Source organism: Petromyzon marinus, chromosome 85, assembly GCF_048934315.1.
Source record: "Petromyzon marinus isolate PM22_M1 ecotype Great Lakes invasive population chromosome 85, UKy_Petmar_22M1.pri1.0, whole genome shotgun sequence".
Taxonomy (NCBI): domain Eukaryota; kingdom Metazoa; phylum Chordata; class Hyperoartia; order Petromyzontiformes; family Petromyzontidae; genus Petromyzon; species Petromyzon marinus.
This window is the reverse complement of record NC_133750.1, coordinates 1,260,921-1,333,009: the sequence shown is the minus strand read 5'-3', so window position 1 is coordinate 1,333,009 and position 72,089 is coordinate 1,260,921. Positions and strand designations below refer to the sequence as shown.

Below are 72,089 nucleotides of genomic sequence, written 5' to 3'. Positions count from 1 at the left end.
GAATTTAGCATTGAAATAGCTGAGTGATTAGCTTTGTGCCTGGTCACAGAAATGGCTATGTTAAAGTCAAAGCGTACACATCCACAGAGGCACCTAGTACAAATCAAACAGGAGAATTTAGCATTGAAATAGTTGAGTGACTAGCTTGTGACTGGTCACAGAAATGGCTATGTTAAAGTCAAAGCATACACATCCACAGAGGCACCTAGTACAAATCAAACAGGAGAATTTAGCATTGAAATAGCTGAGTGATTAGCTTGTGACTGGTCACAGGAATGGCTATGTTAAAGTTAAAGCATACACATCCACAGAGGCACCCCTTGACAAAGGGATTAGCATAGAATTTAGGATTGAAATAGCTGAGTGATTAGCTTGTGACTGGTCACAGAAATGGCTATGTTAAAGTCAAAGCATACACATCCACAGAGGCACCTAGTACAAATCAAACAGGAGAATTTAGCATTGAAATAGCTGAGGGATTAGTTTGTGACTGGTCGCAGAAATGGCTATGTTAAAGTCAAAGCCTACACATTCACAGAGGCATCTAGTACAAATCAAACAGGAGAATTTAGCATTGAAATAGCTGAGGGATTAGCTTGTGACTGGTCGCAGAAATGGCTATGTTAAAGTCAAAGCATACACATCCACAGAGGCACCTAGTACAAATCAAACAGGAGAATTTAGCATTGAAATAGCTGAGTGATTAGCTTGTGACTAGTCACAGAAATGGCTATGTTAAAGTCAAAGCATACACATCCACAGAGGCACCCATTGACAAAGGAATTAGCACAGAATTTAGCATTTCAGCTGAGTGATTAGCTTGTGACTGGTCGTAGAAATGGCTATGTTAAAGTCAAAGCATACACATCCACAGAGGCACCTAGTACAAATAAAACAGGATAATTTAGCATTGAAATAGCTGAGTGATTAGCTTGTGACTGGTCGCAGAAATGGCTACGTTAAAGTCTGAGCATACACATCCACAGAGGCACCTGGTACAAATCAAACAGGAGAATTTAGCATTGAAATAGCTGAGTGATTAGCTTGTGACTGGTCACAGAAATGGCTATTTTAAAGTCAAAGCCCACACATTCACAGAGGCACCTAGTACAAATCAAACAGGAGAATTTAGCATTGAAATAGCTGAGTGATTAGCTTGTGACTGGTGACAGAAATGGCTATGTTAAAGTCAAAGCCTACACATCCACACATGCACCTAGTACAAATCAAAAAGGAGAATTTAGCATTGAAATAGCCGAGTGATTAGCTTGTGACTGGTGACAGAAATGGCTATGTTAAAGTTAAAGCATACACATCCGCAGAGGCACCCCTTGACAAAGGAAATTAGCATAGAATTTAGCATTGAAATAGCTGAGGGATTAGCTTGTGACTGATCACAGAAATGGCTATGTTAAAGTCAAAGCCTACACATCCACAGAGGCACCTAGTACAAATCAAACAGGAGAATTTAGCATTGAAATAGCTGAGGGATTAGCTTGTGACTGGTCACAGAAATGGCTATGTTAAAGTCAAAGCATACACATCCACAGAGGCACACCTTGACAAAGGAATAGCATAGAAGTTAGGGTTGAAATAGCTGAGTGATTTGCTTGTGACTGGTGGCAGAAATGGCTATGTTAAAGCCAAAGAATACACATCCACAGAGGCACCCTTTGACAAAAGAATTAGCATAGAATTTACCATTGAAATAGCTGAGTGATTAGCTTGTGACTGGTCGCAGAAATGGCTATGTTAAAGTCAAAGCATACACATCCACAGAGGCACCTAGTACAAATCAAACAGGAGAATTTAGCATTGAAATAACTGAGTGATTAGCTTGAGACTGGTCACAGAAATGGCTATGTTAAAGTCAAAGCGTACACATCCACAGAGGCACCCCTTGACAAAGGAATTAGCATAGAATTTAGCATTGAAATAGCTGAATGATTAGCTTGTGACTGGTCAAAGAAATGGCTATGTTAAAGTCAAAGCCTATACATTCACAGAGGCACCTAATACAAATCAAACAGGATAATTTAGCATTGAAATAGCTGAATGATTAGCTTGTGACTGGTCACAGAAATGGCTATGTTAAAGTCAAAGCATACACATCCACAGAGGCAGCTAGTACAAATCAAACAGGAGAATTTAGCATTGAAATAGCTGAGTGATTAGCTTGTGACTGGTCACAGAAATGGTTATGTTAAAGTCAAAGCATACACATCCACAGAGGCACCTGAGTACAAATCAAACAGGAGAATTTAGCATTGAAATAGCTGAGTGATTAGCTTGTGACTGGTCATAGAAATGATTTGTTAAAGTCAAAGCATACACATCCACAGAGGCACTCCTTGACAAGGGAAAGTAGCATAGAATTTAGCATTGATATAGCTGAGTGATTAGCTTGTGACTGGTCACAGAAATGGCTATGTTAAAGTCAAAGCCTACACATTCACAGAGGCACCTGGAACAAATCAAACAGGATAATTTAGCATTGAAATAGCTGAGTGATTAGCTTGTGACTGGTCACAGAAATGGTTATGTTAAAGTCAAAGCATACACATCCACAGAGGCACCCCTTGACAAAGGAAATTAGCATAGAATTTAGCATTGAAATAGCTGCGTGATTAGCTTGTGACTGGTCACAGAAATGGCTATGTTAAAGTCAAAGCATACACATCCACAGAGGCAGCTAGTACAAATCAAACAGGAGAATTTAGCATTGAAATAGCTGAGTGATTAGCTTGTGACTGGTCACAGAAATGGTTATGTTAAAGTCAAAGCATACACATCCACAGAGGCACCTGAGTACAAATCAAACAGGAGAATTTAGCATTGAAATAGCTGAGTGATTAGCTTGTGACTGGTCATAGAAATGATTTGTTAAAGTCAAAGCATACACATCCACAGAGGCACTCCTTGACAAGGGAAAGTAGCATAGAATTTAGCATTGATATAGCTGAGTGATTAGCTTGTGACTGGTCACAGAAATGGCTATGTTAAAGTCAAAGCCTACACATTCACAGAGGCACCTGGAACAAATCAAACAGGATAATTTAGCATTGAAATAGCTGAGTGATTAGCTTGTGACTGGTCACAGAAATGGTTATGTTAAAGTCAAAGCATACACATCCACAGAGGCACCCCTTGACAAAGGAAATTAGCATAGAATTTAGCATTGAAATAGCTGCGTGATTAGCTTGTGACTGGTCACAGAAATGGCTATGTTAAAGTCAAAGCATACACATCCACAGAGGCACCTAGTACAAATAAAACAGGATAATTTAGCATTGAAATAGCTGAGTGATTAGCTTGTGACTGGTCGCAGAAATGGCTACGTTAAAGTCTGAGCATACACATCCACAGAGGCACCTGGTACAAATCAAACAGGAGAATTTAGCATTGAAATAGCTGAGTGATTAGCTTGTGACTGGTCACAGAAATGGCTATTTTAAAGTCAAAGCCCACACATTCACAGAGGCACCTAGTACAAATCAAACAGGAGAATTTAGCATTGAAATAGCTGAGTGATTAGCTTGTGACTGGTGACAGAAATGGCTATGTTAAAGTCAAAGCCTACACATCCACACATGCACCTAGTACAAATCAAAAAGGAGAATTTAGCATTGAAATAGCCGAGTGATTAGCTTGTGACTGGTGACAGAAATGGCTATGTTAAAGTTAAAGCATACACATCCGCAGAGGCACCCCTTGACAAAGGAAATTAGCATAGAATTTAGCATTGAAATAGCTGAGGGATTAGCTTGTGACTGATCACAGAAATGGCTATGTTAAAGTCAAAGCCTACACATCCACAGAGGCACCTAGTACAAATCAAACAGGAGAATTTAGCATTGAAATAGCTGAGGGATTAGCTTGTGACTGGTCACAGAAATGGCTATGTTAAAGTCAAAGCATACACATCCACAGAGGCACACCTTGACAAAGGAATAGCATAGAAGTTAGGGTTGAAATAGCTGAGTGATTTGCTTGTGACTGGTGGCAGAAATGGCTATGTTAAAGCCAAAGAATACACATCCACAGAGGCACCCTTTGACAAAAGAATTAGCATAGAATTTACCATTGAAATAGCTGAGTGATTAGCTTGTGACTGGTCGCAGAAATGGCTATGTTAAAGTCAAAGCATACACATCCACAGAGGCACCTAGTACAAATCAAACAGGAGAATTTAGCATTGAAATAACTGAGTGATTAGCTTGAGACTGGTCACAGAAATGGCTATGTTAAAGTCAAAGCGTACACATCCACAGAGGCACCCCTTGACAAAGGAATTAGCATAGAATTTAGCATTTGAATAGCTGCGTGATTAGCTTTTGACTGGTCACAGAAATGGCTATGTTAAAGTCAAAGCATACACATCCACAGAGTCACCCCTTGACAAAGGAATTAGCATAGAATTTAGCATTGAAATAGCTGAATGATTAGCTTGTGACTGGTCAAAGAAATGGCTATGTTAAAGTCAAAGCCTACACATTCACAGAGGCACCTAGTACAAATCTAACAGGACAATTTAGCATTGAAATAGCTGAATGATTAGCTTGTGACTGGTCACAGAAATGGCTATGTTAAAGTCAAAGCATACACATCCACAGAGGCAGCTAGTACAAATCAAACAGGAGAATTTAGCATAGAAATAGCTGAGTGATTAGCTTGTGACTGGTCACAGAAATGGTTATGTTAAAGTCAAAGCATACACATCCACAGAGGCACCTGAGTACAAATCAAACAGGAGAATTTAGCATTGAAATAGCTGAGTGATTAGCTTGTGACTGGTCATAGAAATGATTTGTTAAAGTCAAAGCATACACATCCACAGAGGCACTCCTTGACAAGGGAAAGTAGCATAGAATTTAGCATTGATATAGCTGAGTGATTAGCTTGTGACTGGTCACAGAAATGGCTATGTTAAAGTCAAAGCCTACACATTCACAGAGGCACCTGGAACAAATCAAACAGGATAATTTAGCATTGAAATAGCTGAGTGATTAGCTTGTGACTGGTCACAGAAATGGTTATGTTAAAGTCAAAGCATACACATCCACAGAGGCACCCCTTGACAAAGGAAATTAGCATAGAATTTAGCATTGAAATAGCTGCGTGATTAGCTTGTGACTGGTCACAGAAATGGCTATGTTAAAGTCAAAGCATACACATCCACAGAGGCAGCTAGTACAAATCAAACAGGAGAATTTAGCATTGAAATAGCTGAGTGATTAGCTTGTGACTGGTCACAGAAATGGTTATGTTAAAGTCAAAGCATACACATCCACAGAGGCACCTGAGTACAAATCAAACAGGAGAATTTAGCATTGAAATAGCTGAGTGATTAGCTTGTGACTGGTCATAGAAATGATTTGTTAAAGTCAAAGCATACACATCCACAGAGGCACTCCTTGACAAGGGAAAGTAGCATAGAATTTAGCATTGATATAGCTGAGTGATTAGCTTGTGACTGGTCACAGAAATGGCTATGTTAAAGTCAAAGCCTACACATTCACAGAGGCACCTGGAACAAATCAAACAGGATAATTTAGCATTGAAATAGCTGAGTGATTAGCTTGTGACTGGTCACAGAAATGGTTATGTTAAAGTCAAAGCATACACATCCACAGAGGCACCCCTTGACAAAGGAAATTAGCATAGAATTTAGCATTGAAATAGCTGCGTGATTAGCTTGTGACTGGTCACAGAAATGGCTATGTTAAAGTCTGAGCATACACATCCACAGAGGCACCTAGTACAAATCAAACAGGAGAATTTAGCATTGAAATAGCTGAGTGATTAGCTTGTGAGTGGTCACAGAAATGGCTATGTTAAAGTCAAAGCATACACATCCACAGAGGCACCTAGTACAAATCAAACAGGAGAATTTAGCATTGAAATAGCTGAGTGATTAGCTTGTGACTGGTCACAGAAATGGCTATTTTAAAGTCAAAGCCCACACATTCACAGAGGCACCTAGTACAAATCAAACAGGAGAATTTAGCATTGAAATAGCTGAGTGATTAGCTTGTGACTGGTGACAGAAATGGCTATGTTAAAGTCAAAGCCTACACATCCACACATGCACCTAGTACAAATCAAAAAGGAGAATTTAGCATTGAAATAGCCGAGTGATTAGCTTGTGACTGGTGACAGAAATGGCTATGTTAAAGTTAAAGCATACACATCCGCAGAGGCACCCCTTGACAAAGGAAATTAGCATAGAATTTAGCATTGAAATAGCTGAGGGATTAGCTTGTGACTGATCACAGAAATGGCTATGTTAAAGTCAAAGCCTACACATCCACAGAGGCACCTAGTACAAATCAAACAGGAGAATTTAGCATTGAAATAGCTGAGGGATTAGCTTGTGACTGGTCACAGAAATGGCTATGTTAAAGTCAAAGCATACACATCCACAGAGGCACACCTTGACAAAGGAATAGCATAGAAGTTAGGGTTGAAATAGCTGAGTGATTTGCTTGTGACTGGTGGCAGAAATGGCTATGTTAAAGCCAAAGAATACACATCCACAGAGGCACCCTTTGACAAAAGAATTAGCATAGAATTTACCATTGAAATAGCTGAGTGATTAGCTTGTGACTGGTCGCAGAAATGGCTATGTTAAAGTCAAAGCATACACATCCACAGAGGCACCTAGTACAAATCAAACAGGAGAATTTAGCATTGAAATAACTGAGTGATTACCTTGTGACTGGTCACAGAAATGGCTATGTTAAAGTCAAAGCCTACACATTCACAGAGGCACCTAGTACAAATCAAACAGGATAATTTAGCATTGAAATAGCTGAATGATTAGCTTGTGACTGGTCACAGAAATGGCTATGTTAAAGTCAAAGCATACACATCCACAGAGGCAGCTAGTACAAATCAAACAGGAGAATTTAGCATTGAAATAGCTGAGTGATTAGCTTGTGACTGGTCACAGAAATGGTTATGTTAAAGTCAAAGCATACACATCCACAGAGGCACCTGAGTACAAATCAAACAGGAGAATTTAGCATTGAAATAGCTGAGTGATTAGCTTGTGACTGGTCATAGAAATGATTTGTTAAAGTCAAAGCATACACATCCACAGAGGCACTCCTTGACAAGGGAAAGTAGCATAGAATTTAGCATTGATATAGCTGAGTGATTAGCTTGTGACTGGTCACAGAAATGGCTATGTTAAAGTCAAAGCCTACACATTCACAGAGGCACCTGGAACAAATCAAACAGGATAATTTAGCATTGAAATAGCTGAGTGATTAGCTTGTGACTGGTCACAGAAATGGTTATGTTAAAGTCAAAGCATACACATCCACAGAGGCACCCCTTGACAAAGGAAATTAGCATAGAATTTAGCATTGAAATAGCTGCGTGATTAGCTTGTGACTGGTCACAGAAATGGCTATGTTAAAGTCAAAGCATACACATCCACAGAGGCACCTAGTACAAATAAAACAGGATAATTTAGCATTGAAATAGCTGAGTGATTAGCTTGTGACTGGTCGCAGAAATGGCTACGTTAAAGTCTGAGCATACACATCCACAGAGGCACCTGGTACAAATCAAACAGAAGAATTTAGCATTGAAATAGCTGAGTGATTAGCTTGTGACTGGTCACAGAAATGGCTATGTTAAAGTCAAAGCCTACACATCTACAGAGGCACCTAGTACAAATCAAACAGGAGAATTTAGCATTGAAATAGTTGAGGGATTAGCTTGTGACTGGTCACAGAAATGGCTATGTTAAAGTCAAAGCATACACATCCACAGAGGCACCCATTGACAAAGGAATTAGCATAGAATTTAGCATTTCAGCTGAGTGATTAGCTTGTGACTGGTCGCAGAAATGGCTATGTTAAAGTCAAAGCATACACATCCACAGAGGCACCTAGTACAAATCAAACAGGAGAATTTAGCATTAAAATAACTGAATGATTAGCTTGTCACTGGTCACAGAAATGGCTATGTTAAAGTCAAAACATACACATCCACAGAGGCACCCCTTGACAAAGGAAATTAGCATAGAATTTAGCATTGAAATAGCTGAGTGATTAGCTTATGACTGGTCGCAGAAATGGCTATGTTAAAGTCAAAGCCTACACATCCACAGAGGCACCTAGTACAAATCTAACAGGATAATTTAGCATTGAAATAGCTGAGTGATGAGCTTGTGACTGGTCACAGAAATGGCTATGTTAAAGTCAAAGCATACACATCCACAGAGGCACCTAGTACAAATCAAACAGGATAATTTAGCATTGAAATAGCTGAGTGATTAGTTTGTGACTGGTCACAGAAATGGCTATGTTAAAGTCAAAGCATACACATCCACAAAGGCACCTAATACAAATCAAACAGGAGAATTTAACATTGAAATAACTGAGTGATTAGCTTGTGACTGGTCGCAGAAATGGCTATGTTAAAGTCAAAGCTTACACATCCACAGAGGCACCCATTGACAAAGGAATTAGCATAGAATTTAGCATTGAAATAGCTGAGTGATTAGCTTGTGACTGGTCACAGGAATGGCTATGTTAAAGTCAAAGCATACACATCCACAGAGGCACCCATTGACAAAGGAATTATCATTGAATTTAGCATTGAAATAGCTGAGTGATTAGCTTGTGACTGGTCACAGAAATGGTTATGTTAAAGTTAAAGCATACACATCCACAGAGGCACCTAGTACAAATCAAACAGGAGAATTTAGCATTGAAATAGCTGAGTGATTAGCTTTGTGACTGGTCACAGAAATGGCTATGTTAAAGTTAAAGCCTACACATCCACAGAGGCACCTAGTACAAATCAAACAGGAGAATTTAGCATTGAAATAGCTGAGTGATGAGCTTGTGACTGGTCACAGAAATAGCTATGTTAAAGTCAAAGCATACACATCCACAGAGGCACCTAGTACAAATCAAACAGGAGAATTTAGCATTGAAATAGCTGAGTGATTAGCTTTGTGACTGGTCACAGAAATGGCTATGTTAAAGTTAAAGCCTACACATCCACAGAGGCACCTAGTACAAATCAAACAGGAGAATTTAGCATTGAAATAGCTGAGTGATTAGCTTGTGACTGGTCACAGAAATGGCTATGTTAAAGTCAAAGCATACACATTCACAGAGGCACATAGTACAAATCAAACAGGATAATTTAGCATTGAAATAGCTGAGTGATTAGCTTGTGACTGGTCACAGAAATGGCTATGTTAAAGTCAAAGCCTAGACATCCAAAGAGGCACCTAGTACAAATCAAACAGGAGAATTTAGCATTGAAATAGCTGCGTGATTAGCTTGTGACTGGTCACAGAAATGGATATGTTAAAGTCAAAGCATACAGATTCACAGAGGCACCCCTTGACAAAGGAATTAGCATAGAATTTAGCATTGAAATAGCTGAGTTATTAGCTTGTTACTGGTCACAGAAATGGCTTTGTTAAAGTCAAAGCATACACATTCACAGAGGCAGCTAGTACAAATCAAACAGGAGAATTTAGCATTGAAATAGCTGAGTGATTAGCTTGTGACTGGTCACAGAAATGGCTATGTTAAAGTCAGAGCATACACATTCACAGAGGCACCTAGTACAAATCAAACAGGAGAATTTAGCATTGAAATAGCTGAGTGATTAGCTTTGTGACTGGTCACAGAAATGGCTATGTTAAAGTTAAAGCCTACACATCCACAGAGGCACCTAGTACAAATCAAACAGGAGAATTTAGCATTGAAATAGCTGAGTGATTAGCTTGTGACTGGTCACAGAAATGGCTATGTTAAAGTCAAAGCATACACATTCACAGAGGCACATAGTACAAATCAATCAGGAGAATTTAGCATTGAAATAGCTGAGTGATTAGCTTGTGACTGGTCACAGAAATGGCTATGCTAAAGTCAGAGCATACACATCCACAGAGGCACCTAGTACAAATCAATCAGGAGAATTTAGCATTGAAATAGTTGAGTGATTAGCTTGTGACTGGTCGCAGAAATGTCTATGTTAAAGTCAAAGCCTACACATCCACAGAGGCACCTAGTACAAATCAAACAGGATAATTTAGCATTGAAATAGCTGAGTGATTAGCTTGTGACTGGTCACAGAAATGGCTATGTTAAAGTCAAAGCCTAGACATCCAAAGAGGCACCTAATACAAATCAAACAGGAGAATTTAGCATTGAAATAGCTGCGTGATTAGCTTGTGACTGGTCACAGAAATGGATATGTTAAAGTCAAAGCATACAGATTCACAGAGGCACCCCTTGACAAAGGAATTAGCATAGAATTTAGCATTGAAATAGCTGAGTGATTAGCTTGTGACTGGTCACAGAAATGGCTATGCTAAAGTCAGAGCATACACATCCACAGAGGCACCTAGTACAAATCAAACAGGATAATTTAGCATTGAAATAGCTGAGTGATTAGCTTGTGACTGGTCACAGAAATGGATATGTTAAAGTCAAAGCATACAGATTCACAGAGGCACCCCTTGACAAAGGAATTAGCATAGAATTTAGCATTGAAATAGCTGAGTTATTAGCTTGTGACTGGTCACAGAAATGGCTTTGTTAAAGTCAAAGCATACACATTCACAGAGGCAGCTAGTACAAATCAAACAGGAGAATTTAGCATTGAAATAGCTGAGTGATTAGCTTGTGACTGGTCACAGAAATGGCTATGTTAAAGTCAGAGCATACACATTCACAGAGGTACCTAGTACAAATCAAACAGAAGAATTTAGCATTGAAATAGCTGAGTGAATAGCTTGTGACTGGTCACAGCAATGGCTATGTTAAAGTCAAAGCATACACATTCACAGAGGCACCTGGTACAAATAAAACAGGAGAATTTAGCATTGACTTCGCCGAAAGAGCCATTGACCTTACCGAAATAACCGAACGAAGATGAACCCTTGCAGTCACGAAAGCTTTAAATCGAAATATTAGCCACGTTTTGACTTAAAGCATTCGTGACTGCAGCAATTCATAATCTTAGCTCTTTCAGGTAAAGTCACCACGTTGAAGGGAAACAACAAAATAATAAAATATAAAACAATAAAAAATTTCTCACGACGTTTCGACCATAACACAAACGGTCGTCATCAGGTGTGTTGGTTTGCATAAATTTATTTATTTTTAAGCGGCGTATTTATTTATTTATAAAAAGAAACGTCAGTGCCACGCGCAGCGATTTGGCAATTTATTCAGAAGGCCTTAGTCCATCTGTGTTCTGAAAAGAGGAGTGGGGAGACGAAACATTATTAATGTACGCTGTCTGAAAGCCACCGTAAGCGTGAACAATCAATTAAGACCTGAAATGGTTTATCAAATCCTTCCAATGATTGCTAAGCCAGAATCCATCTGTCTGTGGGTGTCTCTGTTTGTCTGTGTGTGTCTGTGGGTGTCTGTGTGGGTGTCTGTGTGTATCTGTGGGTGTCTGTGTGTGTCTGTGTGTGTCTGTGGGTGTCTGTGGGTGTCTGTGGGTGTCTGTGTGTGTCTGTGGGTGTCTGTGGGTCTGTGTGGGTGTCTGTGGCTGTCTGTGTGTGTCTGTGTGTCTCTGTGGGTGTCTGTGTGTGTTCTGTGGGTCTCTGTGAGTGTCTGTGAGTCTCTGTGTGTCTCTGTGAGTCTCTGTGGGTCTCTGTGAGTGTCTGTGGGTGTCTGTGAGTCTCTGTGTGTCTCTGTGAGTGTCTGTGGGTCTCTGTGGATGTCTGTGTGTCTCTGTGAGTGTCTGTGTATCTCTGTGGGTGTCTGTGGGAGCCTTAGTCTGGCTCTGTGAGCCTCAGTGATTAACACTGAACCCTGTGGGAGCCTCAGTCTGGCTCTATGAGCCTCAGTGATTAACACTGAACCCTGTGGGAGCCTTAGTCTGGCTCTATGAGTCTCAGTGATTAACACTGAACCCTGTGGGAGCCTTAGTCTGGCTCTGTGAGTCTCAGTGATTAACACTGAACCCTGTGGGACCCTCAGTCTGGCTCTATGAGCCTCAGTGATTAACACTGAACCCTGTGGGAGCCTTAGTCTGGCTCTGTGAGTCTCAGTGATTAACATTGAACCCTGTGGGAGCCTCAGTCTGGCTCTGTGAGTCTCACTGATTAACACTGAACCCTGTGGGAGCCTTAGTCTGGCTCTGTGAGTCTCACTGATTAACACTGAACCCTGTGGGAGCCTCAGTCTGGCTCTGTGAGCCTCCCCAGTGATCAACACTGACTCCTATCGATTAAGAATAATGTGACACAACAAATAATCGGCATATTCATCATTAGTAATCGATTACTCACTGTTAAAATCAAATTACGACCCCAAAAAATCACGCTACGCCTCGGTTATTAATCCATCATTTGTGTTGTTAATAGTTGTCTGTGGTGTGCATTCTTAATAATCGTCAATGATCGATAAATAATCGTAGATTTTAATAGTTTTTGGTGGGTCTTTAGATACGTGAGTTGGTACGGTCCAATTTTTAGTTTTTTTTAATAAAAAATTCAAAACCCCCCTCCTCTTAAACGGCACATTTGGTAGAGTCCATTGGCCACGTCCCCGCGCATGCGCAGTGTCGCCGCCCGACGCTAAATTAACAGCGCCCCGACCACGCCCCCTCAGTAGCCGGTTCCAACCCCCCTTACACCACCAAGACGATGAGGAATCGATTTCTCGATACAAGTCACTGGGTCGATTCTCCCATGCATTGGAATGAGAATCGATCTTGCAAAACCGATCGCCGAGTCGATTCCGCGCTGTTGTAACCTTGTAGATTCTTCAAAACAAGTAAAAGGGAATCGATTCCACAAACCACTCGCCGAGTCAATTTTCCATGGAAGTGAATGAGGAGTCGACTTCTCTGTGAAAGTCAATTAGGAATCGATTTCCAAAGTAAGTCACTGAGTCGATTCCCAATGTAAGTCTATGGGACTCGAATCCAAAAATCGAGTCGCGCTACGCTAGAATGAGCTTCGATTCCCTCCTACAAACCAATGGGATTCGATTCCCATATAGACGTCAAAGGCAGTCGATTCCCAGTCACGCGTCAACGCAAATCGATTCACAACATTTAATCGCATTAGAATTCGACTCCTATTGATTTGCACGTGGAATCGGTTTAGTCAGTTGCGTTAGGAATCGATTCTTTATTGAGTTGCAAGAGGAATCGACTTAGCAGTTTAATTTTAGTGACCGATTCCTCGTCGACTCGTGTTTGGAACCGGATCCTCGTGTGGCGTTGGATCCGGGTCTGTGGGGGTTCAACATCGCCTGGTGAGTTTACACTCACCACTCACCAACACTCACCACTTAACTCACCACTACTCACCACTACACTCACCACTCACCACTAGTACACTCACCACCAGTACACTCACCACTCACCAACAACACTCACCACTAGTACACTCAGCACCAACAACACTCACCACTCACCACTACACTCACCACTACTCACCACTACACTCACCACTCACCACTAGTACACTCACAAACATCCACCACTACTCACCACTACTCACCACTAGTACACTCACCACTACTCACCATTACACTCACCACTAGTACACTCAGCACCAACAACACTCACCACTAGTACACTAGTACACTCACCACTACACTCACCACTCACCACTACTCACCACTAGTACACTAGTACACTCACCACTACTCACCACTAGTACACTAGTACACTCACCACTACTCACCACTAGTACACTCACCACTAGTACACTAGTACACTCACCACTACTCACCACTAGTACACTCACCACTAGTACACTCACCACTACTCACCACTAGTACACTCACCACTAGTACACTCACCACTACTCACCACTAGTACACTCACCACTAGTACACTAGTACACTCACCACTACACTCACCACTAGTACACTCAGCACCAACAACACTCACCAACACTCACCACTACACTCACCACTAGTACACTCACCACTACTCACCACTAGTACACTAGTACACTCAGCACTACACTCACCACTCACCACTACTCACCACTCACCACTAGTACACTCACCAACATCCACCACTCACCAGTAGTACACTCACCACTAGTACACTCACCACTACACTCACCACTAGTACACTCACCACTAGTACACTCACCACTACACTCACCACTAGTACACTCACCACTAGTACACTCACCACTACACTCACCACTAGTACACTAGTACACTCACCACTCACCAACACTCACCAACACTCACCACTAGTACACTCACCACTACACTCACCACTAGTACACTCACCACTAGTACACTCACCACTACACTCACCACTACACTCACCACTAGTACACTCACCACTAGTACACTCACCACTACACTCACCACTACACTCACCACTAGTACACTCACCACTACACTCACCACTAGTACACTAGTACACTCACCACTCACCAACACTCACCAACACTCACCACTAGTACACTCACCACTACACTCACCACTAGTACACTCACCACTAGTACACTCACCACTACACTCACCACTACACTCACCACTACACTCACCACTAGTACACTCACCACTAGTACACTCACCACTACACTCACCACTACACTCACCACTAGTACACTCACCACTACACTCACCACTAGTACACTAGTACACTCACCACTCACCAACACTCACCAACACTCACCACTAGTACACTCACCACTACACTCACCACTAGTACACTCACCACTAGTACACTCACCACTACACTCACCACTACACTCACCACTACACTCACCACTAGTACACTCACCACTAGTACACTCACCACTACACTCACCACTACACTCACCACTAGTACACTCACCACTACACTCACCACTAGTACACTAGTACACTCACCACTCACCAACACTCACCAACACTCACCACTAGTACACTCACCACTAGTACACTCAGCACCAACAATACTCAACAACACTCACCACCACTCACCACTTAACTCACCACTCACCACTAGTACTACACTCACCACTTAACTCACCACTCACCACTAGTACACTAGTACACTCACCACTAGTACACTCACCACTAGTACACTCACCACTACACTCACCACTAGTACACTCACCACTAGTACACTCACCACTACACTCACCACTAGTACACTCACCACTAGTACACTCACCACTAGTACACTAGTACACTCACCACCACACTCACCACTACACTCACCACTAGTACACTCACCACTACACTCACCACTAGTACACTAGTACACTCACCACCACACTCACCAACACTCACCACTAGTACACTAGTACACTCACCACTACTCACCACTCACCACTAGTACACTCACCACTACTCACCACTAGTACACTCACCACTAGTACACTAGTACACTCACCACTAGTACACTAGTACACTCACCACTACACTCACCACTAGTACACTAGTACACTAGTACACTCACCACTACACTCACCACTAGTACACTCACCACTACACTCACCACTCACCACTAGTACACTAGTACACTCACCACTACACTCACCACTAGTACACTCACCACTACACTCACCACTCACCACTAGTACACTAGTACACTCACCACTACACTCACCACTAGTACACTCATCACTACACTCACCACTCACCACTACTCACCACTAGTACACTAGTACACTCACCACTACACTCACCACTAGTACACTCACCACTACACTCACCACTCACCACTACTCACCACTAGTACACTAGTACACTCACCACTACACTCACCACTCACCACTACTCACCACTAGTACACTAGTACACTCACCACTACACTCACCACTCACCACTACTCACCACTACTCACCACTAGTACAACACTCACCACTCACCACTACTCACCACTAGTACAACACTCACCACTACTCACCACTACTCACCACTAGTACAACACTCACCACTACTCACCACTACTCACCACTAGTACAACACTCACCACTCACCACTACTCACCACTAGTACACTAGTACACTCACCACTACACTCACCACTCACCACTACTCACCACTAGTACACTCACCACTACACTCACCACTCACCACTACTCACCACTAGTACACTCACCACTACACTCACCACTCACCACTTAACTCACCACTCACCACTAGTACTACACTCACCACTACTCACCACTCACCACTAGTACACTAGTACACTCACCACTACACTCACCACTCACCACTACTCACCACTAGTACACTAGTACACTCACCACTACTCACCACTAGTACACTAGTACACTCACCACTACTCACCACTACTCACCACTAGTACACTAGTACACTCACCACTACACTCACCACTAGTACACTCACCACTACACTCACCACTAGTACACTCACCACTACACTCACCACTACTCACCACTAGTACACTAGTACACTCACCACTACACTCACCACTACTCACCACTAGTACACTAGTACACTCACCACTACTCACCACTAGTACACTAGTACACTCACCACTACACTCACCACTAGTACACTCACCACTACACTCACCACTCACCACTTAACTCACCACTAGTACACTAGTACACTCACCACTACACTCACCACTCACCACTAGTACACTAGTACACTCACCACTACACTCACCACTCACCACTACTCACCACTAGTACACTAGTACACTCACCACTACACTCACCACTCACCACTACTCACCACTAGTACACTAGTACACTCACCACTACACTCACCACTAGTACACTAGTACACTCACCACTACACTCACCACTCACCACTACTCACCACTAGTACACTAGTACACTCACCACTAGTACACTCACCACTACACTCACCACTCACCACTAGTACACTAGTACACTCACCACTACACTCACCACTAGTACACTCACCACTACACTCACCACTAGTACACTCACCACTACACTCACCACTAGTACACTAGTACACTCACCACTACACTCACCATCACTCACCACTACTCACCACTAGTACACTAGTACACTCACCACTACACTCAGCACCAACAACACTCACCAACACTCACCACTTAACTCACCACTCACCACTAGTACACTCACCACTACACTCACCACTACACTCACCACTCACCACTACTCACCACTAGTACACTAGTACACTCACCACTACACTCACCACTAGTACACTCACCACTACACTCACCACTCACCACTAGTACACTAGTACACTCACCACTACACTCACCACTAGTACACTCACCACTACACTCACCACTCACCACTAGTACACTAGTACACTCACCACTACACTCACCACTAGTACACTCACCACTACACTCACCACTCACCACTACTCACCACTAGTACACTAGTACACTCACCACTACACTCACCACTACTCACCACTAGTACACTAGTACACTCACCACTACACTCACCACTACACTCAGCACCAACAACACTCACCACTCACCAACACTCACCACCACTCACCACTACACTCACCACCACTCACCACTAGTACTACACTCACCACTAGTACACTCACCACTAGTACTACACTCACCACTAGTACACTAGTACACTCACCACTAGTACAACACTCACCACTCACCAACACCACTCACCACTACACTCACCACTACACTCACCATTACACTCACCACTCACCACTACACTCAGCACCAACACTAACCACTCACCACTACTCACCACTACTCACCATTACTCACCACTAGTACACTCACCACTACACTCACCACTAGTACACTCACCACTACACTCACCACTACACTCACCACTACTCACCATTACTCACCACTAGTACACTCACCACTACACTCACCACTAGTACACTCACCACTAGTACACTCACCACTAGTACACTCACCACTACACTCACCACTACTCACCACTACACTCACCACTACTCACCACTCACCACTACACTCACCACTAGTACACTCACCACTAGTACACTCAGCACCAACAACACTCACCACTCACCACTACTCACCACTAGTACACTCACCACTACACTCACCACACTCACCACTACACTCACCACTACACTCACCACTACACTCACCACTAGTACACTCACCACTAGTACACTCACTCACCACCACTACACTCACCACCACTACACTCAGCACCAACACTCACCACTACACTCACCACTACTCACCACTACACTCACTACTCACCACTGGTACACTCACCACTCACCACTACACTCACCACTAGTACACTCACCACTACACTCACCACCACTACACTCACCACTACTCACCACTACACTCACCACTACTCACCACTACACTCACCACTAGTACACTCACCAACACTCACCACTACACTCACCACTAGTACACTCACCATTACTCACCACTACACTCAGCACCAACACTCACCACTACTCACCACTCACCACTACACTCACCACTACTCACCACTACACTCACTACCCACCACTACACTCACCACTACTACTACACTCACCACTACTCACCACTACACTCACCACTACTCACCACTACACTCACCACTACACTCACCACTCACTCACCACTAGTACACTCACCACTAGTACTACACTCACTCACCACTCACCACCACTACCACTAGTACTCACTACTACTCACCACCACTATTAGTACACTCACCACTAGTACACTCACCACTAGTACACTCACCACTAGTTCACTCACCACTAGTACACTCACTACTAGTACACTCACCACTACTCACCACTAGTACACTCACCACTAGTACACTCACCACTAGTTCACTCACCACTAGTACACTCACCACTACACTCACTGTGCCTGTGTGTGTGTGCGTGTCTGTGTGTGTCTGTATGTGTCTGTTTGAGTGTGTATGTGAGTGTTTGTGTCTGTGTGTGTCTGTATGTGTGTCTGTGTGTGTGTCTGTGTCTGTTTGAGTGTGTATGTGAGTGTCTGTGAGTGTCTGTATGTGTGTCTGTGTGTGTCTGTACATGTATGTGTGTCTGTGTGAGTGTGTATGTGAGTGTCTGTGTGTGTCTGTATGTCTGTGTGTATCTGTGTGTGTCTGTATGTGTCTGTTTGAGTGTGTATGTGAGTGTGTGTGTTTGTGTCTGTGTGTGTGTCTGTATGTGTGTCTGTGTCTGTTTGAGTGTGTATGTGAGTGTCTGTGAGTGTCTGTATGTGTGTCTGTGTGTGTCTGTACATGTATGTGTGTCTGTGTGAGTGTGTATGTGAGTGTCTGTGTGTGTCTGTATGTCTGTGTGTATCTGTGTGTGTCTGTATGTGTCTGTTTGAGTGTGTATGTGAGTGTGTGTGTTTGTGTCTGTGTGTGTGTCTGTATGTGTGTCTGTGTCTGTTTGAGTGTGTATGTGAGTGTCTGTGAGTGTCTGTATGTGTGTCTGTGTGTGTCTGTGTGTCTGTACGTGTATGTGTGTCTGTGTGAGTGTCTGTGTGAGTGTCTGTGTGTGTGCCTGTGTGTCTGTACGTGTATGTGCGTCTGTGCGTGTATGTGTCTGTACTTGTATGTATGTCTGTGTGTGTCTGTCTGTGTGTCTGTGTGTGTGTCTGTATGTGTGTCTGTACTTGTGTGTATGTCTGTGTGTGTCTGTCTGTGTGTGTGTCTGTATGTGTGTCTGTACTTGTATGTATGTCTGTGTGTGTCTGTCTGTGTGTCTGTACGTGTATGTGCGTCTGTATGTGTGTCTGTATGTCTGTATGTGTGCCTGTGTGTCTGTACTTGTATGTGTGTGTGTCTGTATGTGTCTGTTTGAGTGTGTATGTGAGTGTGTGTGTTTGTGTCTGTGTGTGTCTGTATGTGTGAGTGTCTGTATGTGTGTCTGTGTGTGTGTCTGTACGTGTATGTGTGTCTGTGTGAGTGTCTGTGTGAGTGTCTGTGAGTGTCTGTATGTGTGTCTGTGTGTGCCTGTGTGTCTGTACGTGTGTGTGTCTGTTTGAGTGTGTATGTGAGTGTCTGTGAGTGTCTGTGTGTGTCTGTGTGTGCCTGTGTGTCTGTACGTGTATGTGTGTCTGTGCGTGTATGTGTGTCTGTACTTGTATGTATGTCTGTGTGTCTGTCTGTCTGTGTGTCTGTACGTGTATGTGTGTCTGTATGTGTGTCTGTATGTCTGTATGTGTGTCTGTACTTGTATGTATGTCTGTGTGTGTGTCTGTATGTGTCTGTTTGAGTTTGTGTCTGTGTGTGTCTGTATGTGTGTCTGTATGTGTGTCTGTGTGTGTGTCTCTATGTGTGTCTGTGTCTGTTTTGAGTGTGTATGTGAGTGTCTGTGAGTGTCTGTATGTGTGTCTGTGTGTGTCTGTGTGTCTGTACATGTATGTGTGTCTGTGTGAGTGTCTGTATGTGTGTCTGTGTGTGCCTGTGTGTCTGTACATGTATGTGTGTCTGTGTGAGTGTCTGTATGTGTGTCTGTGTGTGTCTGTGTGTCTGTACGTGTATGTATGTCTGTGTGTGTGTCTGTTTGAGTGTGTATGTATGTGTCTGTTTGAGTGTGTGTGTGTTTGTGTCTGTGTGTGTCTGTATGTGTGTCTGTATGTGTGTCTGTGTGCGTGTCTCTATGTGTGTCTGTGTCTGTTTTGAGTGTGTATGTGAGTGTCTGTATATGTGTCTGTGTGTGTCTGTGTGTCTGTACGTGTATGTGTGTCTGTGTGAGTGTCTGTGTGTGTCTGTGTGTGTCTGTTTGAGTGTGTATGTGAGTGTCTGTGAGTGTCTGTGTGTGTCTGTGTGTGCCTGTGTGTGTATGTGTATCTGTGCGTGTATGTGTGTCTGTACTTGTATGTATGTATGTCTGTGTGTGTCTGTCTGTGTGTCTGTACGTGTATGTGTGTCTGTATGTGTGCCTGTGTGTCTGTACGTGTATGTGTGTGTTTGTGTCTCTGTGTGTCTGTTTGAGTGTGTATGTGAGTGTCTGTGAGTGTCTGTATGTGTGTCTGTGTGTGCCTGTGTGTCTGTACATGTATGTGTGTCTGTGTGAGTGTCTGTATGTGTGTCTGTGTGTGCCTGTGTGTCTGTACGTGTATGTGTGTCTGTATGTGTGTCTGTGTCTGTGTGTGTGTCTGTGTGTTTTAAGTGTGTATGTGAGTGTCTGTATATGTGTGTGTGTCTGTGTGTCTGTACATGTATGTGTGTCTGTGTGAGTGTCTGTATGTGTGTCTGTGTGTGCCTGTGTGTCTGTACGTGTATGTGTGTGTTTGTGTCTGTGTAGTACACAGTGGCTAAATGGGGGCTCTGGATGGGTGCAAGGGGCTGGTAACCCCTCCACCTTCAATAAATGTACCACTAAACCACGTCTAAAATATGTAACTAATAAGCTTGTGCCGGAGGCCCCGGGGGGACAGGCGTCTATGACGTCTCCTGGCCAAAGCACCATTTGGCGGAGCCAGGAGATTGAATCTCTAACCTCGGGGCTCCTCCAGAAACAACGAAAAGCCACTACGGGTGGCCACGTGGAATGTTCGAACGCTCACTGCGGAGGAGAGGCTGCCACTCCTCTGTCGGGAGCTGGACCGGTACCGCCTGGATCTATGTGGCATTCAGGAGGTCCGGTGGACCGGCTCTGGCTCCTGCCACCATGAGGGGTGGACAGTCCTTTACTCGGGGCAGCAGACTGCCAAACAACAGGGAGTGGCTCTTCTTCTGAACAAAAGAATGAAGGGGGCGTGGGAGCGTGGCGGTGAGGTGTGGGAAGCTGTAAGCCCCAGGCTACTTTGGGCTCGCCTTCCCATCAACCGGAGGCGAGGAGTGGTGGTCGTGGTTACTTATGCCCCCACCGAAGATGAACATCCGTGGAGGGATACAGGCAAAGCCGATGAGTCAGATGCCTTCTATGACTTCCTGTCACAGGTGCTGGCTAAAGTGGCACCTCGGGATAGAGTCATCTTGTTGGGTGACTTCAATGCCCGAGTTGGTCATTATGCTGGCACCTGGTCTGGAGTGATTAGAAGGCATGGGCCAGATCAGCTCAATAACAACGGTAGGAGGCTGCTAGATTTTTGTGCAGCCCATGAGCTTGTAATTACCAACACGCTGTTCCGGCATCGGCGCATCCACACAGCATCATGGATTCATGCCGGGTCCAAGCAAGAACATCTGCTGGACTACATAGTGACGGACCAGCGGATGCGAGCCCATGTCCTTGACACCAGGACCTACCGTGGAGCTGATCTGCCCTCTGACCATCGACTAGTCATCTGTAAGATGCGCCTGCCATTCTTCCACTCCGGTGGTGGGTGTACACCCAGGACCCCATTCAAACACTTAGTGGCCTGGTCTCAGCTAGCTGATGAAAGTTGCAAGCGAGAATTTGATCATCGCTTGCAGCTGGGATTGGCATCGTACCCGACTCCTCCTGATGTCGAGGGTAAATGGGCGAGGTTTAGGACTGTCACTCATGCAGCTGCAATGGTTGCTTTGGGTACACGGTCCAGACCTGCCCAGAGACCCTGGCTGACAAGAGGAGGTGTTCAAGCTGGCTGAGAAAAAGCGACAGGCCCACTGTCATCGGCTACAGAATCCCACGTCAGAGAATGAGGAGGCTTACCGCAGCCTTCGCTCGGAGGTTCGGAGAGCCGTGAGGTGCTGCAAGGATGGGTGGTGGTTGCTGGTTGCTGAGGAGATCCAACAGGGATGTCCTCTGGCTCCCACATTATTTAACATCTTTTTCGACCGCGTAGTTCGTGAAGCCTTCGATGGCTGTACCGGAGGAATCTCCATCTGGTACAGATGCAATGGGAGGCTGAACGATGCCCGGGTGCGGTCAAGGGATGGCTCCCTATTGGTCAACCACGTTATGTATGCCGATGATCTGGTAATAGCTGCTCAGTCAGAGGAGGAGTTGGAGACGCTGCTGCTGAGACTGGAGCGTGCCACTAAGAGGTGGGGCCTTACCATCAGCCCCACCAAAACTAAGCACCTGCCTGGGTATTTTGTACCATCGGACACTCCACCCCCACAACTCCGAATCGGTGATGGGGCAGTTGTGGAGAGAGTGGAGAGTTTCCCATACCTGGGCAGTGTGCTTATGACCGGCTCCAGTTTAACAGCAGAGGTCTCACTCCGAATCAGTCGAGCGGCAATATCTTTTCATCGGTTGTGTAACGCTGTGTGGAAGCTACCTGGTCTGTCGTTCCGCACTAAGCTTCAGGTCTTCTCGGCCATGGTCATTCCCTCCCTTCTCTACACTTGCGAAACGTGGACCCCCCTAATGGAACATCTTCGCCGGTTAGAAACATTTAGGCTGACCTGCCTACGATCCATCCTGGGTTTAACCAGACTGGATTGTGTGAGGAGCTCACAAATCCTTGAAAGATCTGGGCAGGGTCCCATCGGTGAGCTCCTCCGGCAGGCAAGGCTGCGTTGGCTGTGTCATGTAGCCCGCATGCCCAGCCACCGCATGCCGAAACAGCTTTTGTTCGGCCGGATCGAGGGGGCTAAACGGGCGCGGCACGGGCTAGAGAAGAGATGGAGTGACGTGGTGCAGGAGGACGTGGAGCTGAGTGGACTTGCCGATGACCGGTACCAGCGGTGTCAAGATCGGCCTCTGTGGAGGAGGCTCGTGAAGGACGCTACTGGGCAGTTGGAGGCAGTCGCCCTCCAACAACAACGGAGGGCGGAGGAGCGACGCTCACAACAACGAGCGGAGCGCCGGGTGGCTAAAGCACAGCGGGTTGGCACAGTATGGGGCACAGGTGGTGCATCAGCCAGTCGTCTCAGTCATCTGAGTCAGTCGACCCGTGGCACCTGCTGGGTCTGCCCCGTGACCTGCCAGCGGGCGTTCGACACTTCACGTGGCCTCAGGGTGCACATAGCCTGGCACAAGCGTCGTGGTGACGTCACCGCCACTTAGTGGCGAATGGCGGTTGTTGTTGTTGTGGGTGTGTGTTAGTGTGTGTCTTGCCACTCGCTACTACTAACAGCACTTGCCCCTACAGTCTGCTAGAGGCTACTCGGGGGAGCTTTGACTTTGTGTGATGTGTGTATGACTTGTCCTTTCCTGCACCCATCACCATCACCACCATCACCACAATCACTACCGCCATCATCACCGCTATCAACACCACCATCACCACAACCATCATCACCATCACCACAACCATCACCACCATCACTACCGTCATCATCACCGCTATCAACACCACCATCACAACCACTACCGTCACCATCATCACAACCACCATCACCACCATCACTACCGCCATCATCACCGCTATCAACATCACCATCACCACCATTACAACCACCATCATCACCACAACTGTCACCATCACCATCATCACAACCACCACCATCGCCAACACCGTCATCACCATCATTACCATCACGATCACTACCACCATCACTACCACCGCCATCATCACTTCCATCATCACAACCACCACCATCACCACCACCACCATTGTCATCACCACCACCACAACCATCACCACCACCACAACCATCACCACAACTACCACCATCACCACCACCATCACCACCACCACCATCACCACCACCACCATCACCACCACCATCATCACCACCACAACCATCACCATCACCACCATCACCACCACCACCATCACCATCATCACCATCACCACCACCATCACCACAACCATCACCACCACCATCATCACCATCACCACCACCACCACCACAACCACCACCACAACAACCACCACCGCCACCACAGCCCACATCAACAACCCAGCGCCCACACACACACCACACACCACCACACACACACCACCCACACACACCACCACCATGCTATCACCATCCACCACCACCACCACCACCACTCTCACCACCACCACCACTCTCACCAACCACCACCACCACCACCGCCACCACCACCTCCGAGTGGGCCTGAGAGTGGGCGCCCTGTGCCTCGCCTGGTACTCCGTCAGCTCGGCCGGCAACGTCCTCAACAAAGTGGTGCTCCAGGGATTCCCGCGTCCGCTGACCGTGTCCCTGTTCCACATCGCCTCCGTCTGCCTGTACATGGGGCCCCTCGCGAGAGCCTGGAGGGTCCCCACGGGGCCTCCCATGCCCCGGGCCACTTTCAGGCGGCTGCTTTTTCCGCTCGCTTTCGGGAAATTTTTCTCGTCGGTGTCGGCGCACTTCAGCCTGTGGCGAGTGCCGGTGTCGTACGCGCATACAGGTCGGGAGGGGGTGGTGGTGTGGGTGGGGTGGGTGGGTGGGGTGGGGGGGTTGGGTTGGTGGGGGGGTTGGTGGGTGGGTGAGTGAGTCACCCACTGATTGAGTGAGTGAGTGGGTGGGTGAGTGAGTGGGTGAGTGGGTGGGTGAGAGGGTGAGTGAGTGGGTGAGTGAGTGGGTGAGTGAGTGGGTGGGTGAGTGAGTGGGTGGGTGAGTGGGTGAGTGAGTGGGTGAGTGGGTGGGTGAGTGGGTGGGTGGGTGAGTGAGTCACCCACCCACTGATTGAGTGAGTGAGTGGGTGGGTGGGTGGGTGAGTGGGTGAGTGAGTGGGTGAGTGGGTGGGTGAGTGGGTGGGTGAGTGGGTGGGTGGGTGAGTGAGTCACCCACCCACTGATTGAGTGAGTGAGTGGGTGGGTGGGTGGGTGAGTGGGTGAGTGAGTGGGTGAGTGAGTGAGTGAGTGGGTGGGTGAGTGGGTGGGTGAATGAGTGAGTGGGTGGGTGGGTGAGTGGTGAGTGGGTGAGTGAGTGGGTGGGTGAGTGAGTGGGTGGGTGGAGTGAGTGGGTGAGTGGGTGGGTGAGTGGGTGGGTGGGTGGGTGAGTGAGTGGGTGGGTGGAGTGAGTGGGTGGGTGAGTGGGTGGGTGGGTGAGTGAGTCACCCACCCACTGATTGAGTGAGTGAGTGGGTGGGTGGGTGGGTGAGTGGGTGAGTGAGTGGGTGAGTGAGTGAGTGAGTGGGTGGGTGAGTGGGTGGGTGAATGAGTGAGTGGGTGGGTGGGTGAGTGGTGAGTGGGTGGGTGAGTGGGTGGGTGAGTGAGTGGGTGAGTGGGTGGGTGGGTGGGTGGGTGGGTGAGTGAGTGGGTGAGTGGGTGGGTGAGTGGGTGGGTGGGTGGGTGAGTGGGTGGGTGGGTGGGTGAGTGAGTCACCCACCCACTGATTGAGTGAGTGAGTGGGTGGGTGGGTGGGTGAGTGAGTCACCCACCCACTGATTGAGTGAGTGAGTGGGTGGGTGGGTGAGTGGGTGAGTGGGTAGGTGAGTGAGTGGGTGGTGGTGGGGGGGGTTGGTGGGGGGGGGTGGTGGGTGGGTGAGTCACCCACCCACTGATTGAGTGAGTGGGTGGGTAGGTGGGTGAGTGGGTGAGAGGGTGGATGAGTAAATGAGTGAGTGGGTGAGTGAGTGGGTGGGTGAGTGAGTGGGTGAGTGAGTGAGTGGGTGAGTGGGTGGGTGGGTGGGTGAGTGAGTCACCCACCCACTGATTGAGTGAGTGAGTGGGTGGGTGGGTGGTTGAGTAAATGAGTTGGTGGGTGAGTGGGTGACTGGGTGGGTGGGTGGGTGACTGGGTGGGTGGGTGGGTGAGTGAGTGAGTGGGTGAGTGGGTGAGTGGGTGGGTGAGTGAGTGGGTGGGTGGCTGAGTAAATGAGTTGGTGGGTGAGTGAGTGACTGGGTGGGTGGGTGAGTGAGTGGGTGAGTGAGTGCGTGAGAGGGTGGATGAGTGAGTGGAGTGAGTGGGTGGGTAGGTGAGTGGGTGAGTGAGTAGGTGGGTGGCTGAGTAAATGAGTGGGTGGGTGAGTGAGTGAGTGGGTGGGTGAGTGAGTGGGTGAGTGGGTGAGTGAGTGGTTGAGTGAGTGAGTGGGTGAGTGGGTGAGTGAATGAGTGGGTGAGTGGGTGAGTGAATGAGTGGGTGAGTGGGTGAGTGAGTGGGTGAGTGGGTGGGTGAGTGAGTGACTGGGTGGGTGGGTGGGTGAGTGGGTGAGTGAGTGGGTGAGTGAGTGAGTGGGTGAGTGAGTGACTGGGTGGGTGGGTGAGTGGGTGGGTGGGTGAGTGGGTGGGTGAGTGAGTGGAGTGAGTGAGTGGGTGGGTAGGTGAGTGGGTGAGTGAGTAGGTGGGTGGCTGAGTAAATGAGTGGGTGGGTGAGTGAGTGAGTGGGTGGGTGGGTGAGTGAGTGGGTGAGTGAGTGGGTGAGTGAGTGGTTGAGTGAGTGAGTGGGTGAGTGAGTGAGTGAGTGGGTGAGTGAATGAGTGGGTGAGTGGGTGAGTGAGTGGGTGAGTGGGTGGGTGAGTGGGTGTGTGGGTGGGTGGGTGGGTGAGTCGGTGAGTGGGTGGGTGAGTCGGTGGGTGAGTGGGTGGGTGAGTCGGTGAGTGGGTGGGTGAGTCGGTGAGTGGGTGGGTGAGTCGGTGAGTGGGTGGGTGAGTCGGTGAGTGGGTGGGTGAGTGAGAGGGTGGGTGAGTGAGTGAGTTGGTGGGGTGGTGGGTGGGTGGGTGAGTAAGTTACTAAGTGAGTGAGTGGATGAGTGAGTGAGTGGCTGGGTGAGTGAATGGGAGAGTGAGTGAGTGACTGAGTGACTTAAGTTACTGAGTGGGTGAGTGAGTGGGTGAGTGAGTGGGTGAGTGGGTGGGTGAGTGGGTGTGTGGGTGGGTGGGTGGGTGAGTCGGTGAGTGGGTGGGGGAGTCGGTGAGTGGGTGGGTGAGTCGGTGAGTGGGTGGGTGAGTCGGTGGGTGGGTGAGTCGCTGAGTGGGTGGGTGAGTCGGTGAGTGGGTGGGTGAGTGAGAGGGTGGGTGGGTGAGTGAGTGAGTTGGTGGGGTGGTGGGTGGGTGGGTGAGTAAGTTACTAAGTGAGTGAGTGGATGAGTGAGTGACTAAGTGAGTGAGTGGCTGGGTGAGTGAATGGGAGAGTGAGTGAGTGACTGAGTGACTAAGTTACTGAGTGGGTGAGTGAGTGAGTGAGTGGGTGAGTGAGTGAGTGACTAAGTGAGTGAGTGGGTGAGTGAGTGAGTGACTAAGTTACTGAGTGGGTGAGTGAGTGACTAAGTTACTGAGTGAGTGAGTGGGTGAGTGAGTGAGTGAGTGGGTGAGTGAGTGAGTGACTAAGTTACTGAGTGGGTGAGTGAGTGGGTCAGTGAGTGGGTCAGTGAGTGAGTGACTAAGTGAGTGAGTGGGTGAGTGAGTGAGTGACTAAGTTACTGAGTGGGTGAGTGAGTGACTGAGTTAGTGAGTGACTAAGTTACTGAGTGGGTGAGTGAGTGACTAAGTTAGTGAGTGAGTGGGTGAGTGAGTGAGTGACTAAGTGAGTGAGTGGGTGAGTGAGTGAGTGACTTACTGAGTGGGTGAGTGAGTGACTAAGTGAGTGAGTGGGTGAGTGAGTGAAAGACTAAGTTACTGAGTGGGTGAGTGAGTGGGTGAGTGAGTGAGTGGGTGAGTGAGTGGGTGAGTGAGTGAGTGAGTGGGTGAGTGAGTGAGTGACTGAGTGACTAAGTGAGTGAGTGAGTGACTAAGTTACTGAGTGGGTGAGTGAGTGGGTGAGTGAGTGAGTGGGTGAGTGAGTGAAAGACTAAGTTACTGAGTGAGTGGGTGAGTGAGTGAGTGAGTGACTAAGTGAGTGAGTGGGTGAGTGAGTGGGTGAGTGGGTGAGTGACTAAGTTACTGAGTGGGTGAGTGAGTGACTAAGTTACTGAGTGAGTGAGTGGGTGAGTGAGTGAGTGGGTGAGTGAGTGAGTGACTAAGTTACTGAGTGGGTGAGTGAGTGGGTCAGTGAATGAGTGATTAAGTGAGTGAGTGGGTGAGTGAGTGAGTGACTAAGTTACTGAGTGGGTGAGTGAGTGACTAAGTTAGTGAGTGAGTGGGTGAGTGAGTGAGTGACTAAGTGAGTGAGTGAGTGACTAAGTTACTGAGTGGGTGAGTGAGTGGGTGAGTGAGTGAGTGACTGAGTGACTAAGTGAGTGAGTGGGTGAGTGAGTGGGTGAGTGAGTGAGTGACTAAGTTACTGAGTGGGTGAGTGAGTGACTAAGTTACTGAGTGAGTGAGTGGGTGAGTGAGTGAGTGGGTGAGTGAGTGAGTGACTAAGTTACTGAGTGGGTGAGTGAGTGGGTCAGTGAGTGAGTGATTAAGTGAGTGAGTGGGTGAGTGAGTGAGTGACTAAGTTACTGAGTGGGTGAGTGAGTGACTAAGTTAGTGAGTGAGTGGGTGAGTGAGTGAGTGACTAAGTGAGTGAGTGAGTGACTAAGTTACTGAGTGGGTGAGTGAGTGGGTGAGTGAGTGAGTGACTGAGTGACTAAGTGAGTGAGTGGGTGAGTGAGTGAGTGACTAAGTTACTGAGTGGGTGAGTGAGTGACTAAGTTACTGAGTGAGTGAGTGGGTGAGTGAGTGAGTGGGTGAGTGAGTGAGTGACTAAGTTACTGAGTGGGTGAGTGAGTGGGTCAGTGAGTGAGTGATTAAGTGAGTGAGTGGGTGAGTGAGTGAGTGACTAAGTTACTGAGTGGGTGAGTGAGTGACTAAGTTAGTGAGTGAGTGGGTGAGTGAGTGAGTGACTAAGTTACTGAGTGGGTGAGTGAGTGGGTGAGTGAGTGAGTGACTGAGTGACTAAGTGAGTGAGTGGGTGAGTGAGTGAGTGATTAAGTGAGTGAGTGGGTGAGTGAGTGGGTGAGTGAGTGAGTGGGTGAGTGAGTGACTGAGTGACTAAGTGAGTGAGTGGGTGAGTGAGTGAGTGAGTGACTAAGTGAGTGAGTGAGTGGGTGAGTGAGTGGGTGAGTGAGTGGGTGAGTGAGTGAGTGAGTGACTAAGTGAGTGAGTGAGTGGGTGAGTGACTAAGTGAGTGAGTGGGTGAGTGAGTGAGTGACTAAGTGAGTGAGTGGGTGAGTAACTCCTCACCACGTTCCTCACCAGTCAAGGCCACGATGCCCATCTGGGTGGTGCTGCTCTCTCGCATCATCATGAAGGAGAAACAGACACACAAGGTGACTACACTACACTATACACTACTACACTATACACTACTACACTATACACTACTACACTATACACTACTACACTATACACTACACTATACACTACTACACTATACACTACTACACTACACTATACACTACTACACTATACACTATACACTACACTATACACTACACTATACACTATACACTACTACACTATACACTACACTATACACTACACTATACACTACTACACTATACACTACTACACTATACACTACTACACTATACACTACTACACTATACACTACACTATACACTACTACACTATACACTACATTACACTACACTATACACTACACTATGCACTACACTATACACTACACACTACTACACTATACACTACATTGTACACTACTACACTATACACTACACACTATACACTACTACACTATACACTACACACTGTACACTACACTATACACTACACTACACACTACATTATACACTACACTATACACTACACTATACATTATACACTACATTATACACTACACTTTACACTATGCACTACACTATACACTACACACTATACACTACTACACTATACACTACATTATACACTACACTATACACTACACTATAAACTACACTACACACTACAGTATACACTACATTATACACTACATTATACACTACACTATACACTACATTATACACTACACACTACACTACACACTACACTATACACTACATTATACACTACAATATACACTACACTATACACTACATTATACACTACACTATACACTACACACTACATTATAAACTACACTATACACTACACTATACACTACATTATACACTACTACACTATACACTACACTATACACTACTACACTATACACTACACCAAACACTACACTATACACTACACTATACACTACACTATACACTACACTATACACTAATACACTATACACTACACTATACACTACACTATACATTACACTATACATTACACTATACACTACACTATACACTACACACTATACACTACATTATACACTACACTACACACTACACTATACACTACTACATTATACACTACACTATACACTACACTATACACTACTACACTATACACTACACTATACACTACACTATACACTACACACTATACACTACACTATACACTACACTATACACTACACTATACACTACATTATACACTACACTATACACTACATTATACACTACACTATACACTACACTATACACTACACTATACTATACACTACACTATACACTACTACACTACACTATACACTACATTATACACTGCATTATACACTACACTATACACTACATTATACACTACACTATACACTACACACTACACTATACACTACACTATACACTACACTATACACTACATTATACACTGCATTATACACTACACTATACACTACATTATACACTACACTATACACTACACACTACACTATACACTACACTATACACTACACTATACACTACTACACTATACACTACATTATACACTACTATACACTACACTATACACTACACACTATACACTACATTATACACTATACACTACATTATACACTACACTATACACTACACTATACACTACTACACTACACTATACACTACTACACTATACACCACACTATACTATACACTACACTATACACTACACTATACTATACACTACTACACTACACTATACACTACACTATACACTACACTATACACTACACTATACACTAGACTTTACACTACTACACTACACTATACATTACAAACTACACTAGTACACTACACTATACACTACAGTCTATCACTACAGATGTTGATGATGTTGATGTTATTGATGATGTTAATGTTGATGTTATTGATGATGTTGTTGATGTTGATGATGTTGTTAATGTTGATGTTATTGATGATGTTGTTGATGTTATTGATGATGTTGATGTTATTGATGTTGTTGTTGATGTTGTTGATGATGTTGTTGATGTTGTTGTTGTTGACGATGTTGTTGTTGATGTTAATGTTGTTGATGTTAATGTTGTTGTTGTTGACGATGTTGTTGTTGTTGATGTTGTTGTTGACGATGTTGTTGTTGATGTTAATGTTGTTGATGTTGACGATGTTGTTGTTGTTGATGTTGACGATGTTGTTGATGTTAATGTTGTTGATGTTAATGTTGTTGTTGTTGACGATGTTGTTGATGTTGTTGTTGTTGTTGACGATGTTGTTGTTGATGTTGATGTTGTTGATGTTAATGTTGTTGTTGTTGACGATGTTGTTGATGTTAATGTTGTTGATGTTGATGTTGACGATGTTGTTGACGATGTCGTTGATGATGTTGATGTTGTTGATGTTGATGTTGTTGTTGATGTTGTTGATGTTGTTGTTGTTGATGTTGTTGATGTTAATGTTGTTGATGTTAATGTTGTTGACGATGTTGTTGTAGATGTTGTTGATGATGTTGTAGATGATGTAGATGTTGTTGTTGATGTTGTTGATGTTAATGTTGACGATGTTGTTGTTGACGATGTTGTTGTTGTTGTTGATGTCCAGGTGTATTTGTCGCTGGTCCCCATCATCGCCGGCGTGCTCCTCGCCACCGCCACTGAGATATCCCTGGACTCGTGGGGTCTGGCCAGCGCCCTGATAGCCACGCTGTGCTTCAGCCTGCAAAACATCTTCTCAAAGAAGGTCTCTAACACATCACCTGCATCATCATCATCATCACCTACATCATCACCGTCAGCGCCCTGATAGCCACGCTGTGCTTCAGCCTGCAAAACATCTTCTCAAAGAAGGTCGCTTACACATCACCTGCATCATCATCACCTGCATCATCATCATCACCTACATCATCACCGTCAGCGCCCTGATAGCCACGCTGTGCTTCAGCCTGCAAAACATCTTCTCAAAGAAGGTCTCTAACACATCACCTGCATCATCATCACCACCTACATCACCTACACCACCATCACGATCACCGTCAGCGCCCTGATAGCCACGCTGTGCTTCAGCCTGCAAAACATCTTCTCAAAGAAGGTCTCTAACACATCACCTGCATCATCATCATCACCTGCATCATCATCACCATCACCTACATCACCACCTACACCACCATCACGATCACCGTCAGCGCCCTGATAGCCACGCTGTGCTTCAGCCTGCAAAACATCTTCTCAAAGAAGGTCTCTAACACATCACCTGCATCATCATCATCATCACTTGCATCATCACCGTCAGCGCCCTGATAGCCACGCTGTGCTTCAGCCTGCAAAACATCTTCTCAAAGAAGGTCTCTTACACATCACCTGCATCATCATCATCATCATCACTTGCATCATCACCGTCAGCGCCCTGATAGCCACGCTGTGCTTCAGCCTGCAAAACATCTTCTCAAAGAAGGTCTCTTACACATCACCTGCATCATCATCATCATCACTTGCATCATCACCGTCAGCGCCCTGATAGCCACGCTGTGCTTCAGCCTGCAAAACATCTTCTCAAAGAAGGTCTCTTACACATCACCTGCATCATCATCATCATCACTTGCATCATCACCGTCAGCGCCCTGATAGCCACGCTGTGCTTCAGCCTGCAGAACATCTTCTCAAAGAAGGTCTCTTACACATCACCTGCATCATCACCTGCATCATCATCATCACCTACATCATCACCGTCAGCGCCCTGATAGCCACGCTGTGCTTCAGCCTGCAAAACATCTTCTCAAAGAAGGTCTCTTACACATCACCTGCATCATCACCTGCATCATCATCATCACCTACATCATCACCGTCAGCGCCCTGATAGCCACGCTGTGCTTCAGCCTGCAAAACATCTTCTCAAAGAAGGTCTCTAACACACCTACATCATCACCTGCATCATCATCATCACCTACATCATCACCGTCAGCGCCCTGATAGCCACGCTGTGCTTCAGCCTGCAGAACATCTTCTCAAAGAAGGTCTCTTACACACCTACATCATCACCTGCATCATCATCATCACCTACATCATCACCGTCAGCGCCCTGATAGCCACGCTGTGCTTCAGCCTGCAGAACATCTTCTCAAAGAAGGTCTCTTACACATCACCTGCATCATCATCATCATCATCACCTACATCATCACCGTCAGCGCCCTGATAGCCACGCTGTGCTTCAGCCTGCAAAACATCTTCTCAAAGAAGGTCTTTTACACACCTACATCACCTGCATCATCATCACCATCACCTACATCACCACCTACACCACCATCACGATCACCATCAGCGCCCTGATAGCCACGCTGTGCTTCAGCCTGCAAAACATCTTCTCAAAGAAGGTCTCTTACACATCACCTGCATCATCATCATCATCACCTACAACATCTACATCATCATCATCATCACCGCCAGCGCCCTGATAGCCACGCTGTGCTTCAGCCTGCAGAACATCTTCTCAAAGAAGGTCTCTAACACATCACCTGCATCATCACCTGCATCATCATCACCTACATCATCACCGTCAGCGCCCTGATAGCCACGCTGTGCTTCAGCCTGCAAAACATCTTCTCAAAGAAGGTCTCTTACACATCACCTGCATCATCATCATCATCACTTGCATCATCACCGTCAGCGCCCTGATAGCCACGCTGTGCTTCAGCCTGCAAAACATCTTCTCAAAGAAGGTCTCTTACACATCACCTGCATCATCATCATCATCACTTGCATCATCACCGTCAGCGCCCTGATAGCCACGCTGTGCTTCAGCCTGCAAAACATCTTCTCAAAGAAGGTCTCTTACACATCACCTGCATCATCATCATCATCATCACCTACATCATCACCGTCAGCGCCCTGATAGCCACGCTGTGCTTCAGCCTGCAAAACATCTTCTCAAAGAAGGTCTTTTACACACCTACATCATCACCTGCATCATCATCACCTACATCATCACCTGCATCATCATCATCACCTACATCATCACCGTCAGCGCCCTGATAGCCACGCTGTGCTTCAGCCTGCAAAACATCTTCTCAAAGAAGGTCTTTTACACATCACCTGCATCATCATCATCATCACCTACATCATCACCGTCAGCGCCCTGATAGCCACGCTGTGCTTCAGCCTGCAAAACATCTTCTCAAAGAAGGTCTCTTACACATCACCTGCATCATCATCATCATCACCTACATCATCACCGTCAGCGCCCTGATAGCCACGCTGTGCTTCAGCCTGCAAAACATCTTCTCAAAGAAGGTCTCTAACACATCACCTGCATCATCATCACCTGCATCATCACCTGCATCATGATCATCATCATCACCTGCATCACCTACATCACCTACATCATCACCTACATCATCACCTACATCATCATCATCATCACCTGCATCACCTACATCATCATCACCATCATCACCATTATCACCATCATCACCTACATCATCACCATCACCTACATCATCATCACCTACATCATCATCACCATCATCATCATCACCTACATCATCATCACCACCTACAACACCTGCATCATCACCATCAGCGCCCTGATAGCCACGCTGTGCTTCAGCCTGCAGAACATCTTCTCAAAGAAGGTCGCTTACACACCTACATCACCTGCATCATCATCATCATCACCTACATCACCTACATCATCACCTGCATCACCTACACCACCATCACCACCATCATCATCATCACCTACATCACCTACATCACCACCATCATCTACACCATCATCACCTGCATCATCACCTACATCACCTACATCACCACCATCATCTACACCATCATCTACACCATGATCACCATCATCACCTGCATCACCTACATCATCACCATCATTACCTACATCATCATCACCATCATCACCTGCATCATCACCGTCAGCGCCCTGATAGCCACGCTGTGCTTCAGCCTGCAAAACATCTTCTCAAAGAAGGTCGCTTACACATCACCTGCATCATCATCATCATCATCACCTGCATCATCACCTACAACATCATCACCTACATCATCATCACCACCTACAACACCTACATCAATCATCACCGTCAGCGCCCTGATAGCCACGCTGTGCTTCAGCCTGCAAAACATCTTCTCAAAGAAGGTCTCTAACACATCACCTGCATCATCATCATCACCTGCATCACCTACACCACCACCATCATCACCTGCATCATCATCATCATCACCTGCATCACCTACACCACCACTATCATCACCTACACCATCACCTACATCTTCTACATCACCACCATCACCTACGTCAACAAAGTAGTCCCTCACACTCCCCGCCCAGGGATACATCAACAAAGTAGTCCCTCACACTCCCCGCCCAGGGATACATCAACAAAGTAGTCCCTCACACTCCCCGCCCCGGGATACGTCAACAAAGTAGTCCCTCACACTCCCCGCCCAGGGATACATCAACAAAGTAGTCCCTCACACTCCCCGTGATACGTCAACAAAGTAGTCCCTCACACTCCCCGCCCCGGGATACGTCAACAAAGTAGTCCCTCACACTCCCCGTGATACGTCAACAAAGTAGTCCCTCACACTCCCCGTGATACGTCAACAAAGTAGTCCCTCACACTCCCCGCCCCGGGATACGTCAACAAAGTAGTCCCTCACACCGCCCCGTGATACATCAACAAAGTAGTCCCTCACACCGCCCCGTGATACATCAACAAAGTAGTCCCTCAGACTCCCCGCCCCGTGATACATCAACAAAGTAGTCCCTCACACTCCCCGTGATACGTCAACAAAGTAGTCCCTCACACTCCCCGCCCAGGGATACATCAACAAAGTAGTCCCTCACACTCCCCGCCCCGTGATAAATCAACAAAGTAGTCCCTCAAACTCCCCGCCCCGGGATACATCAACAAAGTAGTCCCTCACACTCCCCGCCCAGGGATACGTCAACAAAGTAGTCCCTCACACTCCCCGCCCCGGGATACATCAACAAAGTAGTCCCTCACACTCCCCGCCCAGGGATACGTCAACAAAGTAGTCCCTCACACTCCCCGTGATACATCAACAAAGTAGTCCCTCACACTCCCCGCCCCGTGATACGTCAACAAAGTAGTCCCTCACACTCCCCGCCCAGGGATACATCAACAAAGTAGTCCCTCACACTCCCCGTGATACGCCAACAAAGTAGTCCCTCACACTCCCCGTGATACGTCAACAAAGTAGTCCCTCACACTCCCCGCCCAGGGATACATCAACAAAGTAGTCCCTCACACTCCCCGCCCCGTGATAAATCAACAAAGTAGTCCCTCAAACTCCCCGCCCCGGGATACATCAACAAAGTAGTCCCTCACACTCCCCGCCCAGGGATACGTCAACAAAGTAGTCCCTCACACTCCCCGCCCCGGGATACATCAACAAAGTAGTCCCTCACACTCCCCGCCCAGGGATACGTCAACAAAGTAGTCCCTCACACTCCCCGTGATACATCAACAAAGTAGTCCCTCACACTCCCCGCCCCGTGATACGTCAACAAAGTAGTCCCTCACACTCCCCGCCCAGGGATACATCAACAAAGTAGTCCCTCACACTCCCCGTGATACGCCAACAAAGTAGTCCCTCACACTCCCCGTGATACGTCAACAAAGTAGTCCCTCACACTCCCCGTGATACGCCAACAAAGTAGTCCCTCACACTCCCCGTGATACGTCAACAAAGTAGTCCCTCACACTCCCCGCCCCGTGATACATCAACAAAGTAGTCCCTCACACTCCCCGTGATACGCCAACAAAGTAGTCCCTCACACTCCCCGTGATACGTCAACAAAGTAGTCCCTCACACTCCCCGCCCCGTGATACGTCAACAAAGTAGTCCCTCACACTCCCCGTGATACGCCAACAAAGTAGTCCCTCACACTCCCCGAGATACATCAACAAAGTAGTCCCTCACACTCCCCGCCCCGGGATACATCAACAAAGTAGTCCCTCACACTCCCCGTGATACGTCAACAAAGTAGTCCCTCACACTCCCCGTGATACATCAACAAAGTAGTCCCTCACACTCCCCGCCCCGGGATACGTCAACAAAGTAGTCCCTCACACTCCCCGTGATACGTCAACAAAGTAGTCCCTCACACTCCCCGTGATACGTCAACAAAGTAGTCCCTCACACTCCCCGCCCAGGGATACATCAACAAAGTAGTCCCTCACACTCCCCGCCCCGTGATAAATCAACAAAGTAGTCCCTCAAACTCCCCGCCCCGGGATACATCAACAAAGTAGTCCCTCACACTCCCCGTGATACGTCAACAAAGTAGTCCCTCACACTCCCTGCCCCGTGATACGTCAACAAAGTAGTCCCTCACACTCCCTGTGATACGCCAACAAAGTAGTCCCTCACACTCCCCGAGATACATCAACAAAGTAGTCCCTCACACTCCCCGCCCCGGGATACATCAACAAAGTAGTCCCTCACACTCCCCGTGATACGTCAACAAAGTAGTCCCTCACACTCCCCGTGATACATCAACAAAGTAGTCCCTCACACTCCCCGCCCCGGGATACGTCAACAAAGTAGTCCCTCACACTCCCCGTGATACGTCAACAAAGTAGTCCCTCACACTCCCCGTGATACGTCAACAAAGTAGTCCCTCACACTCCCCGCCCAGGGATACATCAACAAAGTAGTCCCTCACACTCCCCGCCCCGTGATAAATCAACAAAGTAGTCCCTCAAACTCCCCGCCCCGGGATACATCAACAAAGTAGTCCCTCACACTCCCCGCCCAGGGATACGTCAACAAAGTAGTCCCTCACACTCCCCGCCCCGGGATACATCAACAAAGTAGTCCCTCACACTCCCCGCCCAGGGATACGTCAACAACGTAGTCCCTCACACTCCCCGCCCCGTGATACGTCAACAAAGTAGTCCCTCACACTCCCCGTGATACGCCAACAAAGTAGTCCCTCACACTCCCCGAGATACATCAACAAAGTAGTCCCTCACACTCCCCGCCCCGTGATACGTCAACAAAGTAGTCCCTCACACTCCCCCGTGATACGTCAACAAAGTAGTCCCTCACACTCCCCGCCCCGTGATACGTCAACAAAGTAGTCCCTCACACTCCCCGTGATACGTCAACAAAGTAGTCCCTCACACTCCCCGTGATACGTCAACAAAGTAGTCCCTCACACTCCCCGTGATACGTCAACAAAGTAGTCCCTCACACTCCCCGCCCAGGGATACATCAACAAAGTAGTCCCTCACACTCCCCGCCCCGTGATACATCAACAAAGTAGTCCCTCACACTCCCCGCCCCGTGATACATCAACAAAGTAGTCCCTCACACTCCCCGTGATACGTCAACAAAGTAGTCCCTCACACTCCCCGTGATACGTCAACAAAGTAGTCCCTCACACTCCCCGTGATACGTCAACAAAGTAGTCCCTCACACTCCCCGCCCAGGGATACATCAACAAAGTAGTCCCTCACACTCCCCGTGATACGTCAACAAAGTAGTCCCTCACACTCCCCGCCCAGGGATACATCAACAAAGTAGTCCCTCACACTCCCCGCCCCGTGATACGTCAACAAAGTAGTCCCTCACACTCCCCGTGATACATCAACAAAGTAGTCCCTCACACTCCCCGCCCAGGGATACATCAACAAAGTAGTCCCTCACACTCCCCGTGATACGTCAACAAAGTAGTCCCTCACACTCCCCGTGATACGTCAACAAAGTAGTCCCTCACACTCCCCGCCCAGGGATACGTCAACAAAGTAGTCCCTCACACTCCCCGTGATACATCAACAAAGTAGTCCCTCACACTCCCCGTGATACGTCAACAAAGTAGTCCCTCACACTCCCCGTGACACGTCAACAAAGTAGTCCCTCACACGCCCCGTGATACGTCAACAAAGTAGTCCCTCACACTCCCCGCCCAGGGATACATCAACAAAGTAGTCCCTCACACTCCCCGCCCAGGGATACATCAACAAAGTAGTCCCTCACACTCCCCGCCCAGGGATACGTCAACAAAGTAGTCCCTCACTCCCCGTGATACGTCAACAAAGTAGTCCCTCACACTCCCCGCCCAGGGATACATCAACAAAGTAGTCCCTCACACTCCCTGCCCCGTGATACATCAACAAAGTAGTCCCTCACACTCCCCGTGATACGTCAACAAAGTAGTCCCTCACACTCCCTGCCCCGTGATACATCAACAAAGTAGTCCCTCACACGCCCCGTGATACATCAACAAAGTAGTCCCTCACACTCCCCGTGATACGTCAACAAAGTAGTCCCTCACACTCCCCGCCCCGTGATACGTCAACAAAGTAGTCCCTCACACTCCCCGTGATACGTCAACAAAGTAGTCCCTCACACTCCCGCCCAGGGATACGTCGACAAAGTAGTCCCTCACACTCCCCGTGATACGTCAACAAAGTAGTCCCTCACTCCCCGCCCAGGGATACATCAACAAAGTAGTCCCTCACACTCCCCGTGATACGTCAACAAAGTAGTCCCTCACACTCCCCGCCCAGGGATACGTCAACAAAGTAGTCCCTCACACTCCCTGCCCCGTGATACATCAACAAAGTAGTCCCTCACACTCCCCGTGATACATCAACAAAGTAGTCCCTCACACTCCCCGCCCCGTGATACATCAACAAAGTAGTCCCTCAAACTCCCCGTGATACATCAACAAAGTAGTCCCTCACACTCCCCGCCCAGGGATACGTCAACAAAGTAGTCCCTCACACTCCCCGCCCAGGGATACATCAACAAAGTAGTCCCTCACACTCCCCGTGATACATCAACAAAGTAGTCCCTCACACTCCCCGCCCCGTGATACGTCAACAAAGTAGTCCCTCACACTCCCCGCCCAGGGATACGTCAACAAAGTAGTCCCTCACACTCCCCGCCCAGGGATACATCAACAAAGTAGTCCCTCACACTCCCCGCCCTGGGATACATCAACAAAGTAGTCCCTCACACTCCCCGCCCTGGGATACATCAACAAAGTAGTCCCTCACACTCCCCGCCCAGGGATACATCAACAAAGTAGTCCCTCACACTCCCCGTGATACGTCAACAAAGTAGTCCCTCACACTCCCCGCCCAGGGATACATCAACAAAGTAGTCCCTCACACTCCCCGCCCCGTGATACATCAACAAAGTAGTCCCTCACACTCCCCGCCCCGTGATACATCAACAAAGTAGTCCCTCACACTCCCCGCCCAGGGATACATCAACAAAGTAGTCCCTCACACTCCCCGCCCCGTGATACGTCAACAAAGTAGTCCCTCACACTCCCCGCCCCGTGATACGTCAACAAAGTAGTCCCTCACACTCCCCGCCCAGGGATACGTCAACAAAGTAGTCCCTCACACTCCCCGTGATACGTCAACAAAGTAGTCCCTCACACTCCCCGCCCCGTGATACATCAACAAAGTAGTCCCTCACACTCCCCGTGATACGTCAACAAAGTAGTCCCTCACACTCCCCGTGATACGTCAACAAAGTAGTCCCTCACACTCCCCGCCCAGGGATACGTCAACAAAGTAGTCCCTCACACTCCCCGCCCAGGGATACGTCAACAAAGTAGTCCCTCACACTCCCCGCCCAGGGATACGTCAACAAAGTAGTCCCTCACACTCCCCGCCCAGGGATACGTCAACAAAGTAGTCCCTCACACTCCCCGGGATACATCAACAAAGTAGTCCCTCAAACTCCCGCCCCGGGATACGTAAAGTAGTCCCGCTCACCCTCCTCCTCAGATGCTGCGGGATACGGGCATGCACCACCTGCGGCTGCTTTACCTGCTGGGGCGACTCGCGCTGATTTTCATGGTCCCCACGTGGGTCTACTTTGATGGAGTGGACTTCCTGCGGATGGATTTCACGGTGGGTTGTGATGAGGTCGTGGGGTGGGGGTGGGGTGAGTGGGTGAGTGAGTGGGTGAGTGAGTGAGTGGGTGAGTGAGTGAGTGGGTGGGTGAGTGGGTGAGTGAGTGAGTGGGTGAGTGGGTGAGTGGGTGAGTGAGTGAGTGGGTGAGTGAGTGGGTGAGTGGGTGAGTGAGTGAGTGAGTGGGTGAGTGAGTGGGTGAGTGGGTGAGTGAGTGGGTGGGTGAGTGGGTGGGTGAGTGAGTGGGTGAGTGAGTGGGTGAGTGAGTGAATGGGTGAGTGGGTGGGTGAGTGAGTGGGTGAGTGAGTGGGTGAGTGAGTGAGTGAGTGCGTGGGTGAGTGGGTGGGTGAGTGAGTGGTTGATTGAGTGGCTGAGTGAGTGTCTGAGTGACTCGCTAAATGTATCTCCCACCCACCCACCATCTCTCTCTCCCACCCACCCACCCACCAGACCAGCGTGAGTGAGTGGTCCTGGCTGCTGCTTCTTCTCACTCTCAGCGGTTTCTGTAACTTTGCCCAGAACGTGTCTCTCTGTCTCTCTGTCTCTCTGTCTCTCTGTGTCTGTCTGTGTCTCTCTGTGTGTGTCTGCGAGTCTCTGTCTCTCTGTCTGTCTGGATGGGTGGGTGGGTGAGTGAGTGGCTGAGTGAGTGAGTGGGTGGCTGAGTGAGTGGCTGAGTGAGTGAGTGGATGAGTGGGTGAGTGAGTAAGTGGCTGAGTGAGTGAGTGGCTGAGTGAGTGAGTGGGTGAGTGAGTAAGTGGGTGAGTAAGTGAGTGAGTGGGTGAGTGAGTGGATGAGTGGGTGAGTGAGTAAGTGGCTGAGTGAGTGAGTGGCTGAGTGAGTGAGTGGGTGAGTGGGTGAGTGAGTGAGTGGCTGAGTGAGTGAGTGAGTGGTTGATTGAGTGTCTGAGTGTCTGAGTGACTCGCTGAATGTCCCTCTAACCCACCCACCATCTCTCTCTCCCACCCACCATCTCTCCCACCCACCAGACCAGCGTGAGTGAGTGGTCCTGGCTGCTTCTTCTTCTCACTCTCAGTGGTTTCTGTAACTTTGCCCAGAACGTGTCTCTCTGTCTCTCTGTCTCTCTGTGTCTGTCTGTCTTTCTGTGTCTGTCTGTGTCTCTCTGTCTCTCTCTGTAAGTGGGTGAGTGAGTGGCTGAGTGAGTGAGTGGCTGAGTGAGTGGCTGAGTGAGTGAGTGAGTGGCTGAGTGAGTGAGTGGATGAGTGGGTGAGTGAGTGAGTGAGTAAGTGAGTGAGTGGATGAGTGGGTGAGTGAGTAAGTGGGTGGTTGATTGAGTAGCTGAGTGGGTGAGTGAGTGGCTGAGTAAGTGAGTGGATGAGTGGGTGAGTGTCTGAGTGATTAGCTGAGTGTCCCTCTAACCCACCCACCATCTCTCCCACCCACCCACCATCTCTCTCTCCCACCCACCCACCCACCAGACCAGCGTGAGTGAGTGGTCCTGGCTGCTGCTTCTTCTCACTCTCAGCGGTTTCTGCAACTTTGCCCAGAACCTGGTGGCCTTCAGCGTTCTGAACCTCGTTAGTCCGGTGTCATACTCAGTGGCCAACGCTACCAAAAGGATCGTGGTGGTGGCTGTGTCCTTGATGCTTCTCAGGAACCCCGTCACGGGACTCAACATCACCGGGATGATGATCGCGATCCTGGGGGTACTAGCGTACAATAAGGTGGGTGGGGAGTGTGGGTGTGGGTGGAGTGTGGGTGGAGTGTGGGTGGAGTGTGGAGGGTGGGTGGGAGGGTGAGTGGGTGGGAGGGTGGGTGAGTGGGTGGGAGGGTGGGTGGGTGAGTGAGTGAGTGGGTGAGTGGGTGGGAGGGTGGGTGGGAGGGTGGGTGGGAGGGTGGGTGGGTGAGTGGGTGGGTGAGTGGGAGGGTGAGTGGGTGGGTGAGTGAGTGGGTGAGTGGGTGGGTGAGTGGGTGGGTGAGTGGGTGAGTGGGTGGATGACTGACTGACTGAGTGATCACTGACTAACTGACTGAGCGACTGCCTGACTAACTGACTGACTGACTAACTAACTGACTGACTGAGTGAGTGACTGACTGAGTGAGTAACTGACTGAGTGAGTGAGTGACTGACTAACTGACTGAGCGACTGCCTGACTAACTGAGTAACTGACTGAGCGACTGACTAACTGACTGACTGATTGACTGACTGACTAACTGACTGACTGACTGACTAACTGCCTGACTAACTCAGTAACTGACTGAGCGACTGACTGACTAACTGACTGACTGACTGATTGACTGACTGACTGACTAACTGACTGACTAACTGACTGAGTAACTGACTAACTGACTGACTCACGGACTGACTGACTAACTGACTAACTAACCTACTGACTGAGAGACTGACTGACTGACTAACTGACTGACTGACTAACTGAGTGACTGACTAACTGACTGACTCACGGACTGACTGACGGACTGACTGACTAACTAACCTACTGACTGAGAGAGTGACTGACTGACTGACTAACTAACCTACTGACTAACTAACTGACTAACTAACAGACTGAGTGACTAACCTACTGACTAACTAACTGACTGACTAACTGACTAACTAACCTACTGACTGACTAACTGACTGACTAACAGCCTGACTGACTAACCTACTGACTGACTGACGACTAACAGCCTGACTGACTAACCTACTGACTGACTAACCTACTGACTGACTAACAGACTGACTAACAGCCTGACTGACTAACCGACTGACTAACAGACTTACTAACTGACTGACTAACCTACTGACTGACTGACTAACCTACTGACTGACTGACTAACTGCCTGACTAACAGACTGACTGACTAACCTACTGACTGACTGACTAACTAACTGACTAACTGACTGACTAACTGACTAACTAACTGACTAACTGCCTGACTGACTAACCTACTGACTACCTAACTAACTGACTAACTGACTAACTAACCTACTAACTGACTAACTAACTGACTAACTAACAGACTAACTAACTGACTAACCTACTAACTGACTAACCTACTGACTAACCTACTGACTAACCTACTGACTGACTCACTGTCTGCCCCGTTATCTCTCCCCCGCCCTCCCGCCCTGCCAGGCCAAGTTGGATTCTTCCGGCAATCACAAATCTCCACTCCTGCCGCTCGTCACAGATTTGGATCATCATCATCATCATCATCAGCAGCCTCAGCCTCAGCAGCATCATCATCAGCAACCTCAGCAGCATCATCAGCATCATCAGCAGCAGCAAAAGTCCCCAAAGATTTTTGGAGGGGGTCATTTTTTGAGCGTCTGATGGTCACAGGGGCGGGGGGTTAATAGGGGAATTAGTAGGGGAGGGAATTAGTAGGGGAATTAGTAGGGTGGGGGGCGCGTGGGCGGGGAGGGATTATTATAGTAGGGGAATTAGTAGGTGGGAGGGAGTTAGTAGGGGAGGAATGATAGGGCATTGAAAGGGAATGATAGAGGCTTAGTATGGGATTAGTATGGGATTAGTATGGGATTAGTGGCGGACGACCCGGTTGTGACGGTGGCCGGGAGGTGCGGGGGTGGGGCTGGTCTTGTTTTGGGTCGGGAGGTTATAGGGGAAAGTGTTATAGGGTTGGAGTGGTTATAGGGGACCGGGATATAGGGCTGTAGGGTTCTGTATGGGATGCAGGTTTATAGGGGATGTGAGGTGTAGGGTTCTGTATGGGATGCAGGGTTATAGGGGATGTGAGGTGTAGGGTTCTGTATGGGATGCAGGTTTATAGGGGATGTGAGGTGTAGGGTTCTATATGGGATGCAGGGTTATAGGGGATGTAAGGTGTTGGGTTCTGTATGGGATGCAGGGTTATAGGGGATGTGAGGTGTAGGGTTCTGTATGGGATGCAGGGTTATAGGGGATATGAGGTGTAGGATTATTATAGTCTGCATCCTAATATCATTCATGAACAGACACACACACCTACACACACACACCTACACACACACACCTACACACACACCTACACACTAACACACACACCTACACACACACACACACACCTACACACACACCTACACACACCTACACACACACACTGACACACACACCTACACACACACACACACCTACACACACACCTACACACACACCTACACACACACACACCTACACACACCTACACACACACCTACACACACACACACACACCTACACACACACCTACACACACACACACCCACACACACATACACACACCTACACACACACACACCTACACACACACACACACCTACACACACACCTACACACACACACACCTACACACACACACCTACACACACACCTACACACACCTACACACACACCTACACACCTACACACACACACACCTACACACACACACACCTACACACACACACCTACACACACACCTACACACACACCTACACACACACGCGTACACACACACACACCTACACACCTACACACACACACACACACCTACACACAAACACCTACACACACACCTACACACAAACACCTACACACACACCTACACACAAACACCTACACACACACACCTACACACACACCTACACACACACACCTACACACACCTACACACACACCTACACACCTACACACACACACACCTACACACACACACACCTACACACACACACCTACACACACACCTACACACACACCTACACACACACCTACACACACACACACCTACACACACACGCGTACACACACACACACCTACACACACACCTACACACACACACACCTACACACAAACACCTACACACACACCTACACACACACCTACACACAAACACACACACACCTACACACACACCTACATACACACCTACACACAAACCTACACACACACACACCTACACATACACACTGACACACACACACACCTACACACACACCTACACACACACACCTACACACAAACACCTACACACACACCTACACACACCTACACACACCTACACACACACCTACACACACCTACACACCTACACACACACTAACACACACACACCTACACACCTACACACACACTAACACACACACCTACACACACACTAACACACCCACACTAACACACCCACCCACACCACAGGCGTTTGTGAGTTATCACAGCTGCCATGTGTGGTTAAGTAGGTAGGGTAGCCGAAACGTCGGACTCAAATCAGACGTGTCTCTCACACTGCCGGGATTGTATTATTGTTGTTATTAATTTATACAGCACATGACTCTATCTGAACGACAGCAAAACTCTTTGAGATTTCGCTGTGCGTGTGAGTGAGTGTGTGTTAGTGTGTGTGTGTTAGTGTGTGTGTGTGTGTGTGAGTTAGTGTGTGTGTTAGTGTGTGTGTGTGTTAGTGTGTGTGTTAGTGTGTGTGTGTGTGTGTTAGTGTGTGTGTGTTAGTGTGTGTGTGTTATTGTGTGTGTGTTATTGTGTGTGTGTTAGTGTGTGTGTGTGTTAGTGTGTGTTAGTGTGTGTGTGTGTTAGTGTGTGTGTGTTAGTGTGTGTGTTAGTGTGTGTGTGTGTTAGTGTGTGTGTGTGTGTTTAGTGTGTAGTGTGTGTGTGTTAGTGTGTGTGTGTGTGTTTAGTGTGTAGTGTGTGTGTGTGTGAGTGTGTGTGTTAGTGTGTGTGTGTGTTAGTGTGTGTGTGTTTGTGTGTGTGTGTGTTAGTGTGTGTGTGTTAGTGTGTGTGTGTTAGTGTGTGTGTGTGTTAGTGTGTGTGTTAGTGTGTGTGTGTTAGTGTGTGTGTTAGTGTGTGTTAGTGTGTGTTAGTGTGTGTGTGTTAGTGTGTGTGTGTGTTAGTGTGTGTGTTAGTGTGTGTGTGTGTTAGTGTGTGTGTGTTAGTGTGTGTTTGTATGTGTGTGTTAGTGTGTGTGTGAGTGTGTGTTAGTGTGTGTGAGTGTGTGTGTTAGTGTGTGTGTTAGTGTGTGTTAGTGAGTGTGTAGGTGTGTGTGTGTGTGTTAGTGTGTGTGTTAGTGTGTGAGTGTGTGTGTGTTAGTGTGTTAGTGAGTGTGTGTGTGTGTTAGTGTGTGTGTTAGTGTGAGTGTGTGTGTTAGTGTGTGTTAGTGTGTGTGAGTGTGTGTTAGTGTGTTAGTGAGTGTGTGTGTTAGTGTGTGTGTGTTAGTGAGTGTGTGTTAGTGTGTGTGTGTTAGTGAATGTGTGAGTGTGTGAGTGTGTGTGTTAGTGTGTGTGTTAGTGTGTGTTAGTGAGTGTGTGTGTTAGTGAGTGTGTGTTAGTGAGTGTGTGGTAGTTTGTGTGTGTTAGTGAGTGTGTGTGTTAGTGTGTGTGTGTGTTAGTGAGTGTGTGTTAGTGTGTGTGTGTTAGTGTGTGTGTTAGTGTGTGTGTTAGTGTGTGTTTGTATGTGTGTGTGTGTTAGTGAGTGTGTGTTAGTGTGTGTGAGTGTGTGTGTTAGTGTGTTAGTGAGTGTGTGTTAGTGTGTGTGTGTTAGTTTGACTTCATTTTTCTCGCTGTTGGTTATCGCGATGTTGACCTGTTGTACATACTTGGCAAAGTTGTGTTGGTGGTCGCGATTGGACGTTCAATTAACGGTGAATAAACAGATTATTGTGGCAGGGAGAGAAATTCACGTGGATTGATGTCCACCCAGCCACTCACTCACCCAGCCACTCACTCAGCCACTCACTCACCCAGCCACTCACTCACTCAGCCACTCACTCAGCCACTCACCCAGCCACTCACTCACTCAGCCACTCATTCAGCCACTCAGCCACTCACTCAGCCACTCACTCACTCAGCCACTCACCTACTCACTCAGCCACTCACTCAGCCACTCACTCAGCCACTCACCCACTCAGTCACTCACTCAGCCACTCACCCACTCACTCAGCCACTCACTCACTCAGCCACTCACTCAGCCACTCACTCAGCCACTCACCCAGCCACTCACTCAGCCACTCACTTAGCCACTCACCCAGCCACTCACTCGGCCACTCACTCAGCCACTCACCCAGCCACTCACTCAGCCACTCACCCACTCACTCAGTCACTCACTCAGCCACTCACTCAGCCACTCACTCACTCAGCCACTCACTCAGCCACTCACTCAGCCACTCACTCAGCCACTCACTCAGCCACTTACTCAGCCATTCACTCAGCCACTCACCCAGCCACTCACTCAGCCACTCACTCAGCCACTCACTCACTCAGCCACTCACCTAGCCACTCGCTCAGCCACTCACTCAGCCACTCACTCAGCCACTCACTCAGCCACTCACTCAGCCATTCACTCAGCCACTCACTCAGCCACTCAACCAGCCACTCACCCACTCACTCAGTCACTCACTCACCCAGCCACTCACTCACTCAGCCACTCACTCAGCCACTCACCCACTCACTCAGTCACTCACTCACTCACCCAGCCACTCACTCAGCCACTCACCCAGCCACTCAGCCACTCACTCAGCCACTCACTCACTCAGCCGCTCACCCAGCCACTCACTCAGCCACACACTCACTCAGCCACTCACTCAGCCACTCACTCAGCCACTCACTCAGCCACTCACTCAGCCACTCACTCAGCCACTCACTCAGGCATTCACTCAGCCACTCACTCAGCCACTCACTCAGCCACTCACTCAGGCATTCACTCAGCCACTCACCCAGCCACTCACTCAGCCACTCACTCAGCCATTCACTCAGCCACTCACTCACTCAGACACTCACTCACCCACCCACTCACTCAGCCACTCACTCAACCACTCAACCAGCCACTCACTCACTCAGACACTCACTCACCCACTCACTCACCCACCCACTCAGCCACTCAACCAGCCACTCACTCAGACACTCACCCTCCCACTCACTCAGCCACTCACCCACCCACTCACTCAGCCACTCACCCACCCACTCACTCAGCCACTCACTCAACCACTCAACCAGCCACTCACTCAGACACTCACTCACCCACCCACTCACTCAGCCACTCACTCAACCACTCAACCAGCCACTCACTCACTCAGACACTCACTCACCCACTCACTCACCTACTCACTCACCCAGCCACTGACTCGGCCACTGACTCACCCACTCAGCCACTCACCCACTCACCCACCCACTCAGCCACTCAACCAGCCACTCACTCAGACACTCACCCTCCCACTCTCTCAGCCACTCACTCACCCACCCACCCATTCATTCTCCCCCCACTCTCCCCCCACTCTCCCCCCACTCTCCCCCCCCACTCTCCCCCCCCACTCTCCCCCCCACCATCCTCAGCTTGGAGGATCTCTCCATGAATTTACGAGGCTGTGGGAGTCACGTGACCTCAACTCCGTTGTAACCTTTGACCTCAATTTGACCTTACTTTGACCTCACTTTGGGGGGGTGGATATTTCACTGGTGGTGAGTCTGTGTGGTGAGTCTATCAGGGATGGTGAGTCTCTGTGTGGTGTTGGTGAGTCTATGGGTCTCTGTGTTGTGTTGGTGAGTCTATGGGTCTCTGTGTGGTGGTGAGTCTATGGGTCTCTGTGTGAGTCTATGGGTCTCTGTGTGGTGGTGAGTCTCTGTGTGGTGGTGAGTCTATGGGTCTCTGTGTACTGGTGAGTCTATGGGTCTCTGTGTGTGTGGTGAGTCTGTGGGTCTCTGTGTGTTGGTGAGTCTATGGGTCTCTGTGTGGTGGTGAGTCTATGGGTCTCTGTGTGGTGTTGGTGAGTCTATGGGTCTCTGTGTGGTGGTGGTGAGTCTATGGGTCTCTGTGTGGTGGTGGTGAGTCTATGGGTCTCTGTGTAGTGGTGAGTCTATGGGTCTCTGTGTGGTGGTGAGTCTATGGGTCTCTGTGTGGTGGTGAGTCTATGGGTCTATGTGTGATGAGTCTATGGGTCTCTGTGTGGTGGTGAGTCTGTGGGTCTCTGTGTGGTGGTGAGTCTATGGGTCTCTGTGTGGTGGTGAGTCTATGGGTCTCTGTGTGATGATGAGTCTATGGGTCTCTATGTGTGTGGTGAGTCTATGGGTCTCTGTGTGGTGGTGAGTCGGTGGGTCTCTGTGTGGTGGTGAGTCTATGGGTCTCTGTGTAGTGATGAGTCTATGGGTCTCTGTGTGGTGGTGAGTCTATGGGTCTCTGTGTAGTGATGAGTCTACGGGTCTCTGTGTGGTGGTGAGTCTATGGGTCTCTGTGTGGTGGTGAGTCTATGGGTCTCTGTGTGGTGGTGAGTCTATGGGTCTATGTGTGATGAGTCTATGGGTCTCTGTGTAGTGGTGAGTCTATGGGTCTCTGTGTGGTGGTGAGTCTGTGGGTCTCTGTGTGGTGGTGAGTCTATGGGTCTCTGTGTGGTGGTGAGTCTATGGGTCTCTGTGTGATGATGAGTCTATGGGTCTCTATGTGTGTGGTGAGTCTATGGGTCTCTGTGTGGTGGTGAGTCTGTGGGTCTCTGTGTGGTGGTGAGTCTATGGGTCTCTGTGTGGTGGTGAGTCTATGGGTCTCGGTGTGGTGGTGAGTCTATGGGTCTCTGTGTGGTGGTGAGTCTATGGGTCTCTGTGTGTGGTGGTGAGTCTATGGGTCTCTGTGTAGTGGTGAGTCTACGGGTCTCTGTGTGGTGGTGAGTCTATGGGTCTCTGTGTGGTGGTGAGTCTATGGGTCTCTGTGTGGTGGTGAGTCTATGGGTCTCTGTGTGGTGGTGAGTCTATGGGTCTATGTGTGATGAGTCTATGGGTCTCTGTGTAGTGGTGAGTCTATGGGTCTCTGTGTGTGGTGAGTCTATGGGTCTCTGAGTGGTGGTGAGTCTATGGGTCTCTGTGTGGTGGTGAGTCTATGGGTCTCTGTGTGGTGGTGAGTCTATGGGTCTCTGTGTATTGGTGAGTCTATGGGTCTCTGTGTGGTGGTGAGTCTATGGATCTCTGTGTGTGTGGTGAGTCTATGGGTCTCTGTGTGGTGGCGAGTCTATGGGTCTCTGTGTGGTGGTGAGTCTATGGGTCTCTGTGTGGTCTTGGTGAGTCTATGGGTCTCTGTGTGGTGGTGAGTCTATGGGTCTCTGTGTGGTGGTGAGTCTATGGGTCTCTGTGTGCTGGTGAGTCTGTGGGTCTCTGTGTAGTGGTGAGTCTATGGGTCTCTGTGTGGTGTGAGTCTATGGGTCTCTGTGTGTTGGTGAGTCTATGGGTCTCTATGTGGTGGTGAGTCTATGGGTCTCTGTGTGGTGGTGAGTCTATGGGTCTCTGTGTGTGTGGTGAGTCTATGGGTCTCTGTGTAGTGGTGAGTCTATGGGTCTCTGTGTGGTGGTGAGTCTATGGGTCTCTGTGTGGTGGTGAGTCTATGGGTCTCTGTGTGTGTGGTGAGTCTATGGGTCTCTGTGTGGTGGTGAGTCTATGGGTCTCTGTGTGGTGGTGAGTCTATGGGTCTCTGTGTGTGGTGAGTCTATGGGTCTCTGTGTGGTGGTGAGTCTGTGGGTCTCTGTGTGGTGTTGGTGAGTCTATGGGTCTCTGTGTGGTGGTGAGTCTATGGGTCTCTGTGTGGTGGTGAGTCTATGGGTCTCTGTGTGGTGGTGAGTCTATGGGTCTCTGTGTGGTGTTGATGAGTCTATGGGTCTCTGTGTGGTGGTGAGTCTATGGGTCTCTGTGTGGTGGTGAGTCTATGGGTCTCTGTGTGATGGTGAGTCTATGGGTCTCTGTGTAGTGGTGAGTCTATGGGTCTCTGTGTGGTGTTGGTGAGTCTATGGGTCTCTGTGTGGTGGTGAGTCTATGGCTCTCTGTGTAGTGGTGAGTCTATGGGTCTCTGTGTAGTGGTGAGTCTATGGGTCTCTGTGTGTTGGTGAGTCTATGGGTCTCTGTGTGGTGGTGAGTCTATGGGTCTCTGTGTGGTGGTGAGTCTATGGGTCTCTGTGTGGTGGTGAGTCTATGGGTCTCTGTGTGGTGGTGAGTCTATGGGTCTCTGTGTGGTGGTGAGTCTATGGGTCTCTGTGTGTTGGTGAGTCTATGCGTCTCTGTGTGGTGGTGAGTCTATGGGTCTCTGTGTGTTGGTGAGTCTATGGGTCTCTGTGTGGTGGTGAGTCTATGGGTCTCTGTGTGGTGATGAGTCTATGGGTCTCTGTGTAGTGGTGAGTCTATGGGTCTCTGTGTGGTGTTGGTGAGTCTATGGGTCTCTGTGTAGTGGTGAGTCTGTGGGTCTCTGTGTGGTGGTGAGTCTATGGGTCTCTGTGTGTGTGGTGAGTCTATGGGTCTCTATGTGGTGGTGAGTCTATGGGTCTCTGTGTGGTGGTGAGTCTATGGGTCTCTGTGTGGTGGTGAGTCTATGGGTCTCTGTGTGGTGGTGAGTCTATGGGTCTCTGTGTAGTGGTGAGTCTATGGGTCTCTGTGTGGTGGTGAGTCTATGGGTCTCTGCGTGGTGGTGAGTCTATGGGTCTCTGTGTGGTGGTGAGTCTATGGGTCTCTGTGTGGTGGTGAGTCTATGGGTCTCTGTGTGGTGGTGAGTCTATGGGTCTCTGTGTGGTGGTGAGTCTATGGGTCTCTGTGTGGTGGTGAGTCTATGGGTCTCTGTGTGGTGTTAGTGAGTCTGGGTCTCTGTGTGGTGGTGAGTCTATGGATCTCTGTGTGGTGGTGAGTCTATCGTCTCTGTGTGGTGGTGAGTCTATGGGTCTCTGTATGGTGGTGAGTCTATGGGTCTCTGTGTGATGATGAGTCTATGGGTCTCTGTGTGGTGGTGAGTCTATGGGTCTCTGTGTGGTGGTGAGTCTATGGGTCTCTGTGTGATGATGAGTCTATGGGTCTCTGTGTGGTGGTGAGTCTATGGGTCTCTGTGTGGTGGTGAGTCTATGGGTCTCTGTGAGATGATGAGTCTATGGGTCTCTGTGTGGTGGTGAGTCTATGGGTCTCTGTGTGGTGGTGTCTATGGGTCTCTGTGTGGTATTGTCTATGGGTCTCTGTGTGGTGGTGAGTCTATGGGTCTCTGTGTGGTGGTGAGTCTATGGGTCTCTGTGTGGTGGTGAGTCTATGGGTCTCTGTATGGTGGTGAGTCTGTGGGTCTCTGTGTGGTGGTGAGTCTATGGGTCTCTGTGTGGTGTTGGTGAGTCTATGGGGCTCTGTGTGGTGGTGAGTCTATGGGTCTCTGTGTGGTGGTGAGTCTATGGGTCTCTGTGTGGTGGTGAGTCTATGGGTCTCTGTGTGATGGTGAGTCTATGGGTCTCTGTGTAGTGGTGAGTCTATGGGTCTCTGTGTGGTGTTGGTGAGTCTATGGGTCTCTGTGTGGTGGTGAGTCTATGGCTCTCTGTGTAGTGGTGAGTCTATGGGTCTCTGTGTGGTGGTGAGTCTATGGGTCTCTGTGTGGTGGTGAGTCTATGGGTCTCTGTGTGATGATGAGTCTATGGGTCTCTGTGTGGTGGTGAGTCTATGGGTCTCTGTGTGGTGGTGAGTCTATGGGTCTCTGTGTGATGATGAGTCTATGGGTCTCTATGTGTGTGGTGGTGAGTCTATGGGTCTCTGTGTGGTGGTGAGTCTATGGGTCTCTGTGTGGTGGTGAGTCTATGGGTCTCTGTGTGGTGGTGAGTCTATGGGTCTCTGTGTGGTGGTGAGTCTATGGGTCTCTGTGAGATGATGAGTCTATGGGTCTATGTGTGGTGGTGAGTCTATGGGTCTCTGTGTGGTGGTGAGTCTATGGGTCTCTGTGTGGTATTGTCTATGGGTCTCTGTGTGGTGGTGAGTCTATGGGTCTCTGTGTGGTGGTGAGTCTATGGGTCTCTGTGTGGTGATGAGTCTATGGGTCTCTGTGTATTGGTGAGTCTATGGGTCTCTGTGTGTTGGTGAGTCTATGGGTCTCTGTGTGGTGGTGAGTCTATGGGTCTCTGTGTGGTGGTGAGTCTATGGGTCTCTGTGTGGTGGTGAGTCTATGGGTCTCTGTGTGTTGGTGAGTCTATGGGTCTCTGTGTGGTGGTGAGTCTATGGGTCTCTGTGTGGTGTTGGTGAGTCTATGGGTCTCTGTGTAGTGGTGAGTCTATGGGTCTCTGTGTGGTGGTGAGTCTATGGGTCTCTGTGTGGTGGTGAGTCTATGGGTCTCTGTGTGGTGGTGAGTCTATGGGTCTCTGTGTGGTGGTGAGTCTATGGGTCTCTGTGTGGTGGTGAGTCTATGGGTCTCTGTGTGGTGGTGAGTCTATGGGTCTCTGTGTGGTGGTGAGTCTATGGGTCTCTGTGTGGTGATGAGTCTATGGGTCTCTGTATGGTGGTGAGTCTATGGGTCTCTGTGTGGTATTGTCTATGGGTCTCTGTGTGGTGGTGAGTCTATGGGTCTCTGTGTGGTATTGTCTATGGGTCTCTGTGTGGTGGTGAGTCTATGGGTCTCTGTGTGGTGGTGAGTCTATGGGTCTCTGTGTGGTGGTGAGTCTATGAGTCTCTGTGTAGTGGTGAGTCTATGCCTCTCTGTGTAGTGGTGAGTCTATGGGTATCTGTGTGGTAGTGTCTATGGGTCTCTGTGTGGTGGTGAGTCTATGGGTCTCTGTGTGGTGGTGAGTCTATGGGTCTCTGTGTGAGTCTATGGGTCTCTGTGTGTCGGTGAGTCTATGGGTCTCTGTGTGGTGGTGAGTCTATGGGTCTCTGTGTGGTGGTGAGTCTATGGGTCTCTGTGTGGTGGTGAGTCTATGGGTCTCTGTGTGGTGGTGAGTCTATGGGTCTGTGTGTGGTGGTGAGTCTCTGTGTGGTGGTGAGTCTCTGTGTAGTGGTGAGTCTCTGTGTATCTGTGTGGTGGTGAGTCTCCGTGTGGTGGTGAGTCTGTGGGTCTGTGTGGTGGTGAGTCTCTGTGTAGTGGTGAGTCTCTGGGTATCTCTGTGTGGTGGTGAGTCTATGAGTCTCTGTGTGGTGGTGAGTCTGTGGGTCTGTGTGTGGTGGTGAGTCTCTGTGTAGTGGTGAGTCTATGGGTCTCTGTGTGGTGGTGAGTCTTTGTGTAGTGGTGCGTCTCTGTGTATTTCTGTGTGGTGGTGAGTCTATGGGTCTCTGTGTGGTGGTGAGTCTCTGTGTGGTGGTGAGTCTATGGGTGTCTGTGTGGTGGTGAGTCTGTGGGTCTCTGTGTGGTGGTGAGTCTGTGGGTCTCTGTGTGGTGGTGAGTCTCTGTGTGTTGGTGAGTCTATGGGTCTCTGTGTGGTGGTGAGTCTCTGTGTAGTGGTGAGTCTCTGTGTATCTCTGTGTGGTGGTGAGTCTCTGTGTGAGTCTGTGACTGGCTCTGTGTGTCTCTGTGTTTAGGCTGAGTTGATCTAGATGAAGGCCAGACCTTTGCCACCCATGTTGTTTAGACCACCTACAGAGCAACGCCAATTCTGTCAAGTTGTGTTTACAGATTGTTGAGAGAGGAGAGAGTTCGAGTTTGTGTGTGTGTAGACTCTCTCACACACACACAGACACACACAGATACACACACAGATACACAGATACACACACACAGATACACACACACACAGACACACACAGATACACACACACAGACACACACACACACACAGATACACACAGATACACACAGACACACACACAGATACACACACAGATACACACACACAGATACACACACACACACAGACACACACAGATACACACACACACACACAGATACACACACACAGACACACACAGATACACACACACACAGATACACACACACAGACACACACAGATACACACACACACAGATACACACTCAGACACACACTGATGCACACACACACACAGATACACACACAAATACACACACACAGATACACAGACACACACAGATACACACAGACACACACACAGACACACACACACAGATACACACACAGATACACTCTCAGACACACACAGATACACACACACACAGATACACACACAGATACACACACACAGATACACACACACAGACACACACAGATACACACAGACACACACACAGACACACACACAGATACACACAAAGATAACAAAGATCCCCCATATAGCCTTAACAGACTGTAGGGGCAAGTGCTGTTAGCGAGCACCTATGAAGGCCGGAACGGTACACGAGGGGGTGGGTGGCCAGCACCACGCCCGACCGCCTTTGTCTCCCCAGTGGCAATGTTTACACACCGCACCAGGTACTCATTTGAGGCTGAGTCGACCAGACACACACACACAGATACACAGACACACACACAGACACACACAGACACACACAGATACACACACACAGATACACACACACAGACACACACACAGATACACACAGATACACACACACACAGACACACACAGATACACACACAGATAGACACACACAGACACACACAGATACACACACACACAGATACACAGACACACAGATACACACAGACACACAGATACACACAGACACACACACAGATACACAGACACACACACAGACACACACACAGACACACACACACAGATACACACACAGATACACACACACACAGATACACTCACACACAGATACACACACAGATACATACACAGACACACACACAGATACATACACAGACACACACACACAGATACACACACAGATACACAGACACACACACAGTCACACATAGACACACACACCACACCGACACACACAGACATACACAGACACACAGACACACACACAGATACACACACATAGACACACAGATACACACACAGACACACATATACACAGACACACAAAGACACACACACAGTCACACACAGACACACACACACACAGACACACACAGACATACACAGACACACAGACACACACAGACACACAGATACACACAGACACACATATACACAGACACACAAAGACACACACAGTCACACACAGACACACACACACAGACACACACAGACATACACAGACACACAGACACACACAGACACACAGATACACACACAGACACACATATACACAGACACACATACACACACACACTCCGCACACACACACAGACACGTAAACACAGACACAGCTCCCCCAGGTAGCCTCTAACAGGGCTGTAGGGGCAAGTGCTGCTACACACACAGACAAAGCTCCCCCAGGTAGCCTCTAGCAGGGTCTGTAGGGGCAAGTGCTGTGAGTAGCGATACATACACTTTCACACACACACATACACGCGTATTTTTAGAAGACACACACACGTTGTATATACACACTCATATACACACACACTATGTATAAACACGCACAGATTACCCCCTTGTGAGCCTCAGTGATTAACACTGAACCCTGTTGGAGCCTTAGTCTGGCTCTGTGAGTCTCACTGATTAACATTGAACCCTGTGGGAGCCTTAGTCTGGCTCTGTGAATCTCTGTGTTTAACACTGAACCCTGTGGGAGCCTCAGTCTGGCTCTGTGAGCCTCAGTGATTAACACTGAACCCTGTGGGAGCCTTAGTCTGGCTCTATGAGTATCAGTGATTGACACTGAACCCTGTGGCAGCCTTAGTCTGGCTCTGTGAGCCTCAGTGATTAACACTGAACCCTGTGGGAGCCTTAGTCTGGCTCTGTGAGTCTCAGTGATTAACACTGAACCCTGTGGGAGCCTCAGTCTGGCTCTGTGATCCTCAGTGATTAACATTGAACCCTGTGGGAGCCTTAGTCTGGCTCTGTGAGCCTCAGCGATTAACACTGAACCCTGTGGGAGCCTCAGTCTGGCTCCGTGAGCCTCAGCGATTAACACTGAACCCTGTGGGAGCCTCAGTCTGGCTCTGTGATCCTCAGTGATTAACATTGAACCCTGTGGGAGCCTTAGTCTGGCTATATGAGTCTCACTGATTAACACTGAACCCTGTGGGAGCCTCAGTCTGGCTCTGTGAGTCTCACTGATTAACACTGAACCCTGTGGGAGCCTCAGTCTGGCTCTGTGAGTCTCACTGATTAACACTGAGCCCTATCACCACCACCATCACCACCACCATCACCACCACCACCATCAGCATCACCATCACCACCACACGCATATTCACAATCACACCCTCGCGGTAGGAGGCAAATATGGTCCGCTCGTTGTTGTGAGCGTCGCTCCTCCGCCCTCCGTTGTTGTTGGAGGGCGACTGCCTCCAACTGCCCAATAGCATCCTTCACGAGTCTCCTCCACAGAGGCCGATCTTGACACCGCTGGTACCAGTCATCGGCAAGTCCACTCAGCTCCACGTCCTCCTGTACCACATCACTCCATCTCTTCTCTAGCCCGTGCCGCGCCCGCTTAGCCCCCTCGATCCGGCCGAACAAAAGCTGTTTCGGCATGCGGTGGCTGGGCATGCGGGCTACATGACCCAGCCAACGCAGCCTTGCCTGCCGGAGGAGCTCACCGATGGGACCTTGCCCAGATCTTTCGAAGATTTGTGAGCTCCTCACACAATCCAGCATGGTTAATCCCAGGATGGATCGTAGGCAGGCTAGCTTAAATGTTTCTAACCGGCGAAAATGTTCCATTAGGGGGGTCCACGTTTCGCAAGCGTAGAGAAGGGAGGGAATGACCGTGGCCGAGAAGACCTGAAGCTTAGTGAGGAGCGACAGACCAGGTAGCTTCCACACAGCATTACGCAACCGATGAAAATATATTGCCGCTCGACTGATTCGGAGTGAGACCTCTGCTGTTAAACTGGAGCCGGTCATAAGCACACTGTCCAGGTATGGGAAACTCTCCACTCTCTCCACAACTGCCCCATCACCGATTGGGAGTTGTGGGGGTGGAGTGTCCGATGGTACAAAATACCCAGGCAGGTGCTTAGTTTTGGTGGGGCTGATGATAAGGCCCCACCTCTTAGTGGCACGCTCCAGTCTCAGCAGCAGCGCCTCCAACTCCTCCTCTGAGTGAGCAGCGATTACCAGATCACCGGCATACATAACGTGGTTGAGCAATAGGGAGCCATCCCTTGACCGCACTCAGGCATCGATAAGCCTCCCAATATATCTGTACCAAATGGAGATTCCCCCGGTACAGCTATTGGAGGCTTCACGAACTACGTGGTCAAAATAGATGTTAAATAATGTGGGAGCCAGAGGACATCCCTGTCGCATCCCAAGGTGTACAGGGAATGGCTCTGACTCCCGGCCACGTAGTTTTACCCGGGCGCGTTCACTATCATGAAGGTCCTTAATGATCCTTACCAGGACCTTTCCCGGCACACTGAGGAGTGAGATGCCCCTGTAGTTGTTACAGTCTGTACGGTCCCTCTTATTAAAGAGGGGGACCACCAGGGCATCCTTCCAATCCTGCGGAACCCGTCCAGTGGTCCAGACTGTTGTTATGATGTCATATAGGGCAGTCTGTGCACAAACGCCACCTTCCCTCAGCATTTCGCTTGGGAGATCATCTCAGCCCGCTGCCTTTCCTGGTCTCAGACTCTGGATCGCCTTCAGTACTTCCTCAACAGATGGCACCTCAGCCAGCCACTCACAGGGGGTGACTTCTTCCAATATTTGAGGCACCGCAGCCTCAGCAGGGTCATCCTCACTTTGTGCCACGATGTTTCCCATGTCGAGGGATTTCCCCTCCCCCAGGACTTCACAGAAATGCTCAGCAAATCTGCAAACCTGTTCCTGGGGGTCGGAGATTGGATCACCGTTTTTTCTCCTAATGATGGTAATAGGTGTGGCGCTGCAGGTTACCTTTTTGATGGAGTTAAATAGAGATTTGTGATAACGGGCCACTGAGGCAGACTCCATCTCCTCAGCAACCCGCGACCACCACCCATCCTTGCAGCGCCTCACGGCTCTCCGAACCTCCGAGCGAAGGCTGCGGTAAGCCTCCTCATTCTCTGACGTGGGATTCTGTGGACGATTAGAGTGGGCCTGTCGCTTTTTCTCAGCCATCCTGAACACCTCCTCTGTCAGCCAGGGTCTCTGGGGAGGTCTGGACCGCATACCCAAAGCAGCCATTGCAGCTGCATGAGTCACAGTCCTAAACCTCGCCCATTTACCCTCGACATCATGAGGAGTGGGGGACGATGCCAACCCCAGTCGCAAGCGATGATGAAATTCTCGCTTGCAACTTTCATCAGATAACTGAGACCAGGCCACCTTAGGTCGGAATGGGGTCCTGGGTGTACACCCACCAGCGGAGTGGAAGAATGGCAGGCGCATCTTACAGATGACTAGTCGATGGTCAGAGGGCAGATCAGCTCCACGGTAGATCCTGGTGTCAAGGACATGGGCTCGCATCCGCTGGTCCGTCACTATGTAGTCCAGCAGATGTTCTTGCTTGGACCCGGCATGCATCCATGATGTTGTGTGGATGCGCCGATGCCGGAACAGCGTGTTGGTAATTACAAGCCCATGGGCTGCACAAAAATCTAGCAGCCTCCTACCGTTGTTATTGAGCTGATCTGGCCCATGCCCTCCAATCACTCCAGACCAGGTGCCAGCATCATGACTAACTCGGGCATTGAAGTCATCCAACATGATGACTCTATCCCAAGGGGCCACTTTAGCCAGCACCTGTAACAGGAGGTCATAGAAGGCATCTGACTCATCGGCTTTGCCTGCATCCCTCCACAGATGTTCATCTTCGGTGGGGGCATAAGTAACCACGACCACCATTCCTCACCTCCGGTTGATGGGAAGGCGAGCCCAAAGTAGCCTGGGGCTTACAGCTTCCCACACCTCACCGCCACGCTCCCACGCCCCCTTCATTCTTTTGTTCAGAAGAAGAGCCACTCCCTGTTGTTTGGCAGTCTGCTGCCCCGAGTAGAGGACTGTCCACCCCTCATGGTGGCAGGAGCCAGAGCCGGTCCACCGGACCTCCTGAATACCGCAGAGATCCAGGCGCTACCGGTCCAGCTCCCGACAGAGGAGTGGCAGCCTCTCCTCCGCAGTGAGCATTCGAACATTCCACGTGGCCACCCGTAGTGGCTTTGCGACGTTTCTGGAGGAGCCCCGAGGGTAGAGATTCAATCTCCTGGCTCCGCCAATTGGGGTTTGGCCAGGAGACGTCATAGACGCCTGGCCCCCCGGGCCTCCGGCACAAGCTTATTAGTTACATATTTTAGACGTGGTTTAGTGGCACATTTATTGAAGGTGGAGGGGTTACCAGCCCCTCGCACCCGTCCAGAGCCCCCGTTTAGCCACTGTGGTGGACACATATGCCATGAGGGGAGGAGCCAATCAAAATTGGATCTCCCCCCACAGCACTGTCCACGATAGAGTTGCCCGTCCGGCACAGAAACACACACTAACACACACACACACTAACACACACACACACACTAACACACACACACACTAACACACACACTAACACCCACACTAACACACACACTAACACACACTACACACACACTAACACACACTAACACACACATTAACACACACACACACACACTAACACACACACACTAACACACACACTAACACACACTACACACACTAACACACACACAATACACACACACTAATACACACACTACACACACACTAACACACACACTAACACACACACTAACACACACAATACACACACACTAATACACACACTACACACACACTAACACACACACTAGCACACACACTAACACACACTAACACACTAACACACACACTAACACACACACACTAACACACACACACACACACTAACACACACTACACACACACTACACACACACTAACACTTAATTGTGTCTCGTGATATATTTTAACTACAATTATAATATTATTAATTATAAGAGCACTTGGCAAACGTTCATAGCCTCTGTGCTCTAATTATAATTATTAACATAGCCTAGTACGATGTGTATTGGTGTGTGTGTGTTAGTGTGTGTTAGTGTGTGTGTTAGTGTGTGTTAGTGTCTGTGTGTTAGTGTGTGTGTGTGTTAGTGTGTGTGTTAGTGTGTGTTAGTGTGTGTGTGTTAGTGTGTGTTAGTGTGTGTGTTAGTGTGTGTGTGTTAGTGTGTGTTAGTGTGTGTGTTAGTGTGTGTGTGTGTGTGTTAGTGTGTGTGTGTTAGTGTGTGTTAGTGTGTGTTAGTGTGTGTGTTAGTGTGTGTGTTAGTGTGTGTGTGTTAGTGTGTGTGTGTGTGTGTTAGTGTGTGTTAGTGTGTGTGTGTGTTAGTGTGTGTGTGTGTTAGTGTGTGTGTGTGTTAGTGTGTGTGTGTTAGTGTGTGTCTTAGTGTGTGTGTGTGTGTGTTAGTGTGTGTGAGTGTGTGTGAGTGTGTGTGTGTTAGTGTTAGTGTCTGTGTATTAGTGTGTTAGTGTGTTAGTGTGTGTGTGTTAGTGTGTGTGTGTTAGTGTGTGTGTGTGTTAGTGTGTGTTAGTGTGTGTGTGTTAGTGTCTGTGTATTAGTGTGTTAGTGTGTGTGTGTGTGTGTTAGTGTGTGTGTGTTAGTGTGTGTGTGTGTGTGTTAGTGTGTGTGTGTTAGTGTGTGTTAGTGTGTGTTAGTGTGTGTGTGTTAGTGTGTGTGTGTTAGTGTGTGTGTGTGTGTTAGTGTGTGTGTTAGTGTGTGTGTGTTAGTGTGTGTGTGTTAGTGTGTGTGTGTGTGTTAGGCTGTGTGTTAGTGTGTGTGTGTTAGTGTGTGTGCAGTGTGTGTGTTAGTGTGTGTGTGTGTTAGTGTGTGTGTGTGTTAGTGTGTGTGTGTTAGTGTGTGTGTGTGTTAGTGTGTGTGTTAGTGTGTGTGTGTCAGTGTGTGTGTGTGTTAGTGTGTGTGTGTTAGTGTGTGTGTGTTAGTGTGTGTGTGTGTTAGTGTGTGTGTGTGTAAGTGGGTGTGTTAGTGTGTGTGTGTTAGTGTGTGTGTGTGTGTGTTAGTGTGTGTGTGTGTTAGGCTGTGTGTTAGTGTGTGTGTGTTAGTGTGTGTGCAGTGTGTGTGTTAGTGTGTGTGTGTGTTAGTGTGTGTGTGTGTTAGTGTGTGTGTGTTAGTGTGTGTGTGTGTTAGTGTGTGTGTTAGTGTGTGTGTGTCAGTGTGTGTGTGTGTTAGTGTGTGTGTGTTAGTGTGTGTGTGTTAGTGTGTGTGTGTTAGTGTGTGTGTGTGTAAGTGTGTGTGTGTCAGTGTGTGTGTTAGTGTTTGTGTTAGTGTGTGTGTTAGTGTGTGTGTTAGTGTGTGTGTTAGTGTGTGTGTGTGTTAGTGTGTGTGTGTTAGTGTGTGTGTTAGTGTGTGTGTTAGTGTGTGTGTGTGTGTGTTAGTGTGTGTGTTAGTGTGTGTGTGTTGGTGTGTGTGTTAGTGTGTGTGTGTTAGTGTGTGTGTGTGTTAGTGTGTGTGTGTTAGTGTGTGTGTGTTAGTGTGTGTGTTAGTGTGTGTAATGGGGAGCGATAGTGTGAGTTAGTGTGTGTTAGTGTGTGTGTTAGTGTGTGTGTGTTAGTGTGTGTGTTAGTGTGTGTGTTAGTGTGTGTGTGTGTTAGTGCGTGTGTGTTAGTGTGTGTGTGTGTCGCTGTTCCGCCCTCTGACCATCGACTAGTCATCTGTAAGATGTGCCTGCCATTCTTCCACTCCGGTGGTGGGTGTACACCCAGGACCCCATTCCGACCTAAAGTGGCCTGGTCTCAGTTATCTGATGAAAGTTGCAAGCGAGAATTTCATCATCGCTTGCGTCTGGGATTGGCATCGTCCCCGACTCCTCCTGATGTCGAGGGTAAATGGGCGAGGTTTAGGACTGTGACTCATGCAGCTGCAATGGCTGCTTTGGGTACGCGGTCCAGACCTCCCCAGACACCCTGGCTGACAGAGGAGGTGTTCAGGATGGTTGAGAAAAAGCGACAGGCCCACTGCCATCGGCTACAGAATCCCACGTCAGAGAATGAGGAGGCTTACCGCAGCCTTCGCTCGGAGGTTCGGAGAGCCGTGAGGCGCTGCAAGGATGGGTGGTGGTCGCGGGTTGCTGAGGAGATTGAGTCTGCCTCAGTGGCCCGTGATCACAAATCTCTATTTAACTCCATCAAAAAAGTAACCTGCAGCGCCACACCTATTACCATCATTAGGGGAAAAAACGGTGACCCAATCTCTGACCCCCAGGAAGAGGTTTGCAGATTTGCTGAGCATTTCTGTGAGGTCCTGGGGGAGGGAAAATCCCTCAACCAGGAAAACATCGTGGCACAAAGTGAGGATGACCCTGCTGAGGCTGCAGTACCTCAAATATTTGAAGAAGTCACCCCCTGTGAGTGGCTGGCTGAGGTGCCATTTGTTGAGGAAGTACTGAAGGCGATCCGGAGTCTGAGACCAGGAAAGGCAGTGGGCAGAGATGATCTCCCAAGCGAAATGCTGAGGGAAGGTGGCGTTTGTGCACAGACTGCCCTACATGACATCGTAACAACGGTCTGGACCACTGGACGGGTTCCGCAGGATTGGAAGGATGCCCTGGTGGTCCCCCTCTTTAAGAAGGGGGACCGCACAGACTGTAACAACTACAGGGGCATCTCACTCCTCAGTGTGCCGGGAAAGGTCCTGGCAAGGATTATTCAGCATCGCCTTGCCAGGCACGCTGAGGAGAGGCTTGCGGAGCCCCAATGCGGTTTCAGGATAGGGCGGTCCTGCACAGATGCCATATTTTCTGTCCGTCTGCTACAGCAGAGGTGTAGGGAATTCCAACAAGACCTACATCTCTGCTTTATTGACCTGGTCAAGGCCTACGATACCATCAGTAGGCCTGGGCTCTGGGTCGTTCTTCGTGCTTTTGGAGTACCTGACCCTATGCTCACGATCATTAAGGACCTTCATGATGGTGAGCGGGCCCGGGTAAAACTACGTGGCCGGGAGTCAGAGCCATTCCCTGTACACCTTGGGGTGCGACAGGGATGTCCTCTGGCCCCCACATTATATAACATCTATTTTGACCACGTAATTCGTGAAGCCTTCAATAGCTGTACCGGGGGAATCTCCATTTGGTACAGATATAATGGGAGGCTGATCGATGCCCGGGTGAGGTCAAGGGAAGGCTCCCTATTGCTCAACCACGTTATGTATGCCGATGATTTGGTAATAGCTGCTCATTCAGAGGAGGAGTTGGAGACGCTGCTGCTGAGACTGGAGCGTGCCACTAAGAGATGGGGCCTTACCATCAGCCCCACCAAAACTAAGCACCTGCCTGGGTTTTTTGTACCATCGGACACTCCACCCCCACAACTCCCAATCGGTGATGGGGCAGTTGTGGAGAGAGTGGAGAGTTTCCCATACCTGGGAAGTGTGCTTATGACTGGCTCCAGTTTAACAGCAGAGGTCTCACTCCGAATCAGTCGAGCGGCAATATCTTTTCATCGGTTGCGTAAAGCTGTGTGGAAGCTACCTGGTCTGTCGCTCCGCACTAAGCTTCAGGTCTTCTCGGCCACGGTCATTCCCTCCCTTCTCTACGCTTGCGAAACGTGGACCTCCCTAATGGAACATCTTCGCCGGTTAGAAACATTTAGGCTGGCCTGCCTACGATCCATCCTGGGTTTAACCAGGCTGGATTGTGTGAGGAGCTCACAAATCATTGAAAGATCTGGGCAAGGTCCCATCGGTGAGCTCCTCCGGCAGGCAAGGCTGCGATGGCTGGGTCATGTAGCCCGCATGCCCAGCCACCACATGCCCAAACAGCTTTTGTTCGGCCGGATCAAGGGGGCTAAGCGGGCGCGGCACGGGCTAGAGAAGAGATGGAGTGACGTGGTACAGGAGGACGTGGAGCTGAGTGGACTTACCGATGACTGGTACCAGCGGTGTCAAGATCGGCCTCTGTGGAGGAGGCTCGTGAAGGACGCTGCTACTGGGCAGTTGGAGGCAGTCGCCCTCCAAAAATAACGGAGGGCGGAGGAGCGACGCTCACAACAACGAGCGGAGCGCCGGGTGGCTAAAGCACAGCAGGTTGGCACAGTAGGGGGCACAGGTGGTGCATCAGCCAGTCATCTCAGTCAGTCGACCCGTGGCACCTGCTGGGTCTGCCCCGTGACCTCCTGCCAGCGGGCGTTCGACACTTCACGTGGCCTCAGGGTGCAAATAGCCTGGCACAAGCGTCGTGGTGACGTCACCGCCACTTAGTGGCGAATGGTGGTTGTTGTTGTTAGTGTGTGCGTTTTTAGGGCTGAGTGGATCTAGGAGTGAGACGCGATTCAGTGGTAACCCCTGTGACTCACAGAGCCAGACTAAGGCTCCCACAGGGTTCAGTGTTAATCAGTGAGACTCACACAGCCAGACTAAGGCTCCCACAGGGTTCAGTGTTAATCTCTGAGACTCACAGAGCCAGACTGAGGCTCCCACAGGGTTCAGTGTTAATCACTGAGGCTCACAGAGCCAGACTGAGGCTCCCACAGGGTTCAGTGTTAATCAGTGAGACTCACAGAGCCAGACTAAGGCTCCCACAGGGTTCAGTGTTAATCACTGAGGCTCATAGAGCCAGACTAAGGCTCCCACAGGGTTCAGTGTTAATCACTGAGATTCACAGAGCCAGACTGAGGCTCCCACAGGGTTCAGTGTTAATTACTGAGGCTCACAGAGCCAGACTAAGGCTCCCACAGGGTTCAGTGTTAATCACTGAGACTCACAGAGCCAGACTAAGGCTCCCACAGGGTTCAGTGTTGAATGGGAGTGGTGATGGCGACGCCTTACACATTGGAGTCAAACGTTGTGAGTGCACGAGTGGGTGAGTGAGTGAGTGGGTGAGTGAGTGAGTGCGTGAGTGAGTGAGTGGGTGAGTCAGTGAGTGAGTGACTGGTTGAGTGAGTGAGTGGGTGAGTGAGTGGGTGAGTGAGTGAGTGAGTGGGTGAGTGAGTGAGTGAGTGGGTGAGTGAGTGAGTGGGTGGGTGAGTGAGTGAGTGGGTGAGTGAGTGAGTGAGTAGGTGGGTGGGTGAGTGGGTGAGTGAGTGAGTGGGTGAGTGAGTGCGTGAGTCAGTGAGTGAGTGGGTGAGTGAGCGAGTGAGTGAGTGAGTGATTGATTGGGTGAGTGGGTGAGTGAGTGGGTGAGTGAGTGGGTGAGTGGGTGAGCGAGTGGGTGGGTGAGTGGGTGGGTGGGTCAGCGAGAGGGTGAGTGAGCGAGTGGTTGAGTGAGTGAGTGGGTGAATGGGTGGGTGAGTGAGTGATTAATTTGGTGAGTGGGTGGGTGAGTGAGTGGTTGATTTGGTTGAGTGGGTGGCTGTATGCGTGACCGTCCGACCGACCGAGAAACTCAGCCGCTATTCTGTGGACTGCGATATAATTTATTAAACTTCCCCAAATCCCTCCCCCCTCCTCCCCCCCAAACTCTCACCCACAACTCAGCGCCACGCGTGGGGAGTGACGTCATTTGGGGTGATTCTTGGGGTGGTGCAGAGGGAGAGGGGCGGGGCTGGGGGTGTGGAGACGGACATCGAAAGCCGATCGAAGAGGCAAGCATCCACCCACACACACACACGTCACACACACGTCACACACACGTCACACACACACACACACACGTCACACACACACGTCACACACACACACGTCACACACACACACACACACGTCACACACACACACACACACGTCACACACACACACGTCACACACACACACACGTCACACACACACACGTCACACACACACACACGTCACACACACACACACACGTCACACACACGTCACACACACACGTCACACACACACGTCACACACACACGTCACACACACACGTCACACACACGTCACACACACACGTCACACACACACGTCACACACACGTCACACACACACACACGTCACACACACACGTCACACACACACGTCACACACACACGTCACACACACGTCACACACACGTCACACACGTCACACACACACGTCACACACACGTCACACACGTCACACACACACACGTCACACACGTCACACACACGTCACACACACATCACACACGTCACACACACACGTCACACACACACACACGTCACACACACGTCACACACGTCACACACACACGTCACACACACGTCACACACGTCACACATACACACACACATACGTCACACACACACACGTCACACACACACGTCACACACACGTCACACACACACCCACACACACACGTCACACACACACACACGTCACACACACACGTCACACACACGTCACACACACGTCACACACACACGTCACACACACACGTCACACACAGACACGTCACACACACGTCACACACACACACACGTCACACACACACGTCACATACACACGTCACACACACACGTCACACACACACACACGTCACACACACGTCACACACACGTCACACACACGTCACACACACACGTCACACACACACACACACGTCACACACACGTCACACACACACACGTCACACACACGTCACACACACACACCCACCACACACACACACGTCACACACACACACGTCACACAGGGAAGTGACGTCACACTAGGGCAGTGACGTCAGTGGTGGTAGGGGTGGATGTTGACAGCGCACGCGCGCCCCGATACAAAATACTCGACGCTAGTCAGCTGCACAGGAGAGACTTGCAAATAGACACACACAGAGACACAGACACACACACAGACACACACAGACACACACCCACACACATACAGACACACACACAGACACACACACAGATACACACAGACACACACACAGAGACACACACACACACAGACACACACACACAGACACACACACACACAGACACACACACACACAGACACACACACACAGACACACACACACACAGAGACACACACACACAGACACACACACACACAGAGACACACACACACAGACACACACACCCACACACACATACAGACACACACACACAGACACACACACAGACACACACACACAAACACACACACACAGACACACACACAGACACACACACACAAACACACACACACAGACACACACACAGACACACACAGACAGACACACACAGACACACACACACAGACACACACACACACAGACACACACACAAACACACACCCACAAACCACCCACACACCCACACACACATACAAACACATACACACACATACACACACCCACACACACACAAAAAACACACACCCACACACACAAAAAAACACACAGACACACACACACAAACACACAGACACACACACACAAAAACACACACCCACACACACACACACAAAAACACACAGACACACATACACACACACACAAAAACACAGACACCCACAAACACACACACAGACACACACACACCCACACACACCCACACGCCAAGGAATGTGTGTGAATGCGGGTGGTGGTGGTAGGGGGGATGTTGTACAGCGCCCGTGCACCGGCCAAAATACTCGACACCGATTGGCCGCACCGAGAGCCTCGCACACACTCAGGGTGTTGTAGAGACTCGGGGTGTAGTAGAGACTCAGGGTGTAGCAGAGACTCAGGGTGTAGCAGAGACTCAGGGTGTAGTAGAGACTCAGGGTGTAGTAGAGACTCAGGGTGTAGTAGAGACTCAGGGTGTAGCAGAGACTCAGGGTGTAGTAGAGACTCAGGGTGTAGTAGAGACTCAGGGTGTAGTAGAGACTCAGGGTGTAGCAGAGACTCAGGATGTAGTAGAGACTCAGGGTGTAGCAGAGACTCAGGGTGTAGCAGAGACTCAGGGTGTAGTAGAGACTCAGGGTGTAGTAGAGACTCAGGGTGTAGCAGAGACTCAGGATGTAGTAGAGACTCAGGGTGTAGCAGAGACTCAGGGTGTAGCAGAGACTCAGGGTGTAGTAGAGACTCAGGGTGTAGTAGAGACTCAGGGTGTAGTAGAGACTCAGGGTGTAGAGACTCAGGGTGTAGTAGAGACTCAGGGTGTAGTAAAGACTCACAGAGACTCAGGGTGTAGTAGAGACTCAGGGTGTAGTAGAGACTCAGGGTGTAGTAGAGACTCAGGGTGTAGCAGAGACTCAGGGTGTAGTAGAGACTCAGGGTGTAGCAGAGACTCAGGGTGTAGTAGAGACTCAGGGTGTAGCAGAGACTCAGGGTGTAGTAGAGACTCAGGGTGTAGTAGAGACTCAGGGTGTAGTAGAGACTCAGGGTGTAGCAGAGACTCAGGGTGTAGCAGAGACTCAGGGTGTAGTAGAGACTCAGGGTGTAGCAGAGACTCAGGGTGTAGTAGAGACTCAGGGTGTAGTAGAGACTCAGGGTGTAGTAGAGACTCAGGGTGTAGCAGAGACTCAGGGTGTAGTAGAGACTCAGGGTGTAGTAGAGACTCAGGGTGTAGTAGAGACTCAGGGTGTAGTAGAGACTCAGGGTGTAGCAGAGACTCAGGGTGTAGTAGAGACTCAGGGTGTAGCAGAGACTCAGGGTGTAGTAGAGACTCAGGGTGTAGCAGAGACTCAGGGTGTAGTAGAGACTCAGGGTGTAGTAGAGACTCAGGGTGTAGTAGAGACTCAGGGTGTAGCAGAGACTCGGTGTGTAGTAGAGACTCAGGGTGTAGTAGAGACTCAGGGTGTAGTAGAGATTCAGGGTGTAGTAGAGACTCACAGAGACTCAGGGTGTAGAGACTCAGGGTGTAGTAGAGACTCAGGTGTAGTAGAGACTCAGGGTGTAGCAGAGACTCAGGGTCTAGTAGAGACTCAGGGTGTAGTAGAGACTCAGGGTGTAGCAGAGACTCGGGGTGTAGAGACTCAGGGTGTAGTAGAGACTCAGGGTGTAGTAGAGACTCAGGGTGTAGTAGAGACTCAGGGTGTAGTAGAGACCCAGGGTGTAGTAGAGACTCAGGGTGTAGCAGAGACTCAGGGTGTAGCAGAGACTCAGTGTGTAGCAGAGACACAGGGTATAGAAGAGACTCAGGGTGTAGTAGAGACTCAGGGTGTTGCAGAGACTCACGGTGTAGAAGAGACTCAGGGTGTTGCAGAGACTCAGGGTATAGTAGAGACTCAGGGTGTAGTAGAGACTCAGGGTGTAGTAGAGACTCGGGGTGTAGAGACTCAGGGTGTAGTAGAGACTCAGGGTGTAGTAGAGACTCAGGGTCTAGTGGAGACTCAGGGTGTAGCAGAGACTCAGGGTGTAGCAGAGACTCAGGGTGTAGAAGAGACTCAGGGTGTAGTAGAGACTCAGGGTGTTGCAGAGACTCACGGTGTAGAAGAGACTCAGGGTGTAGTAGAGACTCAGGGTGTAGCAGAGACTCAGGGTGTAGTAGACTCAGGGTGTAGCAGAGACTCAGGGTGTAGTAGAGACTCAGGTGTAGTAGAGACTCAGGGTGTAGTAGAGACTCGGGGTGTAGAGACTCAGGGTGTAGTAGAGGCTCAGGGTGTAGTAGAGGCTCAGGGTGTAGTAGAGACTCATTGTGTAGTAGAGACTCAGGGTGTTGTAGAGACTCAGGGTGTAGAGACTCAGGGTGTAGTAGAGACTCAGGGTGTAGCAGAGACTCAGGGTGTAGTAGAGACTCAGGGTGTAGCAGAGACTCAGGGTGTAGTAGAGACTCAGGGTGTAGCAGAGACTCAGGGTGTAGTAGAGACTCAGGTTGTAGTAGAGACTCAGGGTGTAGCAGAGACTCAGGGTGTAGCAGAGACTCAGGGTGTAGCAGAGACTCA

At 49.0% G+C, this 72,089-nt stretch overlaps 1 protein-coding gene across 3 annotated transcripts; it reads left to right on the top strand.

The window, feature by feature from the left end:
• Positions 1-13,157: 13,157 nt before the first annotated feature.
• LOC116938013 (solute carrier family 35 member E1) lies at positions 13,158-45,055 on the top strand. 3 transcript variants are annotated; one of them, XM_076057844.1, is made up of 7 exons: positions 13,158-13,259; positions 24,647-25,117; positions 29,770-29,840; positions 32,421-32,558; positions 41,599-41,724; positions 43,161-43,406; positions 44,819-45,055. In XM_076057844.1, exons 2-7 carry the CDS (start codon positions 24,721-24,723, stop codon positions 45,014-45,016), a joined length of 1,176 nt encoding a protein of 391 aa, XP_075913959.1. In that variant the 5' UTR covers positions 13,158-13,259; positions 24,647-24,720; the 3' UTR covers positions 45,017-45,055. The 3 variants fall into 3 exon arrangements, with proteins under 3 accessions (XP_075913959.1, XP_075913961.1, XP_075913960.1); XM_076057846.1 differs by lacking the exon at positions 13,158-13,259 and having other exon boundaries at positions 24,650-25,117; XM_076057845.1 differs by lacking the exons at positions 13,158-13,259; positions 24,647-25,117; positions 29,770-29,840; positions 32,421-32,558 and adding an exon at positions 34,200-35,442.
• The last annotated feature ends 27,034 nt before the right edge of the window (positions 45,056-72,089 follow it).

Bases quoted from the DNA above. Each gene is read 5' to 3' on its own strand.
- LOC116938013 (XM_076057844.1), top strand. From the start codon at position 24,721: ATGCTATCACCATCCACCACCACCACCACCACCACTCTCACCACCACC. The intron at 25,118-29,769 runs GTCGGGAGGGGG...GTTCCTCACCAG, and splicing joins GGTGTCGTACGCGCATACAG to TCAAGGCCACGATGCCCATC. The intron at 32,559-41,598 runs GTCTCTAACACA...CCTCCTCCTCAG, and splicing joins AAAACATCTTCTCAAAGAAG to ATGCTGCGGGATACGGGCAT.